The 72,089-nt window shown below is 43.3% G+C and overlaps 1 protein-coding gene and 1 pseudogene across 1 annotated transcript; one reads left to right on the plus strand and one right to left on the minus strand.

The window, feature by feature from the left end:
* LOC127029041 (WD repeat-containing protein 41-like) overlaps positions 1-5,472 on the plus strand; it is a 22,581-nt pseudogene extending 17,109 nt beyond the window's left edge.
* Positions 5,473-11,713: 6,241 nt separating this feature from the next.
* Positions 11,714-51,246, minus strand: LOC127029043 (high affinity cAMP-specific and IBMX-insensitive 3',5'-cyclic phosphodiesterase 8B-like). The gene is made up of 9 exons (XM_050914705.1): positions 50,971-51,246; positions 24,915-24,960; positions 24,356-24,491; positions 22,025-22,223; positions 21,165-21,382; positions 20,040-20,175; positions 13,780-13,947; positions 12,674-12,786; positions 11,714-11,834 (listed from the first exon to the last, which is right to left on the minus strand). The coding sequence occupies exons 1-9, from the start codon at positions 51,244-51,246 to the stop codon at positions 11,714-11,716; spliced, it is 1,413 nt and encodes a 470-aa protein (XP_050770662.1).
* Positions 51,247-72,089: the final 20,843 nt, after the last annotated feature.

A 72,089-nucleotide genomic window follows, 5' to 3' on the forward strand; every position in this document is an offset into this window, starting at 1 on the left:
TAAGAGTGGCTTTATAATGTTACTAGTTTTATTAGTTATCAGTGGGATATTTCAACTATGGAGTTTTTGTTGGGACCAAACTTGTAACTGGAATGAAACTTCATAACTAGTAGATGTACCTTCCTGTGTAGCTGCAAAGGTAGTGAAATATGAAAATATAATGGCTTTATTTATGGATTAACAGTGAAATGAAACCAGGCAGGTTACGATGTAGAAAAGGCTCAAAAGAGGCAGTGTCAATGACAAGAATGGAACTCTGAGTCCTCTTCCTGTTGGGAAAGTTTAAAATGCTATTTTTCTTGTTCCTTCTGATTCTTAAAATGGAATATACAACACCATGTCCTTTGCAGTTGTAGTCCCAAGGTAACTGAAAGTTCTGGGTGTGCAGATGTGGGCCTGCATATAGATCCATTATTTAGAGGCTCTGGAAGAGGATGCAATCTCTGCTGCTCATTAGGGCAGTACTGAGCTATTACCTGAAATTCTGTCTACTCTTCTACAGCTACCCACCCCTTCTATGTTGTCTTCTCTCTTTTTTATGGAGCACCCTCTGAGCCTGGGATGAGTTATTTCTGGTGTGATAGAGAGTGTATATTTGTCCCTGGGATTATTTGTGTCAGCCTGGTTGGCACAAAGGGGCTGTGGTACAGAGGTGATAAGAAGCTGGAAAGAAGAAAACTTGGGTTCTGTGATAGTTGTTTCTGGGGTTTCCTGTTGCCATTATTTTCTCCTGTTTTGATTGTGAAGGGGAAACAATATTGGGCTTAAAAAGACAATATGCTACTTGTATTAAGTATTGTTGAAGCAGTTCCTTTCCACATGTGATTAACAAATTCATGAGCAGCTACTTCAGTCTTGCCATTAACTCATCCATTTAGTTTGTGATCAGTATTTCTGCTTGTGGCAGATATACTTTGCTGTGTCAGAGGTAAATGGCTCTCTTAAGATGGACTCTCTTACCCTAACTTTCGAGGATTGTAACCTTGTGTGAAATGAACTTTTTTTTTTAATATCATATGATTTCTGTGTGGGTTTTTTTTTTGTTTTTTTGTTTGTTTTTTACCCTCTAGACTTGACTTTTGTGACAGGTTCTCGCGTGGGTGAGTTAATATTTTGGGATGCACTTGACTGGACAAAGCAGGCATCTGAGTGCAACTTCTGGCACTCCTCTGTCCATCCAGATGCACAGCCAGAAATAAAGTTATTCCAAAGCCCAAATGAAACTTCAGTTCAACACTTAACATCTGATGAGGAGGTAAAAAGCTTTAAACAGAGTAAACTACTTCAAGTGAGCTAGCATGATCTTACCACAGAAGGCCGAGTGTTTTGTGTTTTCAATTTGGTTGTTGTTGTAAGTAATGTGAGAGGCTTCTTTAAAATGCGCACAGTTATTTTTATACAGTCGGCAACTTCTTTTATATAAAATTTTGGTCATTGAGCTAACTGAAGGTTATAATATGTTGATGGTATGGGAACTAACATAATGGACTGTCACAACAGCATTTCTTTTTGACTGACAAATGAAGATTTATTAGTTGTTTACAGTACCACTGGAGAAAAATAAAGAAGAGGTGTGTATTTTGATGACATACATCTTTTGTATTCCATGGTTCTGGAACTGCAGTTTCCAGAATAATGCGCTTCTTGAACAGTTACAGCTGAGGGTACTATGAAGTGAATTAAAGAATAGGCATATGTCTGCGTGCAGTAGTAAATAAATATTGCTGCTTCTGTTCAGATGGGCTATATTCAATTGTAAAGAGTACAAAGGTGGGTCCAAAATGCAGTCTACTGTAATCATGGTTTAAGGATAATCCAAGAGTGCTTGGTCAGAATACTCTGCAGAACCCAGTTATTCAGGAAACATTAAAAATCCTCAGGTTGTTATTTACTTTTGTGAAATGTTACCAACTGTTAGTGGCAAAAGAAAAGATGTTTCATAGTTGGGGTACAGTGGGATTCTGTTTAGGGGCCTGTAGGTGCATTGCTGGGGAATGATTAAGAAAGGGATTCCTGGAAATGGATTCAGAGATGCGAGCTATAACAGAATAAAAGCTGTGGAAAAGCCTGAATGTAGGCTGAGGGCCAAGTAGTCACTCAATGCACTTGTCTGTTAGTGAAAAGAGCATTCCTAAAACACTGGAGAGAGAAACATTGTGTGTGTGTATGGGGGAAGAAGTGTAGTTGTCCCTAAAGGTAGGATTTCCTGTGGTTTTGTTGTGGGTGCTTAGTTCTAGAAGGAGCAAAAAGATGATCCTGTTCAGGAAAAGTTCTGTGATTGGGCATCAAAACATTCTGACTCCCTGCTTTGAAAGCTGCACAAGATAGATAGAATTTAAAGGGAAAAAAGAACCCAAATATAGGGAAAAAGAATTTTGGGAAGTTCAGAAATAGTTAAAAACATTGAATGTGGAATCTGAGGCTGCTGAGGGCTTTCTTCCACTTATGGAACTGAACTAAACACAAATTGCTGCAGAATTTCTGAGTATATTTTTATTTATTGTGAGACTTTTGAATGGTGGGAAGAAAAGGTGGTTCTAGTGTTGCATCCTGAAATAGAAGGTGCTTTTAGGGCAGATCTGTCTGTATTGTAAAGTTCCTACTTAGAAAGTGGTGAAGAAATGTATTCCTCTGATGAATTACTTTGTTACCTGCTATCTAAAAGCAGAACACTGTTCTTCATGTTAAAAAAAAAAAAAAAAAAAGTTGTTTTCTCTGTTAAGAACTTTGTCAACAGTCTTGGTAGGTAGTTGGAGAAGATGCACTTGTCTAATTTGACACTGAGCTTGTAGGCAAAACATCATTCAGAAACAAATGGGATGGTAAAGGTTTGGTAATACTAAGAAACAGTGCTAAGGAGTGCATCTGCTGTCCTGATATGTGTGTATGTTTTTAACTTGCCTGTTAAGATGGGTGTACAATTCATGCTTCATCATCTGTTATTTTCTTGGGGTTTGAGATGACCAGGGTTTTGCCAGGGTTTGTGTAAAGTGTGATCTGTGAAGAGCACCTTTTGCAAAGCTATAAGACTATATGAAACTCAAGAGCCTGTCTCAAGGTGGAAAACTGTAAGGGAGAAAAGGCTGAGATATAGGAGTGGAAGAGTGATTGAATTGACTCTCACACAAAACTGGGAAAATAATAAAAATGGGCTCAGTGTTTTTTCCTTGATTTGGTAGAGTGCTATCAGAAATCTGAGCTCCTACCACAGATGTGCATAAGAAGAAAAAAACCCAAACCAACCAACCAAACCCCCAAAACCACCACCCTGGACAAAGAGCTTTGAATGGTGTCAAAATACCATTGAATACATATAGGAAATTTTAGTCAAAGACACTGGGTTGCCAGTTTTACAAAATGTTGACAGGTGTGTAGTGTGAACTGCTTAGGAGACATTAATGTTAGGGCTGTGTAGATGGAAGCAGGCCATTCAGGGAAAAGATCCAGCATTCTATCACCTAAACAAGGTATGTCCGAAAAACCCAAAAATGTACTGAATGGAAGCGTTTTGCACTCCCCTGTTTGGTACCAAATATTTATCATGTGTACATACACACAACTGTACATTTGTCCTCTCTAAAATCATTACAAGTCATGAGAGGGTCCAGGTCCAATGACCTGTAAACTGTTTGTGGCTTCTTAGGCTGTGATGGTTATCAGATGGAATCCCTGAAGTTTTCTGAAGAGCATTGAATGCAAAATGCTTCCAGGTCTTCACAGTATTCTGTAATATCTTTCTGTGAGAGAGTTCTTTTTCTGCGCTCCACTCAGTGGAGCCCAAATGCATGAGCAAGACCTCTTTGTGCAGCTTCAGTTAAATTTTCAAAAAAAATGGCAAAAATGCAGAACAGCTTCCTGTATTCTCAGTCTTTCTTGATAAAACAAGAGTCTGTCAAAATACAGAGCATTATTTTAGTGTAAGAATATAAATGTTTAATTGCAGAAATGTGTTAGTATCCTTGGTTTCTGTTTAAAGGTACAGGATGAAAATACAGAAATGAAACAACTGCCCAGAGTGTAGGAGGATATCTCTCATATTGACTCAAAAAAAAAAATCCATATTTTTTTCTATAACTTGCTATTTCCATATGTTTGGGATAAAGCAGTAACATGAGGACAAAAACAAGCCAGATGATAATGATGGCTAGATGATGTCATAGTACTGCTGGAAATCTATTACACGCAGGGTGATCTTTCAGTGTCTGTTTCTGTAAGTTGTTCCATTGAATTTTCTTTTCAGTGTGTGTTTGCTGCTGTTGGGAAAGGCATATATGTATATAATCTTCAAATGAAGCGTGTGATTACCTGCCAGAGGACTGCTCACGGCTCCTCTGTACTGCACATTGAGAAGCTTCCAAACAGGTATGAGTCACGGTACATTTTGTAATGCAGTAAAGAAATGCAGAACTTGAAAGGGTGGCTAGAGACAGTCTGCAAAGCTACATCTAATTTCTAGGGCAGGGACTTGATCTTTAGTTTGATCTGCTTTTATTAGATAGAGCTTGTTGATCTGATTTTTGAAAATACATCGTAATTCAATGTGAAATAACTATAATCCAGTATGCTTGATGCACAGACTCAAAGTAAAATATCTTGGCTATTTTAAAAATCAGACTTGATAAAGCACTTTTTTCTACATTGTGAAAATATAGCTTAATAGCATTTTACTTCTATAAAGCAAAGGCCTATGGCATATTCAGTAAATATTTTTCACTAAATATTTCATAACAGTTGAAGTGTTTTAACAAAAAATAATAACTTCCAGCCTTTGTTCATTAGTGCTGAATTTCTAGCTGGAACTTATTTTTGACAGCCAAGTTAGAAATTCATGAAAATAAAATTGACAACTTGCTACATAGATATAATCTAATAGTTGTGTTGTTAGATCCCTTTATACTCTTGTTCAATGGAGCAAAAGTCTGTCAAGATAAAAATTAGGGCCTTGATCTTGTAAATGCATGTGCTGTTCTAAACTGTTCACATGTAACGAAAAGGAATATCTTTCCTTTTGTTATTTTTTCCATAAGAAAAAATATGTTTTTACTTAATGAAAGTAAGCTTGCTGAAGTCAGTTTGTGTGTCTGTTTGCAGAGCCTAGACTTGTTATTTTTTGTTTTATGGAGTGGTATGTTTTTAAAATGGGATTGAAAATGTTTTGGTTTTTTTCCACCTATTTTGCAAGTCCATTATAATTTGTCCTGCTACAAATGCAGCTTGTTTTGTATGGAACATCTGGATGTTCTGCTACATTTGAGAGTTGTAGCAAACTTGTGTAGAACCTGAAGCACTTGCTGTGTCTTTTATAGATAAGTATCCATGCTAGCATTGCTTATCAACTGTTTTGACAGGCAGCTGATCTCCTGTTCAGAAGATGGCAGTGTTCACATTTGGGAGCTCTGAGAAAAGCAGCAGCTGCCAGCTGAACCAGTTCCAACAGATTTGCTCGTAGTGGGGGGTGAAAAGAGCATTTAAAAAAGGAAAACTAGGGAACTCAATATTCACCATACAGGAGTAGGGAGGCTTACAGGCTTTGTAAGAAGAGATAATGTCTTGTGTTTAACCAACTGATAACAAGTGTGGGAGGGAAACTGAAGAAGACATTGGGTGTACAAGCCTTCCAAGGTCTGATATGGGAAGTTAGAAGGGCCAATTGAAGCAGTTCTGTGCCATAAAGCTTATTTAGTTTCCAGTCGTATCAGCTGGTCTAACAAAAATATTTCATTCTAAGGAATCCCCTAAGTAGTTGTTCATATCTCCAGTTATCTCCCTTGCACCAGGGCCATGCTCTAGCACACTTCTTGTTTTGTGTGCTGATGGGGCTGAGGGAAGGGTCAGGAAGAAAGTCAGAACTGCATTGTGTACAGAACCCAACTTTCTTACTTCTGTCAGTATTATTACACAGTTCTTCTGGAGGCTGTGGCACAGATGTGTATTTTCTTGCTATCTAAATGGAACATGTGGAGGACTATCTTTACACTCCAGTTTGGGTGATGGTTTTAAATCTGAAGGAGAAAGTCAGTGGGCAGTATAAAAAGCTACTGGGAATGTGACTATCAATAAGGTTTACGCTTAATGTCATGTATTATATTGGAATTTTTATTAGTTGCTACTACTCTTCTCAAAGGAGAATTTTGCATGTTGAAACTTGGCTTACTGTCAGGAGAAATGGTGTTCTCTTAAAAGACTGAAGATAATGATGACTCAATAAATAGTTTCTAATATTATTCCTAATGTTTAAAAACATCATGGGTGGATGTCAAAACTAAGATTTGTTAAAATCCTTAGATGGATCATAACTAAAGCAGCTGGGGGCATTCCACAGTGTTATGTGCAGAAAGGAGGCACAGAAACAAATCTGAGGCTTCCTGCTTTATGTAACTTATTTCTTGAAGCTGGACTTCAGTCACTGATGGCTCAGATTTATATATCTACAAAAAAACCCCAAACAAACAGTTCTCAGATAGAATTTTTGCATTTAAAGTTACTATCCTGCACCAAGGGTAAGAGGAAGAAAGAAAAGTAGGCGATACTAGTTTGTCAGGTTTTAATTTTTGGCAAAGCAAGGTAGTAGTATAGAGATACTCCTCACTTGCAGCAGCTGCAGTTTTACTGTGTGTTAACCTACGCTACTGGAGTTTATATAGCACCATTACCATGTCTAGCATGAAGTGCGATTGGTTTAGCTTAATCTTTCCATAGTGCATTAATCAAATTCATTTGTCTGTAATAAAAAGCACTGGCCTTACCATGGATTTCCATGATGTAAAATACTTCTATAACCAGTAGCAGTTGATGTGTTCAGGACTAGCAAAACACTTTTGCCAGATGAATACTAAATTCTCAGCTGAAGTTTGACTGCAGAGAAATCTGCACCAAGTTTGTAAAGACAAATAGTATTTTTGAGTTTAAAAATACAAAGCTTCTAAGTACACAGTGCCTTTTTCAAGTCTGAGATAGAAGCAGTAATCTGCAAGCTAAACAGGAAAACAAGCAAAACAACAAAAACCCCAAAAGCCAAAATAAGCAAAGTTAAACCCAGAACAGTTGTTCAACTGTTTCTTATAATCATCTGATGAAAAAGTCACCTTTGGAGGGGAATGCGATACCAAGACTGATACAAAGAAAGTGGGAGGGAGGATAAGATAATGAGTGGTAAGTTACTTTTGGAACAGAGAGGAGCTAGGGAAAGGAGGAGTTTCGGAGTTTAGTGGTTGTAAAGCCATGTAGAATAGGGTGCCACTGTCCTAATGTCTACTCAGAAGATCCAGCACTTGAATAGTTTAGGAGTAATTCTCATGGAACTTTTCAGTGCTATCTCTTGCCTTTGATTCAGTGAAAACTGTTTTCAGTACAGGAGACTTCAGGGCTGTAATTCCAGACTTAAGAGCCAGCGGCTGCAGTAAGTGCAATTAAAACAAAAGGCTGAGCTGATCTTGACAAGAGCAGAAGCAAAAGGAGGAAGCTCCAGCTTCCTAGAAGAAACCAAAGAGCCTTTTAGACTTGCTTCCCCCAGCCCCTGTGGGCACTTGCCTTCCCCCCCACCCCCCCCACAAGCCAGGCTTTGCCTCTGGAGTCTGACCATAATCATCCCTGGAAGGCAGGGCAGAGGGACAGTAAAATTTTGGGCTGTATTTTTTCCCACTTTAGTCAACTTGTACAGCTAATATTATTTGAGTGTAGAGTCCAAAATGGCATATCTCAAAACCACAAAACAGATGGTGAAATTGTTAAATTACTCTCTCCTTTTGATTCAGGAAGGTTAAGTTAGTGTTAAATCTTGAGCTGCATGTTCTTTGCTTAGGGTGGCTATACTATAGACCAGCATAGGAAAGGTGTTTGGATTACAGCTGATGATATGCATTTGGGTATATGGTATTAAACTTGGGGGGATGAAGGCATGTTAAGCCTTTCTGCCTGTCAGTCTGTAGCTAATGCATTGTTTCAGCTGGTCTTCATCAGCAAGTGTTGCATTTTTAGCTACTCTGTGAAAGGTACAAGCTGGGGGGAAGATCAGTTTCTCTTTGGCTCTTTTTTCTTTGTTTAAATTGAGAAATAACTGTTTAGTTGTATATAAACTGTGTTTACACATCATTACTAAAACTTTACAGTGAAAGCTTATAAAACTGTTAGGTTTTGGTTTGGGGTTTGTTTTTTTTTTTATTATTATTTGAGATGCTACTGCTACCATCAGTTATAACTAGAGAGAGGAGCATCATCTTTTTGTTAGCTCTTGTTCTCATGGTATAGGAAGAACTATTTCATTTTTATGTGACTGCTTTGAAGTGAATACCTGGTAGAGAAACAGACCTCTTTAACTGAACAGTTCTAGTCACAAAACTCACTGTGCATTTTACAGGGATCTAATTCAGCCTTAAATAGTCCTACATGCATGTATAAATATTTATATCAAAAGTGCCATTGTTCTATTACCAATGGAGTGTATCTGAGATCTCCTAAGGGTCTCTTCCTTTAAAGATGGTTGAGTTGAAAGTATTAAATTGAGTTCTTTGTTTTACATATGAACTTTGAGCATAACAGTGAACACAGTAAGGCTATACTAGCCCACTCCTGTTAAATAAAAGTTTGTCACTTGCTGTTGAGAAGTGCAGTGAGCAGAATTAGGGTGACCAGGTTATAAATTTTACTTCCAGCTAGTGTCCTTTTAAATTTTTTTTTCCACCTTGCAGTAAAGCAGAATTCCATATGTTGTTCACCTCATGAAAGTAAATATCTTTATCAGACCTACCCTTAATACTTATACAACTCTGAGGAAGCTGTTTTAAGTATCTGTGCACTGATACATGTGCATGAAACAACAAGCTGTTAGTCAACTGGACAGGTTAGAGTCTAGTAGACCTGACAGGACTGGCACATGATGACTAAGCTATGCTGATTTCTTCTGCTCTTGAAGAAGACATCTCTCCACACAAATTACTTTTTTGCTTAGTCTCTGGGTGGGGGAAGAAACACAGGATCTTGCAACAGCTATACTGATTTCACATTAAAGCCTTAACTCATGAACCAGAACTGAGGCTCAACTTTTTCTTAGGTTCCTTCCACCATTCACATTTCCCTCCTTGTAACAGAAGTGTGACAAAAATAATGAATTGAAATGGTTTACATGGCTGGGGTCTTACAGTGTTGCTGTATTTAACAAATTAAATTAAGATGACAAAGCTTTGAATCTTGTGAAATTCTTTTCTCTAATGCAAGCTGCAGTGAGTGTTCAGTCATCAGAATAGTTAAGGTACAACCACTGAGAGCACTAGTTCTAAATAAAAGGAATGGTAAAAGCAAACAGTTTACAGTATAAAAAACAGAGGTTCAACTTACCTGAATAAAAATCCATTGAAAAATGTTGTACTACATAATAAGAAATAATGAATAAACATACTTTACCAGAAACACTATTCTTCAAATATACACAATGCAGCATTTTAATACACAGCAACCTGCCTTAGCCATGACAAAAGTAAGATTCTAATACAATTCTAACAAAAATGTAGCTTATATATATTTCTCTACACATACATTTTATGAATGTTTCCTTTTGTTTTCAGAACTTGGTACAAAACATACAAAAAAGATTGGCACATTATGTAAACTACCTGCAGTAAACACCAATCACTATCACTTTTCTTCCACAGCAATCTAAGCTCTGGGTTTTTTTTGGGTTTTTTTTTTGTTTGTTTGTTTTTTGGTTTTTTTTGTGTTTTGTTTTTTTTTTTTTTTACCTAGTTCAATTCTTGATACAGCATAGGGGAGGTAAAGAGTATGTCTCAAGACCTTTCCTTTTAATTAGTGGACTACTTCAACTGAAGTCACAGCTTTGACACTCTTGCCTGCAGCCTGGAGTGCACAGTGTTAAAAATCAGCAGTTCTGCTAGTATTTATTAACTGAATAATCTGAGAATAGTCTAAAATTTGAACTCATGTTCATGTTCTGCATGTGATTAAAATGAGATGTACAAAAATATGCATTTGTGCTTTGGAAGCTTTAGCATAAATTTCATATCTTAAAGCTGATGAAAAACTATATTTGATTTCTAACTTATTTACATCTTCTGAAATACTTTTTACATCATAAAACAAAACAGTGTTTTATTAGGAAGGAAAAAGCAGTACAAATTATAATGCTTTTATAAATTATAACCTGGAAACTTTTTTAAAAAGCTACAGGTTCATCCTATAAATAAGTAGCACAATATATGGTCTTGTCGTAAAATTTAGATCAGTTTAATAAAATTGATGACCATATATACAAACACTTTATAAAAAAGGATGTTGATAGTTTATATGTAAAATTTGACAAAACATCACACAGTAATATCTCTAAGATGGCAAAGAAACATGTGGATGGCACCAATTATACAGAACATGCTTATTTTCCTCCATTATATGACCAATTTTAAGGGGATTTGACTCTTCATACCAAGATTTTATATGAAAAAGAAGAGAGAGCAGGTGGTGCTCTGACAGTCCCTGTAATAAAAAAGAAGGTTGTTTTAAATGGTGCAGGGTTTGTTTTTACTGTATCCCATTTCTTGAGGGTTAATTGTTCTACTGTGCATGTTCTCTTTAGACTACAGTTCAGAGATCTGAAGAACATTGACAGAATTGGAGCAAATTTATGCTAGATAAGTGGGAAGGTTTTTATGCTTATTTGTCAACCTATTCTTATTCTACTGGTGATTAGATTATCCCTCTGAGAAGCAGTTGTGTGAAGTGTTAGTGACTACAGTTGTATCAGTTACAAGGTTTGACAAATGCATATTCAGTATTAGAAATTAGTTTCAGAAGTACCTTTTCTGCCACAAAATGTTATTTCCAAAGAGCACTTATTTGTCTGTGGATTATATAGCCTTTTTGAAAACATTTTTCTGTAGGATTCAGAGAAGCTTAAAAGTGATGGATAAAATATTTCCTTCTTGCCCTGCAGTCTTAATTTCACTGGAAAGGAAACACCATCCCTCTTGTATCCAAGTTAGTAAGTGATTCACAGTGAAACTGGTAGATCAAAAGGTCTTTTTTTCTTGCCTTAATGTCAGTTGTTTTCTGATGGAAGCCTGAGACTCTTGCACTTTAACTCATCCAGTGTTCTCCAGTGTTTGTAGTTATTAGCCAAGTGTTGCATCAAAACAGGCAGATGTGCAAATGCTGAAATGAACAGGAGGAACAGTTGTACTACATATACAGAATGTGCATAAGAGCAGCCCAACCTCATCTGAAATTCGTATTCTCCTAATCTCTTTTGCTCCTTCAGTAAGCTAATGCTAAAAGGGGAAAGATTTTTTTTTTTTCAGTCTGTTTCTCTTTCAAGAAAATCCCTTTCTTAAAGTATGACGATTTTATCAATTATGCTAGCACACAACCACTGATCTCAGTTTCTGCTGCTCAGAAGAAATACATTGCTAAAGGAAAAAAAAAAAAAAGACCTAGATGAAAAAAGCTTAGTTTTAAGCCATTACTCCTTCCTTCTTTACATAGATTGTTTGGTAAGCACTCAACTTTTGTGATGCTGGTGTTGTATGCAGTGAAAATGGCTTCAACAGCATTGTTGCTTAGATCCTATGCTGTACTGCATACTGAATGCTTATATACAGGTACTGCCCCTGAGAAAAATGGACTAATGGCCAGCTTGAGATTATTCATTTTAGTTTCTAGAAATCTCTGTCTCAGAGCAAGGAAGAAAAAAGCAGAAGTACTTACCATCTCATACATCGAACATATCTGATATAAAATAATCAATGAAGGAAATCTGAGACTTGGGGATGCTGCAGGTGTTTCTGTCAAATACTGGCACTACAACAGGCAGACCCTGTCTCTTCATCAGTCTAAGAAAACAAAACTCCAGTTAGCCTCTAGAGCTTTGCTGGCTTTCATGCTGGAATAGCAAAGGCCAGGGGATTAGATGAATTGCAGTAAGAGATTTGAGACAAAACTTAGACCCCCTGAGGTGAACTGGCTTAGGTTCACGTGCTTTATTTCATCTGGAACAGGGACTGAAATCAACATCTCTTCCCTTTTACAAGTACTCTATTACTGTAGTGCTGTGACTGCTCTTAGTTCTGGTGAGACAGAATGCTCTAATCTGGTGATTAGGGCACACCAGCTAAAAATGGAAAATGGGGTTTCAGAGTCCCTTTAGCAGAGGACAGATTTGAACTCTCCTTTTCCATGTCTCTGGTGGCTGCTCCAAACCATTTCTTTTTTAAGTAAGAGGGATGGTGCTGTCACTACTTTCTCTGCTTGTATCGGGTTATAAGATGAATAGAAGTCAAGGTATGCCCTTTAACTCTGTGCCCACAAATGGAAGAGGGCTGGTTTTGTTGCTCTCAGTATGGTGGAAGAGCCAATCACCTCAAGAGTATTAGAATTTAATTACAAAAACCCATTTTAAGTAGTTTAGGCAGCACCTAATGCTGGAAGTGGCAGCAGAGCAGTCCCCAAAATTACAAGATGAGGTGAATGAAGAGCAGAACAGTTCTCAGCACCTTGCATTGCTGCAGGTAGGCTAGTGCCTAAGATGATTGGCAATTTAAAGCTAGTTCATGATACCTTGACTGCTAGGGAGATACAACCTGAGTGATCCTTGATCTTACCCAGCAAGTGATCAAATTTCTTCACTACAATTAAAATGAAATTCAGACATGTCCCAGGTACTAACTACTACTTTGTTTCAGTAACTGTCACATCTATGATCTGAGTTTGGATGGTAGGCATGCCCACTTTTCTGTCTCTCCAGTTGTAGCTGCTGATTTCTACACCATTAGTGGCAAATAAAAGCTAAAAATCTATCAGTTGTTCAAATAAAGGACAAGAAGAGTGTTTCACTTTCAGGAAGCTGGTACGTTTGTGTTAGAAAAACCGAATATTAAGAAAGGAAGTTGAGCTTCCAGTTCTGTTCTGAGGGACCACATGTGATAAACATTTATACTGCCCACGTGTCTGCAGTACTGGCCTGCCACATCATCTGCCTACTGTGACAATAGTTCAGGTACCATCTTAGAAGAGAAAGGGCCAGCCTGATGAGTCAGTCGAGGGCTTCATCAGGCATGGATCTTCATGCTCTCTTCAGGGAAGGTATGGGGACTAGAAGCTAGAATGGTGATGGTCTTGAATTTCAGCCAATTAAATTGACTAAGGTTAATCAAATCATTTTGGTTTGACCAGATGGAGAAATTTAAAAATGTAAAAACCTCCTTTCCACCATTCTGTACTGCAAGCTTCAGGGTAAACAAATAATGTTTTTTGCACAAGACCCGAGCAGTGGCCCCCGAGCAGTGGCCCCTGGCCAGCTTTCCCCCCAGTTTATATACTGGGCATGATGTCATATGGTATGGAATAGCTCTTTGGCCAGTTTGGGTCAGCTGTCCTGATGGTGTCCCCTCCCAGCTTCTTGTGCCCCTCCAGCCTTCTTGCTGGCTGGGCACGAGAAGCCGAAAAATCCTTGACTTAGTATAAACACTACTTAGCAACAACTAAAAACATCAGTGTGTTATATCCACATTATTTTCCTACTAAATCCAAAGCACTGCACTATACCAGCTACTAAGAAAAAAATTAACTCTATCCCAGCCGAAACCAGGACAACAAACTAGCTAACTTTGACTGGGGTGAATTCTTCTGCATGACAGTGAGGGGCCACTTCTGACTGGGGATGAAAAGTATATGTCTGGACTCCGTGGCGATGCCAGGCAGACTCTGTGTGGAACAGCAGACCAGCCAGCGTGCACTTTCTTACATAACATAATAATAAAATTATAAAAATATACGTACCTGTGCAAAATACTTCTCTGAAATCCTCCCTGCCCATTCAATACATAGCTCTAGGGAACAACATGGATTTGCTACATCTGCACATTTAATCATCATGTGCTTGATCAGTGTCTGGTTATCTGGAAAATTCTTTATATTGGCTGTACATTCACAGTCACTGCCTTCACTCTGTAAGAGAGTTGGTTACAGGAGCCGGTGGCCAGCATCCCTGCTAGCAGTAAGGACATCATTATTAGCTCTACAGCACTTATGCACTTTACGGACATTTTACAGGGGTGGTCCATAGACTAAGGGAATGATATCTGTGTATTATATCTGTCGTGGTTTAACCCCAGCCAGCAGCTAAGCACCACGCAGCCGCTCGCTCACTGCCCCCCCCACCCCTGGGATGGGGGAGAGAATCAGGAAAAAAACCTCGTGAGTTGAGATAAAGACAGTTTAATAGGACAGAAAGGAATGAAAAACAATGATAATGATAATAATAATATGACAATAGTAATACTAAAAGAATTAAACTATACAAAGCAAGTGGTGCACAATGCAATTGCTCACCACTCGTTGACCGATGCCCAGTTAGTTCCCAAGCCGCGATCCCCCTCCCAGCCAACTCCCCCCAGTTTATATACTGGGCATGATGTCATATGGTATGGAATAGCTCTTTGGCCAGTTTGGGTCAGCTGTCCTGATGGTGTCCCCTCCCAGCTTCTTGTGCCCCTCCAGCCTTCTTGCTGGCTGGGCATGAGAAGCTGAAAAATCCTTGACTTAGTATAAACACTACTTAGCAACAACTGAAAACATCAGTGTGTTATCAACATTCTTTTGCTACTAAATCCAAAACACAGCACTATACCAGCTACTAGGAAGAAAATTAACTCTGTCCTAGCCGAAACCAGGACAATATCAAAGGATGGGAAGGGGAGTGGTGGTTAATGAGGATGTATTGGATAGTGTGGGGCCTGAGCATGACATAAATGGTATGGAATAAGGGCTGGAGAATGTGCTGGGTTTGGCTGGGATAGAGTTAATTTTCTTCATAGTAGCTAGTATGGGGCTATGTTTTGGATTTGTGCTGGAAACAGTGTTGATAATACAGGGATGTTTTTGTTATTGCTGAGCAGTGCTTACACAGAGTCAAGGCCTTTTCTGCTCCTCACCCCACCCCACCAGCGAGTAGGCTGGGGATGCACAAGAAGTTGGGAGGGGACACAGTTGGGACAGCTGACCCCAACTGACCAAAGGGATATTCCATACCATATGATGTCATGCTCAGCATATAAAGCTGGGGGAAGAAGGAGGAAGGGGGGACAGTCGGAGTGATGGTGTTTGTCTTCCCAAGTAACCGTTATGTGTGATGGAGCCCTGCTTTCCTGGAGATGGCTGAACACCTGCCTGCCCATGGGAAGTGGTGAATGAATTCTTTGTTTTGCTTTGCTTGTGTGTGTGGCTTTTGCTTTACCTATTAAACTGTCTTTATCTCAACCCACGAGTTTTCTCACTTTTACTCTTCTGATTCCCTCCTCCATGCCACTGGAAGGGGAGTGAGCAAGTGGCTGTGTGGTGCTTAGTCACTCACCGGGGTTAAACCACGACATGTACCCAGTCCGATGCCTTCTAATTCCATGCAAAGCACCAGGAATTCAGAGGAAAAAGTGATGTCTGAGGACATCAGCCTTGCTAAGTAACTAATGATAGCCCCATTACATGAGGCAGTTGGGGAGATTCTCAGACTTAATAGCAAAGTTTGTGAAATAAAGGAGTCACAGGCTCTTTATCAGCTAGGGTGAGTTACCCTTCTCTGCATCCCAGACTTGCCCTCTTGGAACAGGACCAGTGTGGTGGAGGCATCCACCAACTGCAAGCTGATAAACCACCCTCACTGCTAAGCGTTTAAATTTGGGGGTGGTGATGGTAGGGGCTGCTTCATTTAGGAGAGTTTCTAGAGTTCAGTTTTCATGCCCAGATGGGAAAACTGAGGCAGGCACAGAGGGGTGAACCAACTTGCACAGCTGACTGTTTCTTTTAGAGGCAGAAAAACAAGTCTGTGCCATTCAGTTCCAGTATGTTTTCAAATAAAACTGCTGCCTTTGTGCTGAATTTTGAACCCTCGGCCCGAAATACTTTTTGGTTTTAGGCATGTATTGGATTTGTGTGGCAAGGTTTTGGTAAGCGGGGGGGGGAGAGGGGTGGCTTCTGTGAGAAGCTGCTAGAAGTTTCCCCTATGTCCGATAAAGCCAATGTCAGCCGGCTCCAAGATGGACCCGCTGCTGGCCAAGGCCGAGCCAATCAGCAATGGTGGTAGCGCCTCTGTTGATAACATATTTAAGAAGGGGAAAAAACTGCTGTGCAACAGCAATTGCAGCCAGAGAGAGGAGTGAGAATATGTGAGAGAAAGAACTCTGCAGACACCAAGGTCAGTGAAGAAGGAGGGGGAGGAGGTGCTCCAGGCGCCAGAGCAGAGATTCCCCTGCAGCCCGTAGTGAAGACCATGGTGAGGCAGGCTGTCCCCCTGCAGCCCATGGAGGTCCATGGTGGAGCAGATATCCACCTGCAGCCCCTGGAGGACCCCACACTGGAGCAGGTGGATGCCCGAAGGAGGCTGTGACCCCGTGGGAAGCCCATGCTGGAGCAGGCTCCTGGCAGGACCTGCGGACCCGTGGAGAGAGGAACCAATGCTGGAGCAGGTTTGCTGGCAGGACTTGTGACCCCGTGGGGGACCCACGCTGGAGCAGTCTGTTCCTGAAGGACTGCACCCCGTGGAAGGGACCCATGCTGGAGCAGTTTGTGAAGACCTGTAGCCCATGGGAAGGACCCATGTTGGAGAAGTTCGTGGAGGACTGTCTCCCGTGGGAGGGACCCCACGCTGGAGCAGGGGAAGAGTGTGAGGAGTCCTCCCCCTGAGGAGGAAGGAGCAGCAGAGACAATGTGTGATGAACTGACTGCAACCCCCATTCCCCGTCCCCCTGCACCGCTCAGGGAGAGGAGGTAGAGAAAATCGGGAGTAAAGTTAAGCCTGGGAAGAAGGGAGGGGTGGGGGGAAGGTGTTTTTAAGATTTGGTTTTTATTTCTCATTACCCTACTCTGATTTGACTGGTAATAAATTAATTTTTTTCCCCAAGTCGAGTCTGTTTTGCCCATGACAGTAATTGGTGAGTGATCTCCCTGTCCTTATCTCGACCCATGAGCCTTTTGTTATATTTTCTCTCCCCTGTCCAGCGTAGGAAGGGAGTGATAGAGTGGCTTTGGTGGGCACCTGGCATTCAGCCAGGGTCAACCCACCACAAGGCAACAGCTAAGATTAAGTCTCAGATAATCTTTGAGATTAACAGTAGGAAAATGCAAGAGAGGAAGACTGACTGCAGAAAGGCTTTGCTTGCTAGGCAGTAAAATACCGAACTGCTTATTGACTGCTCTGGAGAGCGGGTGGAGGGGACAGAATAGTTGTTACAAGTCTGTTGCGGCATCATCTTCTGGGTCTTGAACAGTTTAGAAGGGCACAGGTATGTTATGTTCCTTATTGAGTAATAAAAAGCCTCCACCTCAGCTCACCATGGCATTAACACTATTCTCAAAATAATATATTTGTGTAATTATGGCCTCCCTTTGCTGCTAAATTCAACTCTGAGTCAAAAGTTGAACATAAATACTTTTTTACCACCACTGCTAAATTAATGTCTTTGTGGTTTATGGGGAGATATTTTGCAGTGACTCTTGCCAATTTTGGCATTAATCTTCTAGCTTTCTGTTTAACAGTTAATTTTTTTTCAGCATGGGTAGCCCAGCAAAGAGCTGCCAAATTAACCCTGCTCCTTAACTGCTGTTCAAGATCAAAAATAGGAAGAGCCACCATTAACAATAAGGAATAGAACAACCTAATACTGGGGAAAAAACCCAAGTTTGTAATATAAGTGGTTCTGTGCTACACTTTTATTGCTCTCCAACTCTTGTACATTTTAAAATAGCCTCTGCTATAAACTGGTAAGATAGAGTGAATCAAAGAAAATGTTTTCTATAGGTTAAAAATGCTGATTGCAGTATAATGTATGGAGAACATTTAAAAGCTCTTTAGCAACTGCTAGAACAAATGCATTCATGGGATAAAAGGGAGATTCCCAGAAACATGGGAGCTTGGAAACATCGTGGTTTCAGTGAGGCTTGTGAATCTAAAGCTTACAGGCCAATATGGGGATGCCAGAAAACAGAGAGATTTTAAAAGGGGGGAGGTGGAGGAAATACTTCAGAAAATGCTTAAGCTGTCAAGAGGGAGAAATGAAGCACTGTGAGAATCCAGATTTCCCTGTGCCACCTCAGAGGGCTTTTTTAGAAATTGATAGGCTCAGAGCAAGCTGCTATCTGGTCCACGTGTAAGTACAGAGAAATACGAGAGCAGCTAATTCTACACCACCCACCAATGTGGACCTTTCTTTCCTCTGTGCTTTGATCTAAAGTGGAATCTCTGCTGTCCTGGCTTAGCCCATGCCACGAGGGCAAACCCATGAAACAGCACCAGGCGATGTGCTGGGAGCACAGTGCAGAAACAGTGATAGGAGCCCCCAGTGGTGCCCAAACCATGTCCCTCTGTGCCGTGGGACTTCTGGCACTGAAGATGTATCAGGCTAATTCAGACCCAGTGCCATGTCCAGTGAGCCCTCCAGAGCTTGGAAGTGCTGGGGAGTACAGTGCAAAGTGTCCACAGAGCCAGTGAAGTTCAGCAGCATTTGTGATTTCCAGCTCAAACTGTTGGGAGAACAGAGCTCAGCGGTCCCTAGAAGCAGGTCAGTTCAACTGGCATAATGCTGTCCCTAAAGTCATAAACCTCACCAGTCCTAACTGGTTTCTGCACCCATGACAGTTTACAGTGCAAAAAGTCCAGTTACGGAAAACTGACAGAAGCTGCTTTATTTATTTTTAATACCACTGACCTTCTATTTGGTCTGATTTTTTTTCCCCCGTGTTTATAACAAAGCGTGATTTTCACTAAGCTGTGATAAGATGATCTTTGCTTAGGTGAGTAACACTGCCCTAGAGAATCCTGTCAGACACTGAGCATTCAACCTTGAGAGGCAACAAGAGAAGGTAAAAAGGGGCCTGGGCTGGAAAACTCAGAGGTGTCTCATGAAATATGCCCTGGCTGGCGATGGAGCATTAGGGTGCAAGTAACTGATAGGAATAGTGGCCTGGACACCTCTTGGTGCAATGAAGAATGGGGCTGGGGTGGAGAGGTCTCAAGAAGCAATGGAGTTATTCCTTATGGCTTGAAGGCTCCAGATTATATAGACACAAAACCGTCAGGGCAGTTTCCTCAGTGTCCTGGTTTCGGCTGGGATAGAGTTAACTCTCTTAGTAGCCGGTACAGTGCTGTGTTTTGGATTTAGTGTGAGAATAATGTTGATAACATGCTGATGGTTTAGTTGTTGCTAAGTAGCGCTTATCTTAAGCCAAGGACTTTTCAGTTTCCCATGCTCTGCCAGCAAGCAGGTGTGCAAGAAGCTGGGAGGGAGCACAGCCAGGACAGCTGACCCAAACTAGCCAAAGGGATATTCCATACCATGGAACATCATACCCAGTATATAAATGGGGGGGTTGGCCGGGAGGGGCGGATCGCTGCTCTGGCATTGGTCAGCGGGTGGTGAGCAATTGCATTGTGCATCACTTGTCTTTTCTTGGGTGTTATTTCTTTTTTTGTTGTATTCCTTTTCATTACAATTATTATTATTCTTAGTTAGTAGTGTATTTTATTTTTACTTTAGTTATTAAACTGTTCTTATCTCAACCCACGAGTTTTACTTTTTTTTTCTTCCTTTCCTCCTCCCCACCCCACTGGGAGGGGGGAGGCGGAAGCGGCTGCGTGGTGCTTAGTTGCTGGCTGGGGTTAAACCATGACACTCAGTTCCAACCCCAGGCTTAGGCAAATCCCACTGTTCAGAGGCAGGACCATAGGCACAAGTGCCATCCTGGCTCCATGCACAGAATTTTGCATGTACAAAAGCATCCACCTGCATGTTTTCTGAACACAAGATGGCTTTGAAGGCAAGGCTTATACAATGAAGTGTTTAAATGAGCTAAGGGCAGAGCCAGACACAGAAAACTTAAGAAAATAGAAGTATTTTTTCACACTGAGGTGTGAGGTCACAAATCCAATTGTGTCTTTTGGGCATTACCACAGTGCAAATCAATACAACGTGAATGAAAATGATACTTAAAGTTGTCTCGGAAGAACTTCACTGAAATGTCTGAAGGCATAAAGTCCTGCAAGCACTTACGTATGAGCTGGTCTCCTCAGATGCCATTGGCTTGTTGATGCTGTTCACAAATTTGTTCACGTGCTCAAAGTGCTTCATCATCTCTGTTGCCAAAACCATATCAACAATGGCCTGGCGCAATGTCCAGTAGTGATTTCTAGGAAAGAAAAATAGTTCTTGCTCACAAGCCTGCCAGACAGAACTCCATCCTTTCCTCATCCCTTCCCAGACAGCACTGCAAAACACTGCTTGGGGGCTCATCCACATGAACTGGCACCTTCATAGTTATGAATGGTCTAGGGTTGGAGGAGTGGACTTGACCACTCCTCTCCAGGTTCCTCCAGATCTGAATTCCTGTATTGCCTTTTTTCTGTTATTTTTACCTAATGAAAAACAATCCCCTGAAGTCAATAAAAAATTAAAATTCAATTTCATAATGCTGTAATACTGAGACAACTTCTCCAGGAATGGCACCAACATATTTCTATCACACTGTATGTTAGCTTGGAACTCAAATCTCAGATTTTTCAACAAACTCATTACATGTTTGGGGTCAGGCCCTGATCCCTTTCCCTCCCACCCCACCCCTGCAAAAGCTACGTTGATGCAATGGAAACTCCCAGGCTATGCGTACGCCCAGCAGCAAGGTTGCCTCCAAGTCTCCCAGAGCTTCAACTCCCTCTGCCACCACCCCTTTCCATCCCATGTGAATGCAGCAGTGCCAGCAAGCACGAGGCCATGCACAGACACAGCTTGCAGCATCTGGCTGCTTGGGTGGAAACACATGGCCCAAAAAGCCGTTTCCAGGCTCCTGCAATGAAAAGGCAGTGGGTCAGATGCAGCCTTGAGGCTGCCAACTGGATCATGCCAATATCATCCACAAAAGATTATCAAACATCTTTATATGCTTCCAAACAATACAAATTGGAGCACTGAGGGGGAGAATTAAAGCCTTTTAAAAAATAATGTCTACATAGGATTCTGGAAGAGGTTAAATATTAATGTCTCTATTCAAATTATATTTTCTGGTTTAGAAGGTAGGCTCTCAATCTGCCCCAAACTAAAAGCCCCAAACTAAAAGCCCCAAACAAGCAATCCACACACACACACACACACACACACACTCCCCTTCTCCAGCAGACCCACCTATCAATATTCTTGAAAATATTGCATTTGCTGTCTTTAACTGTAAGCTGAAATGCCAGTGCTGTGTGATGACTCTCCAATACAGCCGTATCATTGTAAAGGACAGCTAATTCACTGCCTGCATTGCACAGGAAAGAGTTAGTCCATCCAGGGTGATCTACATCATGAATGGTGGCAGCTATTAATGCAGCCACCTCATCTAAATGGTCAAGGCTTCCCTACAGGAAGAGAGAAAAATTATGACATGTCACAAAAATTACAATAAATAATTTCTGATCATTTCCAGGTACCCACCAATACGTAAGTGTAAGCTTGAGTGCAGGGATCCTACCTCCTTGTAATCGTTTTCCACTCACTGCGCCCACAGGTTACCTACTCCAAAACTCCCCCTCCCACCCTCACCCAAACCCTCTTTCCTTAATGAAGTTTTTTACTGTGCTGTCACCTAAGCAATATCTTTGCATTAGATCCTCTAATGGTGGATGGATCCTCTAGTGGTGTCCTTCCACTTTGTGCGCTTGTCTGAATGACTCTGTACTGACTTGACTCCTACAGATCTTGTGTGTTTTGCAAAGCTTTATTAAGAACTGTTACTAACAGCCAGTTACCAAGAGATAGAAGAGAACCAGGTTTTTTTCCCCCCCCTATTATCGCTACTTAAAAATGTAAATTCCTTACTCGTATAAACAGACTTTAGAGAAACTGTGTGGGCCTACAGGTATCACAGGAAAAGACTTCAAGGGCAGAGCAACTTTATGAAGGACCATTATTTAAGTAAACATCTGACTTTTGAATAACACACACAAAATGGCAAGCACACTAAAATCCTAGCCCAAAGGACTCCTAGGTGACACTTATACCTTAACTCTCTCTTTCCCGAGAAAGAAGGCGGTAGCATGCAGGATATCCGCTGCGTGCATGGAGTTGTGGTATGAGTTGGAGGAGTGGTAGTTAGCTTCAATCACCTGCAGCCATGCTCGCAGTGTTGCTTCTGAACAGTTTAAAAACTCAGAGACCTCAAACCGGGCAAAAACTTTTAAGCCCAAATACACTAATGGCCTGAAAAATAATAGAAGAAAAAAGCACCACTGTAAAATAGGAACTTCTGATGTTCTAAAGAATTATGGTTTTGACAAAGTAACCAACAAGACCTTAAAAATAAAAAGTACAGGAATGTTAAACATTTTTAATTGTACATCTATAACCTCTCAAAAGCCTGGCCAACAAGGTTACAAATTATTACATCTACCATCCTTTCAGACTTTATTTTAATATGTTTTGTAGAAATGGTGCAGTTCTACTACAGTTTCACCAATTCTTGTGGCTTCAGAAAAAAATTCTTAAAAGCTCAGTTCTTTTGTGTTTTGAATATCTGCCAATCAATCAAAAATACATTTTTTTTCTGAGGAGAAAAAGCACACAGGCACATCCCAAAGGCTAAAAAGCCATAAGACAAAGCGTCAAATGTTTATTGTTTCAAATAATCCTGGGACTTCAGGGGGTCCAGATTTCTACTTCCTCACTATTTGAACTTGGCAATATGCTTCTTCTCAGAGAAGCTCTTAGCATCAAGTTACTATTTCATGTGAACCATTCCAGCTTTAGGAGGACTGGATCACTTTCTAGAACTGAGGCAGGAGTCTGTCATAGGCAAACACCCCCCCCCTTGAATTCCAAATGCTAACAGGCAATGGATAATTGGGTGTATGTGTGTGTGTGGCAGGGGTTAATGTCTAAAATTGAACTTCTGAACTCTCAAGCAGAAGCCTGCTACTTTCTTGCTCCAAGTGGTATGGGCTGGACTAAACAGAAGTGGCATGTCCTGAATCCTTCAGTTAGCAAAGAGATGTGAGACAAAACCACCAATTAGGAGGTCTGATCACATGCTGTGTTTCTGCACACAGACTATTTAAATTGGGAAAACCATCAGCTTGGGGTTCTGAAAAAGAAAAGAGCTGGTGCTGTAAAAGTTTGGTTCCCGAAAAGAAGAATTGGTCTCAGAAAGGAGAAGGGTGCCTGGAAAGAAGGAGGTGAAGACTCTGGCTGGAGGAAAGATCCTGGAAGTGGGGGAAGATCCTGGAGCTCGGAGAGCTGCGTGGAGATGAATGCTGGGGGATGCCTAGGGACCTTGGCCAGTAATATTGGAGGCTGGTACCTGCGAGCCACTGCTGAGCATGAACCAACCCAGCTGTCTGCATGACCTTTCCATACCAGCAGCGATCTCCAGGCTGGGGAGGGAATTTGAGGTCTGGTGAATGTAATGCTGGGGGAGGAGAGCAATGAGCCAGTGTGGGAAACAGTAAGTAGGGTAAAATCTCTAATCTTGTTGGTTCTTAAATCCAGATCCGCTCTGGGTGGTTGTTTATTCTGTGTTGCCTGTCACAGAGTCCTATCAGTCACATTTTTCATTCCTGCAAGATGATCTATGGGGCTCCTGAGCTGAGAAAGGCATAACCAAAAGCCGACATCTGCAAATTAAAACCAGGCAAATACAAATTCAGAAAATGGCCGCTTTCTTCAAATAGAGTACAAGAGACCTGGTAGTCTCTCCAATTCTTTGCATCTTGGAATGAAAATCACTTTTCTCTCTGGATGACATGTTTATTTTTGTGGTCTGTATGACATCAAAACTACTGGTGCCTTCTTTCATTATAATCTTTAAAATCTCAGGCTCTTGAGCCTATCGCTGGTTTATCCTCCATCCCAGTCTTTTATCCCTATAATCAAAAGCCACAGTTGTCTCAGAGCTTCCTAAATCATAGAGTGATTTAGGTGAGGGAAGGGATAGGCTTGCTTTTTCCAGCATGACCATTTGTGCAGCAGCAGGAAAAAAGGGCATCTGTGGGACATCCAGAATGTAACAACACTGGACTGTGCCAAACAGTGTGACCTGGACAGAGTAGATGGGAGTCAAACAAGGTAAAAGTTGAACAGGAAACAATCTTGGAGGGCTGCAGATGCTGTCAGAGAAGACAACAGTCTGTACAGGGCTCTCCATGGCCTGTGCATGCATCTTGACCATGGTGTGTGCCTGGCTTGTTAAATGGGACAAGTGATATCAACACACACACACAAAAGAAAGACAGCTCTCTCAGATTTGCTGTGTCTTGCTTCAGTTTTTCCAGAGCAAAGCACTTTCTGCTACAGCTCAACAACCTTTTTATGGGCACCCAGGGAAAGGAGTCCAGTACCTTTTATTTGTAACAGCTTCCAACTCAAGAATATTGAAGTCCCAGCTTTCCTCATTATCCAGGAGCTGTGTGATACAGGGTGGAACATCACTGATGGTATTTGGCACTGAAAAGTGACTATGGCTCAGGTTCATATCTGTTGAAATGGAATTTGGGAATTACAACATTTCTGGATATTTTTTTCCACATGTGGAATTCCATTTCGAAACCAATTTTTTTCAAGAAAAAACAACTCTTTTCCTTACATGAAAAAGTCTGTAAAAGCCTATAATATATATGGTTTATATTATTATAGATGATTTGAACATAAACCAAAAAGATCAATGAACATCTCTCTGAGTGCCAATTTAGTTATTTTCTACATTTTGAAATGCATTATTTTAATTATTTGAACCTGCTTCAACTCCAAAATGGAGGCAGTCTAGCACTTGTTCTACAGTCACTTAGACAACCGTTTCCAAAGACATACATCCCACTGCAAAACAGCATAGAGTTCTATGTCACTACCATCTACAAATGAAGTAACACATGCAAAGGGAAGTTTAAAATGGTGGCTTACTTTTAGAAAACACATACTCGTTTCCCAACAGTCTTCTCAAGCCATCCTGAAAAAGCAGGTTTATTGTAAATTTTAAGCAAACAGAGTATCCATGCATCATTAATTGCAAAAACACTACATGCAATTTTTCTTTAGGTACTATTCCTGGGTACTGAAAACACTGCTCCTATTGTAGCACTATAAGCACACCATCCTTGTTTTAAGGTCTTTCAAAACAGACATGGAAGGTTCCAAGGAACACTAGTATAAGATCTCCAGAAAGGATATTATTAACTATACAGTGTACTGCTCTCCTTGACCCTTTCATTGGCACCCACAGGATTTCATCATTCAAATTAACCACTATAATATCTTTTTCATTTTCTTTATATTATTTTGACAAGGATTAGCTCAGTGTGCATTAAAAAAAATGAGGTAATCCATGATGAAATCTAGGCAGTCTGTCTCTGGCAGACAGTGTTGGTACTGTTATGGGACCAAAGTCAGAACCTGATGAAAGTAAAACTCACTCTTACTGTTCTCATCTAGTTGTCAGGTGGAAGAGCTGTAGAGCAATCCCTCTAATCCCATCTAAGCTTCTAGAGTTTCTAAAAAATATCAATCATCTCCTTAAGACAAATCAGATTGAACCACATTCACTTATATATGAGGATGAATGCACCCAATGGACTGAGACATGGCCATATCTTACTACATCTTGGTGCCTACTGTTGGTAGAGAGGCCAAAATACTTAAGTGAAATGGTGATGGACTACAACTCCCCTTCCCATTGCTTGTGAAATTTAAGCACAGAAGAGCACTGACCTGTGATGCAGTACACTGGTAGCAGTAATTTCATCTTTATTAATTTTTACTTCCTGGCATCCAGCCAGGGTCAACCCACCACAGCGCTACTTAGCAACAACTAAAAACATCAGCGTGTTATCAACATTATTTTCCTACTAAATCCAAAACACAGCACTGTACCAGCTACTAAGAAGAAAATTAACTCTATCCCAGATGAAACCAGGACAATATCCACCCCTTATTCTATACCATTTACATCATGCCCAGATCCCACACTTTCCGATACATTTCCAATTAATCACCATCACCTTTCCTGTCTTTTAATACACTTTATGCGCACAGATATCATTCCCGCAGTCTATGAGCCATCTCTATCAAATGTCTGTTGAGTTCATTCAGTCCATGACTTTGGGCTCCATCTGTCATTAACAGTCTGTCTGGGCAGGAGGGATGGTGTGAAGTCCGCTCAGTCAGCAGAACAGGATCGGGCTTTGGTGTGGTGTGGTGGGCAGGTGACATTGGGCGCAGCAGGAGGATGGTGTGTAGTGTTGGATTGTTGCATGCTGATGTCAGTCCTGGTCCCATCACTACTGCACTTCACTCAGTTTTGTCAAAGTTCATTCTTCATTAATCTAAGTAATTCTTACTGTAATACCATTAATATAGCATATAACAATTATAATAATGATGACATACAGTGGCAAGATTATATAGCAATCAACATCATACAATTTAATCTATTGGCTGTTCTCACCTAAAGTCAAATCCCCTTGAGGCACACATCGGACTTCCCCATCCTTCCGCATCACCCACCAAGTGCACCCAGGCCCTTGAGCAAAAGCAATCCCATGAATGGGTTTACCTTTGCCTGAGGCAGGAGTAACCCAGACTGTCTTCCCTAGCATATTTTTTATGTGCACTACAGGGACTTTATCCCCTTCTACAGTACATAAAAGTTCTGATTGGGCAGGGCCAGCTCAATGGACAGATCCCCTAGTGTTGACTAACCAGGTGGCCTTTGCTAGATGTGTATCCCAATGTTTAAAGGTCCCACCACCCATTGCTCTCAATGTAGTCTTTAACAATCCATTGTATTGCTCGATTTTCCCAGAGGCTGGTGCATGAGAGGGGATGTGATACACCCACTCAATGCCATGCTCTTTGGCCCAGGTGTCTATGAGGTTGTTTCAGAAATGAGTCCTGTTGTCTAACTCAATTCTTTCTGGGGTTCCATGTCGCCATAAGACTTGCTTTTCAAGGCCCAGGATAGTGTTCTGGGCAGTGGCATGGGGCACGGGATATGTTTCCAGCCATCCGGTGGTTGCTTCCACCATTGTAAGCACATGGCGCTTACCTTGACGGGTTTGTGGGAGTGTGATATAGTCAATCTGCCAGGCCTCTCTATATTTATATTTCAGCCATCGTCCTCCATACCAAAGAGGCTTTAACCGCTTGGCTTGCTTAATTGCAGCGCATGTTTCACATTCATGGATAACCTGTGCGACAGTGTCCACCCCTCGATCACGAGCCCATCTATATGTTGCATCTCTTCCTTGATGGCCTGAGGGGTCATGGGCCCATCGAGCCATAAATAATTCACCCTTATGTTTCCAATCCAGATCGACCTGAGCCATGTCAATCTTAGCAGCCTTGTCTACCTGCTGGTTGTTTTGATGTTCTTCAGTGGCCCGACTCTTAGGTACATGAGCATCTACATGATGTACTTTCACAACCAGGTTCTCTTTTTTTCAGTTGGAGTACAGTGGGCCTCGGATCCTCTGTATCCCCGACTCCAAAACCCTAGAGGTCGGCCTCGGGTCTCCCCTGGTGCTTTCTGCCAGGGACTCCAGGTAGGGCCATTCTCTCCCCGGCTGCGGTGTAGAGCACATTTTTAACATCTGGTCCTGCCCGGACTGGCCCAAGGGCTACTGCATGAACTATCTCCCGTTTAATCTGTTCAAAGGCTTGTTGTTGCTCAGGGCCCCATTTAAAATTGTTCTTCTTCCGGGTCACTTGATAGAGAGGGCTTACAATCAGACTATAATTTGGAATATGCATTCTCCAAAAACCCACAACACCTAAGAAAGCTTGCATTTCCTGTTTACTAGTCGGTGGAGACATAGCTGCTATTTTGTTGATCACATCCATTGGGATGTGACGACGTCCATCTTGCCATTTCATTCCTAAAAACTGAATCTCCTGTGCGGGTCCCTTCACCTTACTCTGTTTTATGGCAAAACCGGCTTTCAGAAGGATTTGGATTATTTTCTCCCCTTTCTCAAAAACTTCTGCTGTGTTGCCCCATACGATGATGTCATCAATGTATTGCAGGTGTTCCGGAGCTTCACCCTTTTCCAGTGCAGTCTGGATTAGTCCATGGCAAATGGTGGGGCTGTGTTTCCACCCCTGGGGCAGTCGATTCCAGGTGTACTGGACGCCCCTCCAAATGAAAGCAAACTGTGGCCGGCACTCTGCTGCCAAAGGGATTGAGAAAAATGCATTAGCGATATCACTTGTGGCGTACCACTTGGCTGCCTTTGACTCCAGTTCATATTGAAGTTCTAGCATGTCTGGCACGGCAGCACTCAGCGGTGGCGTGACTTCATTCAGGCCACGATAGTCTACTGTTAGTCTCCATTCTCCATTAGACTTTTGCACTGGCCATATGGGGTTGTTAAAAGGTGAGCAAGTTTTGCTGATCACTCCTTGGCTCTCCAGTTGACGAATCAACTTATGGATGGGAATCAGGGAGTCTCGGTTGGTGCGATATTGCCGCCAGTGCACCCTTGTGGTAGTGATCGGCACCTGTTGTTCTTCGACCCTCAGCAACCCCACAACAGAAGGGTCCTCCGAGAGACCAGGCAAGGTGGACAACTGTTCAATTTCCTCCGTCTCCAAGGCAGCTATACCAAAGGCACACTGGTACCCCTTTGGGTCTTTAAAATACCCTCTCCTGAGATAATCTATGCCAAGGATGCACGGGGCCTCTGGGCCAGTCACAATGGGGTGTTTCTGCCACTCATTCCCAGTTAGGCTCACTTCAGCCTCCAATACAGTTAGCTGTTGGGATCCCCCTGTCACTCCAGAAATACAGATGGGTTCTACCCCTTTATAGCTTGATGGCATTAGGGTACACTGTGCACCGGTGTCCACTAGAGCCTTATACTCCTGTGGGTCTGATGTGCCAGGCCATCGGATCCACACAGTCCAGTAAACCCGGTTGCCCCTCTCCTCCACCTGGCTGGAGGCAGGGCCCCTCTAGTCCTGGTCATAGGATTCTCCACTCACTTTCTGTAAAAATGGATTAGAATTCCTTCTCATAGGATCAGGAGTAAGATCAGCCCTTCCACTCTGTCTGCCACACCGCTCACACTGCCCTCCGGAGACTGGAGCAGCAATTTTCCTGGAAGAACCCTCATGTGTGATTGTTTTTCCTTGCAATTCACGTACCTGTGCATCTAGGACTGAGGTAGGTTTCCCATCCCACTTCATCATATCCTCTCCATGCTCACGCAGGTAAGACCACAGGATACCCCGTGAGGTGTACCTTCTATCTCCTCTCTCTTGAGCATGGGGACACTTATTCCTAATAGCTGAGGTATCGGTCCGTGCAGAGGGGAGGCAGAACTTATCCTCAAATCGCTGGAACTTTCAGGACAGTTTCTCGGTTAGTATGTCTGGCAGTCTCTCCACAGCTGCGACGAGGGAGGAAGAGAGACTTGCTTCATGTTGCTGGAGTCGGCCAGCCAATTCATCCACTGTTGGTCCCTCTTCATCTTTCCAGTCCATTACTGCCAATGAGTTGGCATAAGATGATGGTGCGCTTCGTGTAAACTTCTGCCACATGGGTCGTGTGCAGTGGACTTCATCTGGATCTCTGGGTAACTGTGCATCGTCCAGGTCATAATAAACCATCTCCCGCATGGCTAATTCCCTCAGGTACTGGATACCTCTCTCCATGGTAGTCCACTTGCTTGGATGACATACAACATCTTCCTTGAAGGGATACCTTGCCCTCACGCCCGACAGAAGTTGCCTCCAGAGGCTGAGGGCTTGTTTCTTTTTTCCAATTGCTTTGTCAATGCCCCCTTCCCTAGAAAGGGATCCCAGCTGCTTGGCTTTCCTACCCTCTAATTCCAAGCTACTGGCTCTGTTATCCCAGCATTGGAGCAGCCAGGTGATAATGTGCTCGCCTTGACGACGGCTGAAGATATCTTTTCACATATCTCACAGCTCACTCAGGGATAGGGATCGAGTGATTATCTCTGGTTCTGCCTCTTCCTCCTTTTCTCGTGATGACCCTGGTTCACCTTCATGCCTCGCTAAGCGAGCTGTCTTTTTTGAGTATTTCTTCTTCTGTATAGGGGCAACTGATACCGGCATGGGTTGGTTCTCTGGTTCAGCTGCAGTGCCTGTCACAGGCGTTGCAGTAACCGTAGTACCTGTCACGGGGGTCAGAGTGGCTGCAGTGCCTGTCATTTTGTTGTCAGATCCAGAGACCTTCGCTCCCCATTGAGGGTCCTGAATAGTGTTGAACAGGGCTCGGTAGGCATGGGCCAGGCCCCAGCACATTGCAGTGATTTGTGTCTCCCTGGAATTATCAGGGTGACAGCATACTTTTTCCAAATGTTCTACTAGTTTTTCAGGATTCTGAACACTTGTTCAAGGGTGAAGTTCCAAAACACTGGAGGTGCCCACCATCCTAGGCATTTGCCCATGCTACCCCACACACCCTGCCACTCATAACTCTGCAGCTTTGGGGCAGATCTCTGGGTGATCCTCTTAAATAGTTGTTTAACCCTAAACAAGACCTGAACCACATTCAGGAACATGCTAGTTCCTCGCAATAGAACCATGTTAGTTTCAACATTCCAAGGATATTCAAAATTTTCAAAATTCTCAAACAACGCTACTATAATTAGCCTGGAGGAGGAGGGGGGAAGGTGAAGGAAGGTGTCTCCCCCATAGATTGGCTCTCTGAGGAGAAAAGGTAAAGGGTGTAATTATTAATAGTTTCCGCTAGATAGCTCCCGAAGTACGGAGATAATGGCAATGCTGAGTACAAATACCAGATTAGTCCCACAACTGATAATTTTATCGTACCATAAACCAGTGTTACATAGTACAGCAAAGCAAAAATCTTAATCCACCTCACCTTATGGGTGATAAGCAGCAGCACAGGGACTCTATATGGCAAGTGAGGTGATACATAACACAACTCTAAGAACGAACGCCACAACTCTGAGAGCCAATAAATCAACATTGCGACCAGCGACTACTAAACTAATATAATGAATGCTTATAACAAATTTGTTTTAACATGCACTGGTCAGATCTGTTGTTATCTCAACCCTTCGGGCCCCACGTTGGGCGCCAAAAGGGACTGTCATGGTTTAACCCCAGTCAGCAGCTAAGCACCATGCAGCCGCTCCCTCACTCCCCCCGCCCCCGCTCCCAGTGGAATGGGGAGGACAATTGGGAAAGAAGGTAAAACTCGTGGGTTGAGATAAGAACGGTTTAATAACTAAAGTAAAATATAATACTAACAATAATAATAATGAAATATAATAATAATAATAATGAGTAATGAAAAGGAACACAACAAAAAAAAGAAGAGGGGAAAAAAAAGAAAAAAAAAAAACAGTGATGCACAATGCAATTGCTCACCACCCGCTGACCAATGCCAGAGCCGCGATCCACGCCTCCCGGCCAACTCCCCCCTGTTTATATACTGGGCATGACGTTCCATGGTATGGAATACCCCTTTGGCTAGTTCAGGTCAGCTGTCCTGGCTATGCTCCCTCCCAGCTTCTTGCACACCTGCTTGCTGGCAGAGCATGGGAAACTGAAAAATCCTTGACTTAGGATAAGCGCTACTTAGCAACAACTAAAACATCAGCATGTTATCAACAGTATTCTCACACTAAATCCAAAACACAGCACTATACCAGCTACTAAGAAGAAAATTAACTCTATTCCAGCTGAAACCAGGACATGTTGCCAGTCCAGATCCACATGAGCCACTTCAATCCTAGCAGCCTGATCCACCTGCTGGCTGTTTTGATGTTCTTCAGTGGCCCGACTCTTAGGTACATGAGCATCTACATGATGTACTTTCACAACCAGGTTCTCTAGCCGGGCAGCAATATGTTGCCACAATGGGGCAGCCCAGATGGGTTTGCCTCTGCGCTGCCAGTTACTCTGCTTCCATTGCTGCAACCACCCCCACAGAGCATTTGCCACCATCCATGAGTCAGTATAGAAATAAAGTATTGGCCATTTTTCTCATTCAGCAATGTCTAAAGCCAGCTGGATGGCTTTCACCTCTGCAAACTGACTCGATTCACCTTCTCCTTCTGCAGTTTCTGCAACTTGTCGTATAGGACTCCATACAGCCGCCTTCCACCTCTGATGCTTTCCTACAATGCGACAGGACCCATCAGTGAACAGGGCATATTGCCTCTCATGTTCTGGCAGTTCATTATACAGTGGGGCCTCTTCAGCACCCATCACCTCCTCCTCTGGCAATATTCCAACATCTTTGCCTTCTGGCCAGTCCATGATCACCTCCAAAATTCCTGGGTGACTAGGGTTTTCTATGCGAGTCCGTTGTGTGATCGGTGCAACCCACTTATTCCATGTAGCATCAGTTGCATGATGGGTAGAAGGGACCTTCCCTTTGAACATCCAGCCCAGCACTAGCAGTCGGGGTGCTAATAGGAGCTGTGTTTCAGTACCAACCACTTCTGAAGCAGCTCCAACTCCTTCATATGCTGCCAATATCTCCTTTTCAGTTGGAGTATAGCGGGCCTCGGATCCTCGATATCCCCGACTCCAAAACCCTAGGGGTCGACCTCGGGTCTCCCCTGGTGCTTTCTGCCAGGGACTCCAGGTAGGGCCATTCTCTCCCCGGCTGCGGTGTAGAGCACATTTTTAACATCTGGTCCTGCCTGGACTGGCCCAAGGGCTACTGCATGAACTATCTCCCGTTTAATCTGTTCAAAGGCTTGTTGTTGCTCAGGGCCCCATTTAAAATCGTTCTTCTTCCGGGTCACTTGATAGAGAGGGCTTACAATCAGACTATAATTTGGAATATGCATTCTCCAAAAACCCACAACACCTAAGAAAGCTTGTGTTTCCTGTTTACTAGTTGGTGGAGACATAGCTGCTATTTTGTTGATCACATCCATTGGGATGTGACGACGTCCATCTTGCCCTTTTATTCCTAAAAACTGAATCTCCTTTGCAAGTCCCTTCACCTTACTCTGTTTTATGGCAAAACCAGCTTTCAGAAGGATTTGGATTATTTTCTCCCCTTTCTCAAAAACTTCTTCTGCTGTGTTGCCCCATATGATGATGTCATCAATGTATTGCAGGTGTTCCAGAGCTTCACCCTTTTCCAGTGCAGTCTGGATTAGTCCATGGCAAATGGTGGGGCTGTGTTTCCACCCCTGGGGCAGTCGATTCCAGGTGTACTGGACGCCCCTCCAAGTGAAAGCAAACTGTGGCCGGCACTCTGCTGCCAAAGGGATTGAGAAAAATGCATTAGCGATATCAATTGTGGCGTACCACTTGGCTGCCTTTGGCTCCAGTTCATATTGAAGTTCTAGCATGTCTGGCACAGCACCACTCAGCCGTGGTGTGACTTCATTCAGGCCACGATAGTCTACTGTTAGTCTCCACTCTCCATCAGACTTTTGCACTGGCCATATGGGGCTGTTAAAGGGTGAGCGAGTCCTGCTGATCACTCCTTGGCTCTCCAGTCGACGAATCAGCATATGGATGGGAACCAGGGAGTCTCGGTTGGTGCGATATTGTCGCCAGTGCACTGTTGTGGTAGCGATTGGCACCTGTTGTTCTTTGACCCTCAGCAACCCCACAACCAAAGGGTCCTCAGAGAGTCCGGGCAAGGTGGACAACTGTTCAATTTCCTCCGTCTCCAAGGCAGCTATACCAAAAGCCCACTGATACCCCTTTGGGTCCTTGAAATACCCTCTCCTGAGATAGTCTATGCCAAGGAAGCATGGGGCCTCTGGGCCAGTCACAATGGGGTGTTTCTGCCACTCATTCCCAGTTAGGCTCACTTCAGCTTCCAATACAGTTAGCTGTTGGGATCCCCCTGTCACCCCAGAAATACAGATGGGTTCTGCCCCTTTATAGGTTGATGGCATTAGGGTACACTGTGCACCAGTGTCTACTAGAGCCTTACGCTCCTGTTGGTCTGTTTTCCCTCCCTTCCCCCTGAGGGTGCTGCATAGTATCAAGCAGTGTTTGGTAGATACTGGCCAGGGCCCAGCACAGTGCGATAAGTTGTGCCTCTTTGGAATAGCCACAGCAGTTTCCTTTCAAATATTCTGTGACTTTATCAGGGTCCTGTAGTTGTTTGGGAGTGAAGTTCCAAACCATTGGAGGTGAGAAGTTCTCTAGATACCTGCCCATATTCTCCCACATGCCATGCCACCCATGACTATCCAGCCTTGGGGCAGATCTCCGGGTAGTATTCTTAAAAAATTTTTGTGTAACCCTAAGCAAGACCTGAGACACATTCAGGAGACCTAGCAATAAGAGCATGCTGGCTTGAACATCCCAAGGATATTCAAAATTCTCAAGAGCTGTTGTAATTAGCCTGAAGGAGAAAGAGAGGGATTCAGTATCCCCCACGTCTTCCCCGTAGATTGGGTGCGATTACTAATAAATTCCGAAAGAGGGCGCCCGAAGTACGGGCATGACAACAGTGCCGCATACAAATACCAGCTTAACCTCTTGACCAGTGATGTAATCATATCATAAGTCGACATTACCCAGTACAGCAAAATGATAGCCCTGATCCCTCTCTCAAAGGTGATAAACATCACTGCAGGGAATACATAGTGCATATAAGAACTTACATAACACCACCATGTGAACAAATGAACCAATATTGTGACCAGCGACTATTAAACTAATATAATGAATGCATATAAGAAATTTGTTTTAACACGCTCTGTCAGATCTGGTCAGATCTGTCATTATCTCAACCCTTCGAGCCCCACGTTGGGCGCCAAAAAGGACTGTCGTGGTTTAAGCCCAGCCGGCAACTAAGCGGCACCATGCGGCCGCTCCCTCACTCCTCCCCCTTCCCTCTCCTCCGTGGGATGGGGAGGAGACTCGGAAGAAAAAGGTAAAAACTCGTGGGTTGAGATAAGGACAGTTTAATAGAACAACACAAGGAGAGAAGACATAATTATAACAATAATACTAATAAAAGAATGTATAAAGCGAGTGATGCACAATGCAATTGCTCACCACCCAGAACCCAATGCTCAGCCCGTTCCTGAGCCGTGATCCCTCCTCACCCCGGCCAGCTCCCCCAGTTATATACTGAGCATGACGTCATATGGTATCGAATATCCCCTTGGCTAGTTCGGGCCAGCTGTCCTGGCTGTGTTCCCTCCCAGCTTCTTGTGAAAATTAACTCTATCCCAGCCAAACCCAGGACATCCAGAGTGAGAGTGTGACTGATCATCAAAGAATAAACGAAGAGACTTGGCAGCTGGTAGACATAGGATGTGAACTGTGACCAAAAAGAACCAAGAAGTCCATACATTTAAATGTATCCTGCTTTGATCCCATTCTCAGCAGTGGAAACACCTCTGCAACTGGTCAAATGGAAAAAAACCCAAACCAATCCCAAAACTGGAAGGGAGATACCAGAAGATGGCTCACCCAACTTGCAGACAAGCATATACCAAGGATGCATACAAAAGGATCACCCATCATCCAAAGAAGGCAGACTATCCTCTTCAGTGATCCTCCACTGAAAGAATGAGTGAAAAATAAAAATCCTGTAAGAGAGAGAGTGGCAGATCAACAAAAGAGAGTGGTGACAAGAAGTACTGCTGACATCTCCAAGTGATGCAGAGCTAGAATGCTGCACCTATGCCATGCCACTACCTCCCTTACTCATTAACAAATGTTGAGCACTTATCAGGGAGAGTTAGGAACAAGGCATTTGGAGAAGCAGCATTACCCAGCCCAACTACTAGCTACAGCTAAAATAGCTAAGGGCTGCCAACTATTTTGGTCCCTGACAGCCCTTTAACCAGAAGAGGAGATACCAGGGCCCAAACATTTATTTCCATTGAATTAAAAATAAAACATAAAGAAATTTTCAGAAAATCTGAATAGCCTTTTGCCCATTGCTATCTTCATATCTGAAAAAGGCCAAATCTTCATCTCACTGATGTCAGTGGAGTCATTCCAGGAGGAAGATTTGGATCCTAACACATGGAGTGGTGAATTCTGAATTTGGCCGTTCTTACCAGACTACATGTATGAATTGCACATTTCTGCACTAGGGCAGGAAGTGCAAAAAGGTACAAAGCTTTTACTGTTGTATCATTGAACACAGTTTTGTATTTTAAGCTCTTTCATTAAGTTTTGAAACAAAATACTGTTCTTCCTTCAATGATAAGAAGTGATATAAAAAAAAAATCCAGAGTACTTCTTGGTAAGCACCTTAAAAAAATAACCGCATTTATCTTCTTCGTGTTCTGGTGTTCAGTTATGTCCTGGTTTCGGCTGGGACAGAGTTAACTTTCTTTTTAGTAGCTGGTACAGTGCTGTGTTTTGGATTTAGTGTGAGAATGATGTTGATAACACGCTGATGTTTTAGTTGTTGCGAAGTAGTGGTTATCTTAAGCCAAGGACTTTTCAGTTTCCCATGCTCTGCCAGCAAGCAGGTGTGCAAGAAGTTGGGAGGGAGCATAGCTAGGGCAGCTGACCTGAACTAGCCAAACAGGTATTCCATACCATGGAACATCATGCCCAGTATATAAACAGGGGGGAGTTGGCGGGGAGGCGTGGATCGCGGCTCGGGAACTAACTGGGCATCGGTCAGCGGGTGGTGAGCAATTGCATTGTGCATCACTGGGGTTTTTTCCTTCCCCCCCCCTTTTTTTTGTTATATTCCTTTTCATTAATATTATTATTATATTTCATTATTATTGTTGTTAATATTATATTTTACTTTAGTTATTAAACTGTTCTTATCTCAACCCACGAGTTTTACTTTTTTTTTTTCCTTTCCTCCTCCCCACCCCACTGGGAGGGGGAAGGGGGAAATGGCTGCGTGGTGCTTAGTTGCTGACTGGGGTTAAACCACGACAAGTTAGAAAGCTAGCTCTGTTAAATGTTCTTACAATTTATGTCCATAAAGTTAACCTAGTCTCTCTCCTAAAAGTTTCTGAAGTGCACATAGGTTTATTGCTGCTCTTTACCATTCAGATATTCCTAAATATGTCTGATGACAATATCTTGTAGGAGTAGCTCTCCAGCCCAAACCCAAAGATAATCATATATCTCCAGTATCCATTTTACAACATCAGTAACACAAACTGAAACACCTTGCAACTGTGAGCAAGTTGCTTCCATTTTCCTTCATTTTGTTCCAGTGGATCCTGTGCAGCTATACTACACGAGTTCCCAAATAAAACAAGGGTATGTTGAAGACATTCTTTACTCACTTGCTCTTTAACATGCTATATGTGCAATATATGTGCAATAAAACTGTATGTGTATCATAAAATACCGAGTTGTAAACATACATGTATCTCAAACTTGGATAGTTAAACTGCATCATTGTGGTGGGTTGACCCTGGCCGGATGCCAGGTGCCCACCAAAGCCGCTCTATCACTCCCCCTCCTCAGCTGGACAGGGGAGAGAAAATAAAACAAAAGGCTCGTGGGTCGAGATAGATAAGGACAGGGAGATCACTCAGCAATTACCATCACGGGCAAAACAGACTTGACTTGGGGAAAAATTAGTTTAATTTATTACTAGTCAAATCAGAGCAGGATAATGAGAAATAAAACCAAATCTTAAAAACACCTTCCCCCCCACCCCTCCCTTCTTCCCGGGCTTAACTTTACTCCCGATTTTCTCTACCTCCCCTCCCCGAGCGGCGCAGGAGGATGGGGAATGGGGGTTTTGGTCAGTTCATCACACGGAGACTCCTCACACTCTTCCCCTGCTCCAGCATGGGGTCCCTCCCACGGGAGACAGTCCTTCACGAACTTCTCCAACATGGGTCCTTCCCATGGGCTACAGGTCTTCATGAACTGCTCCAGCATGGGTCCCATCCACAGGGTGCAGTCCTTCAGGAACAGACTGCTCCAGCGTGGGTCCCCCGCGGGGTCACAAGTCCTGCCAGCAAACCTGCTTCAGCGTGGGCTCCTCTCTCCACGGGTCCACAGGTCCTGCCAGGAGCCTGCTCCAGCATGGGCTTCCCACGGGGTCACAGCCTCCTTCGGGCATCCACCTGCTCTGGCATGGGGTCCCCCACGGGCTGCAGGTGGATATCGGCTCCACCGTGGACCTCCATGGGCTGCAGGGGGACAGCCTGCCTCACCATGGTCTTCACCACAGGCTGCAGGGGAATCTCTGCTCTGGCGCCTGGAGCACCTCATCCCCCTTCTTCTTCACTGACCTTGGTGTCTGCAGGGTTGTTTCTCTCACATATTCTCACTCCTCTCTCTCTGGCTGCAACTGCTACTCCCCTGTAACTTCTTTTCCCTTTCTTAAATATGTTATCACAGAGGCGCTACCACCATTGCTGATTGGCTCGGCCTTGGCCAGTGGCAGGTCCATCCTGGAACCTGCTGGCATTAACTTTATCGGACATGGGGGAAGCTTCTAGCAGCTTCTCACAGAAGCCACCCCTGTAGCCCCTCCACTACCAAAACCTTGCCACGCAAACCCAATACAATTATGCATTGCCACCAGAGAATAAACGTGAGCATGGCAATTAAGCGTCATCCTTTCACAGGCAACCATCTGCATTAACCATGCAGGAAACCAGTGTTCTCTGATAAGACTTTACATGCAAGCTATAGAAATACAGAACCCTTTTTAATTTTAAGCTGTCTACAGACTATTTGCAATCAAATGAAAAATAACAATAAAGTGAACATGAAAGAATGACCTTAAAGGAGTTACTTTCAACACAGCAGATATTTCAAATCTAAGGTGAGGCCACAGATGTCTTAGAGCTATAAGGGGGAAAAAATCCTTGATCTTGTATAGCCTCTTGTATAAATCTGGTGGAACCCATGAAAAGGATTCCCTTCTTTGAAGATGATTCATTACTGAACTCTTTGGATGGTCCCTAAGCCTCTAAAATACCAGAGGGCCAAAAAAGATCTGTATGTATATTGGCTGTTTCAGTTAATGGATATCTGCAAACAGACAACAAAGGAACCTTATAAGTTGATAGGGTAGGAAAGAAACAAATTTAAGCCCAAAGTCTAAAACTGTTGGTTTGAACTATTTTTTAAGAGAGTTTCTCACTACCTGCTAGGTTTTTTTCCTCAACTCTGTAAGCATGCGTTGGGACAAAATGGTAGGTATTAGGACAAAACCCAGGAACACAATGAAATACAAGACTTCATTCCACATACATTAGTGGGGACCCAAATCCCCAAAAGCAGCATATAGATCTAATACACTGCAGGATCTTACTAGAGACTATACAATATCCTCATGCTTTCTGGTTGAGTCTAACACTGATCAGTCCCACTAGTTTTTATTTTATTGCTAATGTTATGATATTTCACTTTCTTAAGCATCTGGCTTCATACCTGAATATTTCAGTTAAATAATTAAGCTTGCTGCCTGAAATAAAAAGTCTGATATCTCCAACACCAGAATGTACAGAATCTAGCTTAAAATGATGAAATTTTAAGTATAATATTTTTAAGATTGGCACAACTCTTGTCTTGAGCTTGTATCTTTAGTAATATCTATCAAACGCATGGTTTTCAATCACATTAGAAAATAAGATCTTTTTGGAACGTGAACAATTCTACTAATGGTGCAAGAAAGAAACAAGTTCTGTTGCTCATTCCAAGCTCACCTGAAGGACCAGAGTAGTAAAATGTAGCTCTGTCACACTGAAATGAGCAAAAATGCCAGAATGCACCAAAGAAACTGTTGCACCAAAGAAAGTGACAAAATTCATACAAAGTCACTTTTGAAAGAAAAAACTGCCATTAAGATTAAATTCATTCCCATGCACCAGACCCACAGAGTGTGGAGTCCTCTCCTGGGAATATCCTATTTGGGCCTGGAATATAGTAGTGCATGCTGTCATTTCACAAAGTTGTACCAGAAGTATTTCCATATTACAACAATTTTTATTTTTATGCCCTGCTTGGTGGTTTTGGGGTTTGTGGGGGTTTTTTGTTTGTTTGTTTTCTTTTTTTTTGCTTTTGTCAAAGCTCTCTTTGGGGCAACAAGACCCTCCCAGCAAGCTCCCTTTCCTGTCTTATAGTAAAAGCACCCATTTAGCTATAAACATTTTTTCCCCAACTATCATGACACTACAACAAACCAGCATGGTTTGAATGTTTTCCTTTCAAGAGTGTACAGCTTGCACTGGCAAACAGATTGATTAGTAGCCTTCAACTTATCTGGATAAATATTAGATACTTCTAAAACTATACAATTTTATATTTGAGAGCAAGAGAGGAGGAGTCCTCTGCTGTTGTGATGTAGGAAAAAATAAAACCACAGAAAAGCACAGACTATTAGGTGACTTCAGGCAGCAGTGGATACATTACTACAACTTTGTAACACAGAACACCATCTATGCAGTCTCTGTTGCAGTGAAACAGATGTATAATTGAATTGTTTTATAAGCTCATTAAGACTACCACAAATAAACTCCAGAAGTAGCATTTTCAAGACAATTGCTATAATCCACAAAATTTCTTAGCACTGAGTTGCAAGCTATTTTTTTGCTGTGTTAGCTATAAGATCTGGACAGAAATCACTAGATTCAGACATCACATCTCCTCAAGACTTCCAAGTGTCATCAGCATTCTGTGCCACCAAGACAAATCTTTTTTTCCCAAAACACCTCTCTACCCATGTGCCTCTTCAGCTCCACTCCCTTTGGCTTAAGTGTCTCTCCTGGCCTCCTCCAGCCCATAACAGATGCTTTTTCCACAACCACCCCAACCTAGGCTAGATTAATTACTTCCTTTTCATTTGAACAATGATGTCCCACTTTGCTTAGCTCATCTCAAATCTTCACGTTGTCTATCTTTTCTCTAATCATCTACTGCACCCTCATAGTACTCTAGTTGACCTTTTAATGTCTGCAAAAAACCCCAGAACACAGATAGCCAAAGATTTCCCAGGTTTCCACCAGCACACTGCGGCCACTGGCCGGAGCTCCATGAGCGAGTGCTGTCCAGCAGCTGCAGCCAGCCCCACCGCCACTGCACCATGTCCACTGCCCACCACACCACGTCTGCGAGAACTTAAGAAATCAAAACTTTTGAGATGACTTGTCTTGCCATCCTGGTCTCCTTCACTGTGCTCTCTGAGGTAAAGGGAAGCAGCCTGAAATGAGGGCGTGGCAAGGTGTTCAACACAGCAGTTACCTCTTCCATGAGTCACAACACAGCCTGGCACATAAACACAGCCCTAACCATTTAACATACGTGAATGGTTTTATTCTGAAATGGAACATGTCACCTTTTCCTGAAAGCTTGTGTTATTTTCCAATATAATTAAAGAGCTGTTTAGGAAACAGCTTGCTTTGTGACAGGAGGAAGTAGTGATTCATCAGGACAGGGCTCTTTGGAAATGGACTGATTTCAGGGAAGCTGTCTCAGAGCCTAGAGAAAGAGAAATCTTGATAGCCAACAGTACAGGAGGCAGGGGACTCATGAAAGAGTCTGCAGAGGTTCTCTCACAAGACAGAGAATTGAACCTGGGCGTCTCATCTCCAGAAAGCACCCTAGCTACCATGTTACCACCTACCCCGGGGAAAGTCTCTGTCTCAGAGTTTCAAAAGAAATTTGCTTCACTTTGGAAATGAACACACACAAAAGTTAAAGCCTCATTTTTCCCCTCTTTTTCTAAAAGAGATTTCTTGGTTTTATGGCTAGCACGATGCCTTGATAAGTTGCATTTTATAAATGAACACAATTATTATTAAACGTAACTGCAGGAGAACAATAATCATTGACAATGTTCAAGTTCACAGTGCCTTCAGACAGCTTTCCAAATCAGCAACAGGGGAAGGAGAAAGCCTCTTTTGCTGTCCCTGTAGCAAAAAGTGTAGCTGACCTAAGAACAAAGGGAAAATGGATTGCTGGAAGCAGCTCCAAAGCTAACTTCAGAGACCTTGTGCCCAGTTCCACATTTGATTAAGTTGATTTTTTTTATAGCACTAAACCATATGCTGCTGGTAAGTATACCACTATTTTGATTAAAACATGCATAAAATAAGAAAGGAATCAGACCCTGCCCCTTCAAATATAAACAAATGAATTGTAATTAAATCTAACAGGTTACAGTTCTACATGCAAACTGGCTGTGAGCACAGTTTGTCCTAGGCTTATAAATAGCTGTTTAATAGCTTGTTTTCCAATAGTTACATTGCTTCAAAACTCCATTCTGTCTATTTCATCTCATTCCCTTACCTCGCAGTGGACATTACTGACTCTACTAATGCAGAGTCTCTCAGCTAACTGCCATTTCTTTGGATTTCTTATTTAAATGCAATTTCATAATATCTATACACACACTCACACTTGGCTGCATTCTCTGTGAATTCATAGGAACCAGGGAGGAAACAGTGGTTCTGCAGCATTCTAGATTTTGGAATAGCTCTGCTTGGGATTTTATGTACTGGAGTCCAGGCGGCCCATATCTCTGCAATTCCTGCTCCACTCTTACATGCTATGAAACCAACTCATAGTGGTCCAATTTTCCCATCCTTTTAGAAAGAATGCTGCCTCTTCAGATGCAGTATGAATCCAGGGCAAGAGATCAACAAATTGAAAATACAGAACTAATTTTGATATAGATATACAAAGTGAGTAACTCAAGTTATTAAGAGCTTAATATTGAGACTGATTCTAAAGTAGCACCATTTAGCTGAGTGGCTTCTCCGAATCAATCTAAGCTCTACCCTTTCTATATTAAAGACATGAAATATTTGGCACTGGATGGCCAAATCAGTGGGTAGAGATATACAGGGATTTTTTGAACAATTCTCCAGAGTAACTCTCTATTCACAGAATCAGAGGTAATCTAAAGGAACAGAATGTCTCTAATACATTTTGTTCTTTCATAGCTGACAATACAGGTGAGAAATAAGCTTACAAATAATTGGATGCTGAAAGCTGGGGCAATGGTTGACACAAATGGTTGACCTGCAAGGGAAAAATAAATCTCATGAGTAAAAGGACCAACTGCTCCTCTCAAGTGAAGAAAGTTACCTGCACTAGACACTACCTCCAGAAGGCTGTGCAGCATGCTATCTCACTCAAAATTAATAACATATCTCCAGACAGCACTTCTTCCTCACCCAAAAGGAAAGATGACTCAAGACTCAAAAGCCAAAAGCACCAGAGTGTTTTAGGGGAGTAGTGGGAGCTCCTATAGAATGAGCTCGTTGTACTTTATGGCCTGTGAGAATCGCCCCAAAGAAGATGCCCTCAGAGAAGCAAGGGGACAGTCAGCTGTTGCTGCCCTGCAAGACAGGTGACTTATTGGGCTAGAAATGCAACTACTAAACTAGGCCAGAGGGAGACAGTACTATACAAGAGATCATCAGGTGGCACTCATTACTGTAAACTCATACCCTCAACCACAAAATAATGAACTTTAAACACACATGCTGCATTCCACAATGCTCCGTACATTTATTTTTACATCTGCGTCGTGGTTTAACCCCAGCCGGCAACTAAGCACCATGCAGCAGCTTGCTCACTCCCTCCACCCAGTGGGATGGGGGAGAGAATCGGAAAAAAAACCAAACCTCGTGGGTTGAGATAAAGACAGTTTAATAGGACAGAAAGGAATGAAAAATAATGATAATAATGATAATATGACAATAGTAATAATAAAAGATTAGAATATACAAAACAAGTGATGCACTCACCACTCGCTCACTGATGCCCAGTTAGTTCCTGAGCAGCGATCCACCCCTCCCGGCCAAATCCCCCCAGTTTATATACTGGGCATGATGTCATATGGTATGGAAGAGCTCTTTGGCCAGTTTGGGTCAGCTGTCCTGATGGTGTCCCCTCCCAGCTTCTTGTGCCCCTCCAGCCTTCTTGCTGGCTGGCCATGAGAAGCTGAAAAATCCTTGATTTAGGATAAACACTACTTAGCAACAACTAAAAACATCAGTGTGTTATCAACATTATTTTCCTACTAAATCCAAAACACTGCACTATACCAGCTACTAGGAAGAAAATTAACTCTATCCTAGCTGAAACCAGGACAATCTGTAAAGGTGACTTGATTTTCTGAAGTCCTGCTACCATTGACTTATTTTGAAGTCCAGAAAATACTGGGTTTGGTTACCATGACAACACTCCCCAAAAAGAGTTAAACTCTGCTACACCACAAAACACTTCACATGCTATTTCCTAACAACCACAGGTACATAGAGCCTTCACTTAAGGCAATTTTAGAAAAGTTACATGTACATTAAAGATAATTCTACAAATTTCACATATACCATGCATCTTTCACTTTGGGCTATATTTGAAAGATTCAAGTCTGTCTCAGTTACAGGCTTTTAAAAAAAAAAAAAAAAAAGAAACAAGTGACCAACAGGTAGACAGGAAATACAAGCAGAGAATGATCTACATGGAAAATAAAATATCCTGAGATCTGGCAGCAGTGCAGGTGGTGCAAGAGGAAAATTTAACTGAAAGCACAGTTGCTTTTTCATTTCTGGTTCCCCTTCGTATCACTACTTACACTTTCACCAAATCTTATTCTCTTGGACTTGAATTTTCAAGCAACACCACCTTTAAGGGAGTACACAGATAATCCAAAATGAATATACAGTAGTCACTCAAACAGCATGTCTGCCTTGTACTATGAAGATATTAATTAAAAAACCCAAAAAACCAACAAAAAAAACCCCCAACTCCACATCTTTTGTGCGTATAGGACTAACGCTTATGAACGTCCCCAGCTCTGGTTGCATTAATCAGACAGGCTTACCCATGAGCACACAGCATTTCAGAAATCACTAGGATCTAGTAAAAATACTCCTTTTAACTTCTATGGGCTTTAGATATCATTACACAAAATTCAGGACTACTTCACAGAACATTACAAAGTTATTGAAAATACACACTTGCGTTACTCCTTTAGGAATGCCTACACTGTACAGTACAGCCTGGTGCAACTACCCGATCTAGGAACCCATGGAAGTAGAAGAGGTACAGCAACCTGTCTGAAATAATAAACTCCCTGAGAAGTTGAAGTACCCCCACCAGGAACAGGAAACATTTTTGTGAGTCAGGTGCTTAAATGCTCATTACAGCAAAAAGGGCAAGCTCATCATCTCTATGTATGTGAAAGATGCCCAAGGTGGGGAGGGGGCACTCAAGCTAGCTGAAAGGAAATGCCTACAAGAGATGTTTGGTATCCTTGCCTCTTTCTTAGACTATCCACAGAGCAGGTGTGATGTTTAGTTTCACAACCTAAAACTGCTGAATTACTCTGCTGTCTAACCCACTACTTAAAGTATGATAGATGGCTAGATTATTCCTCTCCTTCAGGAGAGGAAGGGGAAACAATGTGCCCATTTCCTGTATGACACCTGTATGATCATTAAGCATTCTCAGCTGCAGGAATTCAAACCTATCTCTTGCATCCCAAGAACATGTGCTATTCCCCAGGGTATATGGCACATCATCTCAGCTTGCATTATGTCTTTCAGCCATGTGGTCAGTTTTATTTGAAATCCCTCTGCTCTGCATTCAGCATGATCATGGAGTATTAGAAATTGTCAAAAGATCCATATCAAACTCCTCAGAAGGTAAAACCTCAGAGTCTCATTTTGCGCATAGTAAATGGTACAAAGTAGAAAACAGATGCTAATAACACTCAGTTTAGCTAAAACAATTTGGTATTTTTGGTACTGAAAGCAAACATTCCAAAATAACTTTTTACTGGAGGACTTAGAGGGGTGCAAGGGTCCTGAGATGCCTGTTGATTCTCAGTGCCTAAATGGTTGAGCCACATTGTTCTCTTACAAGTTTCCAAAGCTTCTCTTTTCCTATACAAACTAAGGGAAAAAAAAAAAAAAAAGATGATGTATTTTATATTTAATGATAGAAATGCCTATCACCCAGAACAGTTTTGGAAGTCCAGAATGTTGTATGACTCAATACCAAGTAAGTTTAATCTACCAGGCTGCTCTGTTTCCTGCCAAGTGGTTTATTATTTTCTAAGGAAATTATTTTCTCCATTCTGTAGCACTTCAGTCCACACATTTCTCCTGTCTAGCATTGCTTAAGAGCACAACTACAGTGCTTGTTGAAGTTTACCTGCACCATTTGAAAGAGGAATGGAAAGGTCAGATACAGAGCAGCAAATCTTTGCAAAAGTCCTTTTAGTGTACTCATTAGAAGTCTGGGATTAGTCTAAGAAAAGTATTTCTCCATTAGTGACCTTCTTTATGGTAAGAGTTATTCAGGTCAGCACTTCTCAGAGAACAGCTAGTCTAAATTGAAAAGGCTCTGCACTGTAACAGTTCAATGTACTAACACTTTTCGGCCTGCCCCAAATTTTTTTCTGCCTGCTTTGCAGCCCCAGAGTATGTTCAAGGGGACTCTGACATCTTAGATGTCATATCAAGTTGCGAAATGGACCTTCATCACACTAAGTCACAGAGTCAGGAGTTTTATTTTCCAAGTTTACCCTACATCTACTATGTTCCACATTTTGCAGAACATACTAGCAGCCAGTTAAACAGTAGTACAGTTCAAACAAAACAAGAAGTGCAAGAAATACAGTGACTTTTCTTGGACATGATACTGCTTTAAAGAGAAGAATCGTATTTTAAATCAAGGCAATGCTTAGAGTTGCATTTCTCCAGGGCCTGTGGACCTGATGCAACTCTCTCAGTACCTGGATTTCTCAATGCACTCCATAGCACTTTGATTTCCTCAGATTTGTATTTGGCAGCTGCATCCTTTCCCCTATTCTCCTACATTTTAAAAAAATCAAAAAAGCTAGGTGCTTGACGTATTGAGGCGCTTCCTTCTCCTCAGTGCTTCCACCTTGGAACTTAACACGGACCAATATTGATAAGACAAGAGATACTGTCCCATTGCATTTCTTCTTATTTCTGAGCTTTGCTTCTAATAATTATTTTGATATGGAAAAGCCTGAAAACTGTCAAAAACTGTTTCTAGTGTGACTGACTTTCAGGAGAGCTTCATAAACAGATTCTTCTGTTCCACAAAGAACATGGCATAAGAACCACCAAACCATTACATCTGGTGGTGTTCTTGTCATTTCAAGAAGAAAAAGAAGGCAAAGTAATCAAAAGAAGGCTGCAGAACTGGTTTTGGGTTTTTTTTCTTCACTAGGCTACATGTTAGCAACAAGAGCCTTAAAACTTGTTTGTTCTTGTCTTTAAGTTTGGCTAATGTTTAAGTATCAAGATGTTAAAGAAAAGCATATGTATGCATGCACTTTTGCTCAAGATTTGTATTTGGCCATAATTAAAAAAGATGTATTTGTAAACATAAATAAGGTAAACTTTTATTATCTTTTCAAATCCCCAAGGAAGTGTTCAAGAAGCTGTTTACTTCTTGCTAAACAGCTGGTACTGTTGCACTTTAGAACCAGCAATAGTTGAGCAATGGGTCAAGCAGCCATTATACACTCAGTATCATCTCATGCTCAATGTTATGCTTCAATGATGCAAGTTAAATGCCTTGTATCTTTATATAAAGCCAATGTAGGGTTTGAGATATTAATACTGTTTGCTGCCACGATACTGTTAGTTTTTATTAAGGAGGGAACGTGGGCAAGGAATGTCTGTTTTTTACTTGAGTGTTTCTGCCCAAGTACCTTAGTAACATAGCATATGACTGGGCATCAGAAACTGTGTGTCCTATTTCAAATTATGGCACAGACTCATCTTATAATACTTAACAAATCCACTTAACATCTTTTTCAACTAACCTGTAGATATTTGTTACCAAGCTTTTGAGATCCACAAAGAAATGCATACACACTAGAACTACTAAATTTCTAGTGTGTATGCAGTTACTCATAACCAGTATGAGCAGGGTGTGATCTGAATGCTCTGAACAATTCAGAACTTTTTATTAAACAAAACAAATTATCTTTGTAACACTGATCTCACCCCAATGAGTATAGATTAGATGGACTTAAAAGGTAAGGTTTAGGCAAGCCATATATTTTAAGCAACATGGGATCTTTTTTGTTTTTTATTTGAATTGCATTGGGTTGAAATCATTACAGGTTGATTTCTTTTAATGCCAGTTAAATATTATGATATGGAGGAGTTTTAAAACATTTTATAAAGATAGGGTCAAATGCAAATAATGCAATACTTGATTCTGTAAACAACTAAAGACCAGTTTAGAACAGAAAATGAAAACAAATGAAGCAGCATAGTTTAAGTGGGTTGAATAGTTACACAACTGGAATATTATATTAATTTATAATAGTGCTAACAGCCATTTGACCTGTGTATTTGTTTCCTCCCCTAAATACAGTTAGATGAGATTTCAACACAGCTAATATGTGCAACCAAGCACTATAGAAGTTAAAGCCATGAGGTATTACTAGACACTTTTTCTGTACCAAAATAACTAATATTTTTCTTCACCTTTTAACTTCTATGGAAATAAATATTGTTATGTACTATTGGAGAACTATAGTTCCATACTTTTCCATTTCTTATAGCCCGTCAAATATCAAGTACTATTTTGCCTTTATGATAATTCTGTAATATTCAAACCTCGCTTTGGTCACACAAATACTTAAGTATGATATGACCCTGTAGGAAATCATGGCAAGAGTAGCAGCAAGAATGGGGGCTCTAAGTCTGTTTAAAATGATATAAAATATTTTACAGATCTTACTTCTTACAATAATGGAAACATTTTGTGGTGGGTTGACCCTGGCTGGATGCCAGGGGCCCACCAAAGCCGCTCTATCACTCCCCCTCCTCAACTGGACAGGGGGAGAAAAATATGACGAAAATATAACAAAAGGCTTGTGGGTCGAGATAAGGACAGTTTAATAAAGCAAAAGCAAAGGTCGCGTGCGAAAACAAAGAAAAACAAAAGATCTTATTCTCTACTTCCTATCAGCAGGTGATGTCCGGCCACTTCCCAGGAAGCAGGGCTTCAGTACACGTAGCGGTTGCTCCAGAAGACAAACATAAATAACAAATGCCCCCCCTTCCTCCTCCTTCTCCTAGCTTTTATTACTGAGCAGATGTCATATGGTATGGAATATCCCTTTGGTCAGTTTGGGTCAGCTGTCCTGGCTATGTCCCCTCCCAAGATCTTGCCCACCCCCAGCCTACTGGCCTTTGGGGGCGAGGGGGGGCAATGTTGGAGAGACAGCCTTGATGCTGTGCCAGCACTGCTCAGCAGTAGCCAAAACACTGCTGTGTTATCAACACCTTTCTAGCTACCAATACAGAGCACAGCACTATGAGGGCTGCTGTGGGGAAAATTAACTCCATCTCAGCCAGACCCAATACACATTTCTACTATATCATTGAAGCAGTTGTTAAATAAAAGCATCCTTTCCCTTAGGTGCTTGCGACTCTAAAATTGTAAAAAGAACTGAAACTATCCAAAATGATATCACAGTGCCAATTATGAAGTTCAAAAACATCTGAAATACATTCACTTTTAATAACCAGAAATGTTGACAAATCTATTTGTTTATAAGAGCACATGATGTAATAACAAATAATAAACAATTCATAAGAACAGAAAAGCACATTACCACTTTAAAAAAAAAAAATCTTTTTTTCAAATCTCAACTTTCTCAATTTAAAGAATTGTGCAAGAATTTCTATTTTGCTCTCCTCTACATTAAAAAAAAAAAATCATATTTTGTCTTAAGTATTCCACTCTGAAATATAAAAAAAATTCAAAAAATCCAAGAAATGTAACAATTTTTTTTTACTCTAGTCCTGCTCAGACTTTGTCCATATCACTGATTACACAGGTTCTGCTTCTGAATGAGTAAAACAGTCAATGTAACCACAGACAATTCTGCAAGTTTCTCAGCATTTGAGCAAACAAACTGACTATGGGTTGTGGTGGTGTTTTTTTTTTTCCTCTGTGATCTCTCTCACTTATGTTTTCCTCAGATGATTTCTGGATTTTTAAAATATAAACTACTTCTATAATTTAAAGTTTGCAGTAATCTTTTAATTTCTTAATTATATTCTAACAAAATACCAGGATCTATTTAAGCCCATGGAATTACTTTGTGACATGATATCCTGCTTCATTAGTACAACAGAAAAGTAACCTAAGGTGCAGCTGGGATCATGACACCATTTGTTTTGATAGCAAGCTTTGGAATAGGGCAACACAGTAAAATGTAGTTCTTAGAAAACTTTCAGGGAAATTGATGAAAAATCTACTGTGATATTATTAAAAAAAAAAAAAATCAGCGCAACCATCTCTTCACTGCTAAACTTAAGTGAAGATGTTGATGTGCAGCACCTGCCCTAGCCACGGACAGGATGACCCAAGCCTTCCAGATTTGGAGTGAGAAAACCCTACAGACACAGCCCCTGTCCGCACCTCCCTGGAGTAACCACTAGCTCTACAAAAGCAAGGCATATTTGCCTATGTGCGCAAATCATAGTGGTTCGGTTCCAAGCTGAACATTCACACCTAGCAGCAACAGTTCATTTTAACCAGATACGGGAAGAAGAAAAAGGGATGAAGAAAACACAACAGCAAGTATAGGCTTTTTGCTGTTGAGAATGAAGCTGGGGGAAATTTTATTCCGGCATATTAACACCTCTCCCACACACCCACTCCCTGCCATCAACCACAAAGCTCGAAACAAACCCTTTCCCCCACCAGCTGTAACTTCAGGAGCTATCTCAGCACAGGGGCACCGATACCACCCCGAGGGCTGTGAACGTGGGGCGGAGGGAGCCCGAGAGGCCCGGCGGCCGGCGCTCGCCCCCCCGGGGGGGGGGGGGGCTCCAGGCGAGCCGTTCCCCGGCCCGGCCGCCGCAGCTGCGGTGAGTCAGTGGGCACCAGAGCAAACCGCTCCTCGCAGCTGCATCCCGCGTGCCAAAGCATCTCCCTCACCAGTTGAGGCGGGGGATGCTGTGGCTCCGTCCTCCCTCTGCCGCGGCCGGCGGGGAAGGGGGAGAGGCTTGGCCCCCTTCCCCCCCTAACCCCACCAGGGACCCCCTCCGGAGTGGCCACGGTTTACCTTGACGCTGACATTGCTGGTCTGGGTCTCCGCCTCGATGCTGTAGCAGCCGGGCTCCCTGCGCTCCTTGCGGCGGGTAGTGGCGGCGGCCGCCAAGCTCTGGTAGGCGAGGACGGAGGGGATGGAGTCGGCCGCGTCTGTCTTGATGAAGAGGCCGTGCAGGATGGCTGTGCCCTGCGAAATAGTGGTGGTCTGGTGGGTGGAATTGGATTCGTCCGAGTCCCAGCAGTAAATCACGCCGCTCTGCGAGATGTGAATGCTGGGGGCGCAGCCCATCCCTTTCCTTCCCCGTCCCACTGCCTGCCGCCCGCCCGGGCTGCGAGGCCGCCGCCCCTGCGCCGCGCACCCCGCGGCGGCACCGGCACCACTCCCTGCCGCCGCGCCGGTGGTGCTGCCCCGGCACCCCCGCCTCCCCGCGCTGCCTCCAGGGCCCCCAGACCCGTTAAGCGTCTTACGAAGCGCCGTGTCTGTGCGGTCACTGGGTCCTTCTGCCGAGGAGGAGAGGCATCATCGGTAGTGCAACCCCCTCCCGACCCTGGCAGAGGACCTGGTTTCAAGCCTTTGGTACGTACAACACGCCCCCCCCCCCCCCATTATGTCAAATACTTTTTTCTTTTCTAAAGCTGTTAAAAATACTTATTTTGAAAGTCAAAACGTGCCTACTTTTCTTAGCCATGGGTAAGCAATTTTCAGTTGTTTGGGGGGACTGCAGGGAGGAGTTTGGAGCCACACAGCACCCACTGCAAGTTTAGAAAAAAGGCCAGGATTGTTCAACAATTTTTAATGCTGGTTTTCAATTAGGCCATTATTCAAAGACACAAGCTGCTATTTTAGCCTATATGTCTGATAGCTGCCAATCCCTGTTTCCAGTCCCTGGGGAGATAATCAAGCAAAATGTTTAATCCTGCAGAGATTTACACACCTTCTTAGCTTTCCATGGTGAATAGTTTCATTGACCTCAGTGAAACTACCTATGAGGTGTAAAGCTAAACATGTGGTTTTTAAGTCTTTGCAAGATTTTAGTTTAAATCCCTCTGTTTTCAAGGGCACATTATAAATCCTTCAAGAATTGATAATGTCATCCAAGCAGTATGCTCCCTACCTAATAAAGCATTTCTCTGACACTGGGTTACCAACCAACACTTGTGTATATACCTTTTCTTCTCCTTGGAGTGTTACCTGATGTTTGATCACTGTTTCCCCATCTAGTTTTTAGTAGGTGATGTAAAAATACTAGAAACATGAAGTACAGTTGGTGCAAGGATTGTGATGCTGAATGACAAAATGCTCTGAATATTTTATTTTGGCTCGTAATACTCAGAATACCTCAAGTTGAAAGGGACCCATAAGGATCGCTGAGTCCAACTCCCTGCTCCTTGCAGGACTACCTAAAACTAAATCATGACTAAGAGCATCATCCAGACCTGAAAGTGTCTCACGATTAGAGACCAGTTTATTCAGAAGCGATGGCTTCACAGCTAAAATGCCTCAGTTTAGAGAGATGGTTTGAGCCTTCCACCTCTGTGCCTGCTGATCCAGTCCATGGGTCATTGTAGTTGTGGCAATATGGACATTCACTCATCCATCAACCTAGCTGACAAACTATGGTTTTCCAGTTACCAGAGAGAGCCTGTGTTGGCCCTAGTAATCAAATTTTTCTAGGTAATTTTTTTCCCCACTAGCTGTCAAAGTTCACAAACCAAGTTGTGGCTCATATGCTGCATGTTTGCATGGTTCCATACTGCTCTGCTGATGGCTGTCTTTGAGGACCACCTTGAAGACAGGCTCGGTATGAGCAAAATGAAGCAGACTATGCTTCATCACCCAACTGTGCAGCCTTTGTTGCTGCTTAGGCTGCAGTTCTGGATGAGACCTTCCAGTCTACCAGAGCATAATGCACTTAGTTGCAGATGAAAATGTCCTAAAACTGCCTTTAATATCAATAGAGCAACAAGTTGTATGTATTCATAGAATCATTTAGGTTGGAAAAGACCCTTAAGATCATCAAGTCCAACCGCAAACCTAACACTGCCAAGACCACCACTAAACGCCACATCTACATGTCTTTTAAATACCTCCAGGGATGGTGACTCAACTACTTCCCTGGGCAGCCTGTTCCAATGCTTGACAACCCTTTCGGTGAAGAAATTTTTCCTAATATCCAATCTAAACCTCCCCTGGCACAACTTGAGGCCGTTTCCTCTTGTCCTATCACTTGTTACTTGGGAGAAGAGACTGACACCCACCTCGCTACAATCTCCTTTCAGGTAGTTGTAGAGAGTGATAAGGTCTCCCCTGAGCCTCCTTTTCTCCAGGCTAAACAACCCCAGTTCCCTCAGCTGCTCCTCATAAGACTTGTGCTCTAGACCCTTCACCAGCTTCACTGCCCTTCTTTGGACGCGCTCCAGCACCTCAATGTCTTTCTTGTAGTGAGGGGCCCAAAACCGAACACAGTATTCGAAGTGCAGCCTCACCAGTGCTGAATACAAAGGGACAATCACTTCCCTAGTCCTGCTGGCCACACTATTTCTGATACAAGCCAGGATGCTATTCCTTTCAGTATTTTCAAGTCCCTCTTCATTTTAGTCTTATTACACTAAAGAACTAACCTTTCTGTTAATGGTTGGGAAACTAAAGTTGGGTATTTGAGTTACCTGCCCTAGGCCACACCTGAGATTTGCAACAGAACCAGGAGCAGAGCTCAGGAATGCCACTCAGAATCCACACATTAGTTGTAAATGAAGTTGCCCAAAAAGACCACTAAGAGTTGTTGACTACCTAGTTTGAGACTTTGTTCATAGGAATTTACCCACCCCAGGTATCAACAGCATCTAGAATTTTAATAAAGAATGTGAAAGTGAACTGTATTTTGACTTTGCAGACTGAGCTTGGTGAAAACGTCACATCACACCCTAAACTCTGTTGTTCGCTATTCACAGTCCATTTTTCTAAATTGATATCAGTGATAAGTTATTTCATCAGTGCTCAGGTTTCCACCCTGTTCCTACTGAATTCCATAACAACTTTGCTATTGATTTCAGCCAGCATTGCCAGCACCTGCCCATTCTCATGTGGATTTCCCTTGTTTGGGTATAACATTTGAGTTGATGTCTGAGAATGTCATAGGAATAAGAGGTCACAGGTCTGGAGAATCTTTGCTAAATGCAGCTCTCAAGTAGCTCTCCCTGTGCTGTTGATTTCAGGGTAACAGGAAAGGATTGCCACTGAAGGGTATGAGCCTGCCTGTGCAAAGTGCCAGAGTGCTTGAGATGAGTGGAGGCTGCAGGATGGGGAACTATGTGGACTGCTAAAAAACAGCAGAAAAGGGGAGAGGAAATTAATGCTTTGTCTGACAGCAGAATCACAGAATGGCTGAGGTTGGAAGGGACCTCTAGAGGTCATCTGGTCCAACCCTCCTGCTCAAGCAGGGCCACCTAGAGCCAGTTGCCCAGGACCATGTCCAGACAGTTTTTGAACATCTCTAAGGATGGAGACCCCACAACCTCCCTGGGCAACCTGTGCCAGTACTCAGTCACCCTCACAGTTCCCTCCTGATGTTCAGAGGGAACCTCCCATGTTTCAGTTTGTGCCCTCTGGCCCTGTCACTGGGCACCACTGGAAAGAGCCTGGTTCCATCCTCTTTGCACTCTCCCTTCAGATATAAGAATAGGAATATTTCAGTTGGAAGGGACCTACAGTGATCATCTAGTCCAACTGCCTGACCACTTCAGGGATGACCAAAAGTTAAAGGATGTTATTAAGGGCATTGTCCAAATGCCTCAAACACTGACAGGCATGGGGCATTGACCACCTCTCTAGGAAGCCTGTTTCAGTGTTTGACCACCCTCTCGGTAAAGAAATGCTTCCTAATGTCAAGTCTGAACCTCCCCTGATGCAGCTTTGAACTGTCCCCACACATCCTGTCACTGGATACCCGGGAGAAGAGATCAGCACCTCCCTCTCCACTTCCCCTCCTCAGGAAGCTGCAGAGAGCAATGAGGTCGCCCCTCAGCCTCCTTTTCTCCAAACTAGACAACCCCAGAGTCCTTAGCTGCTCCTCATAGGACATGCCTTCCAGCCCTTTCACCAGCTTTGTTGCCCTCCTCTGGACGCATTCAAGGACCTTCACATCCCTCTTAAATTGTGGGGCCCAGAATGGCAAACAATACTCGAGGTGAGGCCGCACCAACACTAAATACAGAGGGATAGTCACCTCTCTTGACCAGCTGGTTATGCTGTGTTTGATGCACCCCAGGATGCGGTTTGCCCTCTCGGCTGCCAGGGCACACTGCTGACTCGTATTGAGCCTGCTGTCAACCAGCACCCCCAGATCCCTTTCTGCAGGGCTGCTCTCCAGCCACTCCTCTCCCAATTTATACTTGTGTCCAGCATTACTCCATCCCAGGTGCAGAATCCAGCATTTGTTCTTGTTAAATTTCATGCCATTGACGATTGCCCAATGCTCCAATCTATCTAGATCCCTCTGCAAGGCCTCTTGTCCCTCAAGAGAGTCAACAGCACCTCCCAGCTCGGTATCATCAGCAAACTTGCTAATGGTGCATTCAACTCCTGCATCCAGATCGTTGATAAATATATTGAACAGAATTGGCCCTAGAATTGAGCCCTGCGGAACACCACACTGGTGACCAGTTGCCAGCCAGATGTAGCCCCATTCACTACAACCCTTTGAGCCCTGCCCTTCAGCCAGTTCTTCACCCAGTGCACTGCATACCTGCTCATCTCACAGTTGGACAACTTGTCCAGAAGGATGCTGTGAGGGACAGTATCAAAAGCCTTATTAAAATCCAGAAAAACTACATCCACGGTCTTCCCTTCACCCACTAGGCAGGTGACCTTGTCATAGAAGGATATCAAATTAGTTAAACAGGACTTTCCCCTTTGTGAACCCATGTTGACTGTGCCTGATGATTGCGTTGTTCTTTAAATGCCTTTCAATAGCACCCAGTATAATCTTCTCCATAATTTTTCCAGGTACTGAGGTTAGACTAACAGGTCTGTAGTTTCCTGGGTCTTCCCTCACCTCACACCCTTTTTGTAGATGGGAATAACATTGGCTAGCTTCCAGTCAGCGGGGACCTCCCCAGACTCCCAAGACCTTTGGTAGATGATCGGGAGGGGTCCTGCCATAACATCCACTAGCTCCTTCAGTACTCTGGGATGAATCCCATCAGGCCCCATGGACTTGTGAACATTCAGCTGATACAGCTGGTCCCTTACAATTTCAGTGTCCACAAATGGAAAGTCACTGTTCCCACAGTCATGGTCCTCTGACTCAGGGGACCGGGCAGCCCATCATCTATCAGTATTATTAAAGACTGAGGCAAAAAACACATTGAATGCCTCTGCTTTTTCTTCATCCCTATTAGTCAGGTGACCATCTTCAACAAGTCCAATGTTTTCTTTAGACCTCCTCTTGCTATTAACATACTTTAAAAAAGCCCTTCTTGTTGTCTGACACAACACTGGCCAGTTTCAACTCCAGTTCAGCTTTGGCCTTTTGTGTCTTCTCCCTGTATATATGAACCATGGCTCTAATCTTCCTGCAAAGCCTGACCTTGCTTCCAGAGACTGTACAATTTCTTTTTCCTCTTGAGCTCCACAAGGAGTTCCCTGTTCAGCCAAGATGGTCTTCTGCCTCGCTTGCTTGACTTGCGACACAGTGGAGTTGCCTGCTCCTGTGCTTTTAAAAGGTGCTTCTTCAAAACTGACCAGCACTCATGGACTCCTAAGCCCTCAAAAGCAGATTCCCAGGGGACACTGCTAAGTAGCTCCCTGAATAGCTTAAAGTTTGCTCCCTTGAAATCCAGGGTAGCAACTCTGCTGACCTTTTTTCTCATTACACCGAAAATTTTAAACTCAACCATTTTGTGATCACTGCGGCCAAGACAGCCACCTAGCATCACATATCCCACAAGTCCTTCTCTATTCACAAACAGCAAGTCTAGCAAGCCAACTAGCCATCTTTCCTAGTTGGCTCCCTGAGTACTTGTGTCAAGAAGTTATCTCCTACAAACTTCAAGAATTTCCCAGGCTTGCTCATCACAGCAGTGTGGTATTCCCAGTTGATGTCTGGGAAGTTGAAATCTCCCATAAAGGACAAGGGCTACCCATCCAGAGATTTCACCTAATTGCCTATAGAATAACTTATCAGTGCTATCATCCTGGCTGGGTGATTGGTAGTAGACACCCATTACATCTCCTGTTTTCCATCCCCCTAATCCTCACCCAGAGGCTCTCAACCACATCATCGCTAACTGTAAGGTCTGTACAATCAAACATCTCCCTTACATACAGTGCAACTCCTCCACCTCGCCTGCCCTGCCTATCCCTCCTGAACAGCCTGTAGCCCTCCAGTCATTCCACGAAGTCTCACTAATACCAATGACATCATAGCTCTGGGAACTGATCAACGCTTCCAGTTCATCCTGCTCGTTTCTCATACTGCATGCGTTGGTGTACAAGCATTTCAGATGTGCTCCTGAACCTTCCGTGCTCCCTGGAGCAGTGTAAGTGTTCTCACTAGCATTGCTATGCTCAGGCGATGCCATGCCAACCCTTGGCTTACCTTCAGCTCTCCTGATGGTATTCCCTTCCCCCATGGATTCTAGTTTAAACCCCTCTCAATCAGTCCTGCCGGCTTTCGCCCAAAGACGTGTTTTCCCCATCGGGACAGGTGGATCCCATCAGGCCCCAGCATACCTTGTGCCTCAAAGACTCTCCCATAGTTGTAAAACCCAAAGTTTTGGTGGAGGCACCAGTCCTGGAGCCAGGTATTGATATCCTGGGCTTGCCTGTTTCTTCCAAAGTCTCTCCCCATTACTGGGAGGATCGAGGTAAACACTGCCTGTGCTCCTGAATTTTTTAGCATTCTTCCCAGGGCCCTGACATCTCTTTTGATCAACCTTAGACTTTTTGTTACAACATCATTAGTACCCACATGAAAGAGCAAGAGTAGATAATAGTCCAAAGACTGTACTAAGCTCTTCAGTCACCTGGTGACATCCCTGATTTGGGCCCCAGGGAGGCAGCAAACTTCCCTGAAAGGAGTGCCCAGTCTGCAAATGGGTGGTTCCGTTCCGCACAGGAGGAAGTCACCAATGACCATAACTCACCATTGTTTCTTCTCAGCGCTGGTCTTAATGCAGGTCTTGTTGCAAGGGGTTGGTCAACCTGACCTTGGCGAGAATGCTTGCATAAGTTCCTCCTCTTCTATCTCATTATGCACTTCATCTACTGTACCCAGGGCCTCATACCTATTCTGTAAAGGTATCTGAGAGGGTAAGAAGTTTCTCTTACAGCTCCGTGCAGTAACCTTCTTCCACCCCTCCCTATCCCTCATAACACTGCCTTCCTCCCAGCACAAAATGGATCCTGGACCTGCATCTGTAGTGGCCACACTGAGTTGGCTTGTGTGCATCAGAGATGGCAGAGCACAGCTCCATTGGCCAATCTCGCTCTCGGACACTCCTCAGTCTGCCCACCTCCTCCTGCAGAGCAGTTCATCTACCTGGTCACACCTCCCACAGGCTTGCTTGCTATCACCCTCCATCTCCAGGAATATCTCTGCACACACCCCACAGCCAGAAACCCAGGTGGTTGCATGCTTTGACAGGAGCTCTGTCTGTGTGGCTGCATTGGTTCTACTAGATGCTCAGGAGAAGCAGAGGACACAGCTTTTTGCCACACACCTGCCTGCTGGGAAAGATATATACATCCATTGCAATCACGTGGGCTGATTATTTTAGCCTGTTTAAATCATCCACGCAGCCTGGTACACACTCCACCCCTTGCTGGCTCATCCAATGAGCAGGTCCGGGCTCAGTCACTCAGGGAACGGCCCCTGTTTAATTACAGTCCCTCCTTGTCCTCGTGTATCCCTCGCCCCTGCTTGCCGCTGCTGCTCACACTGCTCCGGCGTCCGTTGTAGTCATCTGGGCTGATTGTTTTAGCCTGTTCAAATCAGCTACGCGGTCAGCTGCAGGCTCCACCCCTTGCTGGCTCGTCCAGTCAGCGGGTCCGAGCTCAGTGGCTCGGGGAACGCCCCCTGTTCAGTCATAGTCTCTCCTTGTCCTCGTGTATCCCTCGTGTATTCCTCGCCGCTGCTTGCTGCCGCCGCTGCTGGTGTTCCTCGCATTGCTCCAGTGTCCATTGCAATCATGGATCATTAATAAGATCCCCCCCTGAGCCTTCTCCAGGCTGAACAGTCCCAGCTCTCTCAGCCTCTCCTCACATGCGAGATGCTCAGAAGGAACTTAGAGAGACGGTACAAGCATTGATGATTAGCATGAGCAGAGGCTGGAGTGGGGCAAAGTGAGCAGGTGTAGAGGAGAAGGATGACTGTCTACAGCTGAAATAGGAGGTGAAGAAATGGAAAGTTAAAGATTCTCTTTTTCCTAACATCGGTACTCTTGCTGCATCTTGCCTGTGAGAAGACAACTTTGGATTTACTGGACGGGAGGGAAGAGGGAATATTTAATAGACACGCATGCACACTTGCACCACCTCTTATGGTACACTCTTCCCCACCAAATGATGCTCCTGCAGTCATCTTGCTACAGTCTGCCCTGACTGATGCGCACTAAAGCGGAAGGCCTTACTGTGAGCAGTACATACTAATTCAACCAGGGACTTACAGGAGGATCAGTTAATGTACTGAAGCAGACTCTGCCCTCAGAAATGCATATTTAATATGGCCCCAGAATTAAGCCAGTGCATCCGACCACTGGAAGATATTCACATGCACCAATTTTTCCACTACTTAAGAGCCTTCACTGGCTTTAGTTGCAACTGTATAAATCCTAACAAATTTTACGCTTACAGGAAACCAATTTCTTACACATGACTAATTTCAGCATGATGAAATTAAGCATATGAGTGATTCTGGAAGCCATCAGTGGAACCCTGAAGCATTTAGTCTTTTTTCCAGTAAAAAGCAGTGGATACACATTCTCTATGGCACACCTGCAAATCCCTCCACAATGAGGAAAATATACGCTCCTTCCAAAGCCAGTCATAGGCTTCACTCTGACCTCAATATTAAGTCTCAATGTTACGAGTAGATTGGTAAGTTTATGTTGGCATTATTGGAAGTAACATCTGTAAATCCCAGTTCATTGCAGTAAGAATATACTACTTCAGAGGTTGCATTTTACAGAGACTTAAAAATCTGGTACTTGACAACCAGCTTCTGAAGACAGTTACCTCTGTTCATGGATCATTTACTGTAAAACCAGTTTAAGAATGTATAAATAAGCCTGTATAAAAAAAAAATTACTAAGCTCTTAGGAGGCTCAACAGTTTCTCAGTCCTTTCATATTGGTCCAACAGATTTCTAAACTACAGTAAAAACTAACATGCTGCATACCCAGATTAGAGCAAAGTAAATAGCTAAAAATTAATTTAAATTATCCAGACTACATGCTGTGTTTTTAACTTAAAATAGATATGAGGAAAATAATCATGGCAGCTAGAATAGAAACCTTCTCTGTATACCTCTATTTTGTTAAAAAAAACCCACCTCTATAATAATAGATTATCAAATGCTAACCTTGTGCTTTTACTCATCAACAATACAAGAAATGATGGTGCTTGGAAAACAGAAAGATGTTAAATACAAGAGGTGAAGCTTATTTATTTTGCCTGAGGAAGAGCAGAACGTATTTTTCAGTCCACAAATCTCATACCAATGTAATCAGGAGTAATCTCACTGAAAGCAATGAACTTCCTCCAACTCAACCAAAAAGCAAAATCAAGTCCTATATTTTTTTCCCTGCCCAAAGCTACTTTAATTTCATAACTTTGAAAAATTATTTGTTGCAGCAAAACTATGTTTTAATTTACCATAGGTTTGTTATACTATGTTTGCATACTAAATTCTGTGAGTGCTATGAATAAAAATCTCCCAATAGCAACACCCTACAATAAGATACCCTCAGGTAGGTATTGCTCAGACGGAATGGGTTTGCTGGGATTGCTTGCTAATCGCACTGTAAAACCTAACTTTGGCCTTCTTTTACAGGCAGATTTTGACTGGCTTGGATAATACCAGCTATCTCAGTTTTCACCAGAAGTACATAAAATACTTTGCACTATGGATATTTTGCAAGTGGGGAAACCAAGTCACAGAGAAGTCTGTTGCCAAGCTCACTTGAGGGAGCAGAGCTGAAGAGGGAACTCAGTCCGGTTCCCTTTCTGCTAGCAGTTTGTGCCACTGTAAATGCTGCTAGGTGCAGATTATGTTGAGAGTGCACAGAGGGGCAGGGGCCTTCCTCTGCTCTCTACGTTCTCCATCCCTTTGCGTGCGAGCAAGGAAGAGCTGCGGTTCCTGCCCTCCTCTGTCTGTAGCTGTTTCTCTCTCCCCAGGGGCAGGAGAAGATGCAATCCTAGACTTTTGCTCCTCATTGCTGACATGGACAGAAGCCCAGGTGGCAAGCTGCCCCAGGGATGCAGATTCCCTCCCGGGGACAGACACCTGCAGTTGTTTTCCCTAGAATGGGCCAACTTGGCACTGTCCTTTGTATCATCAGCATGGTTTTGAGAGACACAGCAACCCTTCGGCTTTAGTATACTGCTTTGAACAGGAAGAGTAATGTACAGAAATACATAGTAGCTACAGGCTTCAGTCACTTGCAGTAGCATTATGTGTTAGACAGCATTATTCCCCTTGAGGAGCTCAACTTTTGGCAGGACACTGGCTGGATACTTCCAGTTATAAGCAAATTTTCTAGGACAACAGTGATCACATCACATTTAAAAGGCTTAGACTTCTGTTCGCCACCAAACCCTTTGGTTTGCCTTAGAGTAGGACTGAATCAAGTACTTCGCTGAGCTCAAAGTTAAGAAAAGCAACTGCAGTTCTCCTACCAGCACTGAGAAGTCTCCCAGCAACACTTCAGTGGTCGTTTCCTCACAAGAAGCTTGCTCTTTGCTTGTTACAACTTTAATAACACGACTGTTCTCCCTTGATTCATTGTTCTGCAGGAATATTTGCACAGCAAATACTTCTCGGGTGGTTATTGCATTCGTAGGAAGCCTTTGGCTCTGTGCACTGGGCACCACTGAACACAGCTCCCGGCAAGCTGAGCTGTGTTGAACGGGGTCAGACAGACGCTTTGGCTGCTGACGGACACATCTCCACCGTTCCCCGAGGTGCCGCCCGGAGGTGGGAGATCACCCGGAGAGCGTCAGTTCCCGACGCTGCTGTGCCCCCGCGCAGGGCACTCCGGAGCAGGGCGAGGCCCTCGGGATCGCCCCGCTGCCCCCCGACCCGTCCAGCCTCCCCTTCCTTACCTTCCTCCCCGGCCCGTTCATCCTCCGAGGAGGGGAAGGGAGCGGGACCGGCGCTCCGGAGCGGCTGCCCAGGTGAGCGGGGCGGGACCCCGCCGCCGCCGGCGGCTCCGCTGGGGGCGGGCCGGGCTGGCCCCGGCCCCGGCCATCCCCGGAGCTCCCTCGCCGCCCCACTCCCGGCTCCGCTCCAGGAAAATGAGTTTCGTCTCCGGGGCTCCGCTGGGGAAGGAGGACGAACCGGCTTCCCCGACTTGTCCTGGACTCCCAGCCTCTCCTCCTGCCTGTGCCCCGTACAGCTCATTTTCTGCCCTGATCGGGAACGTTTAGTAATGGGGAAAACTGCTCGGGGAAAGTAAGGTGAACCAAGTGCTCTGAGCCTGGCTTGGTTCAATATGCTAATAGTTACACAGCCTTTGGAAAAAGGCAAACCCTTACATCCCCTGGAGAGAGTGGTAAATCCACCCATGGAGCAGATACCTTGTTGCTGGTGCTTTTCAGGATCCTCAGGTAAAATCCAGCCTCAGAGTCAAGGAGAGGGGAGACAAACTGCCTGGGGTTGAGAGAGGGCAGCATGACCCTGATCTGGAGCAAATCACAACTGCCAGAGACGGGACCAGAGACATACTTCAAACAGCCTATTTTCATCTTTGAGATATTCTAGTTTGCAACAAGTACCAGGTAGGTGGAATGCATCATCTTGGGAATGACATCTTTGGGCTTGACTGGACTTGACTCTCTCACTTTGTTGCTCTCTCCTTCATGCTTTAAGAACAGCTTATTGCTGGTTTTCCTTTTGGAGTATTGCTATTACTTGGGAGTTCGTTAATATTGTCAATACTATCATTGCTCTGTAGTGGTACCCAAGACCTCAGCGAGGGAGCTGTACAAGATACTCAGCAAATACAACAAAAAACAATCCCTACCCCAAAAAATCAAAGGCTTGCACACAAGACAGTGGAGAACATGTGAATGTTACAAAAGCAGAGCAACATTAAAGATGACTGGGAGCTGTGGGACAAATAGTGGTCAAGTCACAGCAGCTGCCCAGCCAAAAACCCACAAAACCACAGACCACAACACAAAATAAACCCAAAGCACTAAACCTGTGCAGAAAATCAGTTCTAGAGAGGAGAAGCAGAACCAGTGTGGGTTAGCAAGTTAAGTCAGATTGAGGCTAGGGACTGTGAAGAGCTGCCCTACTTCTAGGGGAGAAGAAACACAGTCAGCAAACACAATCCTCCTTGAGCTCCCCAGAAACCCTAGACAGCGCACATATTGAAATGTCCTTAACAGGAGGTCAGAACATCCCTCCTTTTGTGGCCATACATCTGCAAGAGCTGTTGTCTGGGAGCTCATGTCCTTGACACTCCCTCAAAGGTCCTGGTCCTGCATGGATGAGGTGGATGGGAGGTTTATTACAGCCTCAGCCACACACAGCCACGTTCTTGGATACCTGGGACTGCAGCCCTGATATGGTCTCGGAAGAGGTATAGCCTTTCCTCTTCAGTGCCTCTGCACAAGTGCCAGGTGTCAACCAGCCTTTAACTGCAAACCTCAGAATCAGCTTTGCCCAGTTATTTCAAAGGATTGTCAGACTAGCTGCATTGCAGCAAAAGCAAGCATCACAGCCTGCCCTGGGACCCTGCTTTCCCCAGGTGGACAAATTAGGGACTAATCAAAGCATGCCTTTTACTCCTGCCATTCTGTGCAGCCAGCTTGCCTTCCCAACAAAGACACAGGAAGAAGAGAAGGAGGAAGGATCTCACCCAGACATGGCATCGGGATCAGGGCAAGGTGCTCATCCGGACACAAGGGCTCAGAAGTGTCCACAGCACTGAAGTTTTAGATACAGCCACAGAGATCTTTTGCAATTCCCACACAGGCCTTTCTCTACATTTCTCCTTGCACCATCCCATTCGAGCTGATGTGGCTTTTGAGGACTCGCTAGAGGAATGTTGAGACTAGCCAGAGCGTCAGTTCTTTGCAAGCACAGAGAAGCTGACATGGGAAACACAGAAGGATTAGCCCCATCGCTAACAACCACACTCAGTATGTGGCACGCAAACAGCATTTTGTGTGCACTCCAAAAGGAGGATGCCATCCTGCAGCGACCGTGCTATCAGCAAGGCTTTCCCTGAGCAAAGAGCACAGGCACAGACCCACTCACTTTTTATTCACCTGTGACTTGGGGCTGGGTTGCTGGCACTAACAACTTCAATGCTTTAGAAGACAAAAAGTAACTCGGTCTTTGTTTCCGGGGAAACAGATAGCCCAAATGTAGGGGATTATTCTGCCTACTTTTCTTTTAGATGTAGAAGTAAAATAAAAAGTAAATTGTCTGCTTTTTTAATTACATTTTGCATGCGTGTAGATTTTAGCATGCACTAAGGACCCCACTTCAGGTTCGGTATACTACTCCCACTGAACTTAATGGGAATGTGGCTGTTTATATTTTAATAGGAATGGAATTAGGCCCTTCATTTGAACTTTATAGCCTTTTTATTCCCTTTTTTATTAATCTATTTCATCATTCTTAATTTGCTTCTGCTGTGTTCTGAGAAAATCGTAAGTACACTCTAGTGTCCTGAATAATATCTTTAAATTCTAGTATGCAAACATTGTGCCTCCTAGTGGGACTTCAACTCTCCTTCAGGTTGCATTTTCATGCTAATTTCTTTGGGACTTTCTTCTGTTAGTATCAAGGAGGTAATTTTCAACTTTTTTATCACTCTAGAAGTCCCTTGTTTCTTTCCTATGCTGTTCACTTTGCTCTTTCTTGCACATAGCCAGTTAGGTTCTGAACATTTGGCCTTTACGATTTTCTTTGCTGTGTATAAATCTGCCATTCAAATTCCTCTCTTCCACAAACCTGTTTCTGAGGGGCCTGTTCCTGAGAAGTTATTGCAATCATACAAATAGTAAGAAAGTGGGTGTTTGCGTATCCTCCTGAGTGGACTTTCCCAAGTACATCACCTGGGCCTGAATTGTACTGTGACAGCAATAGAGCTCATGTTTCTTATGCAAGCAAAATGCCCACTCCACAGATTCTGGGACTTTTGAAGGAGGTATCCAAGACCGTCATAGATAAGACTCAGGATACTGCTTTTCTTGGGTGAATTCCCCAGTCTATGGAAGCCAACAACAAACTCCAGCAGCAGACCAACAGGTCTAGGTACAGCAAGGTCCATAATCCATTTCTGCCTCCTTAGCTGGCTGCAGCCAGGCTGTAGCTTCAGCTCACAGCATCCACATGCAGTTTAGGAAGAGACAAGCTCTAGGTACCTGCTGGTGGACAGGCTGAGGTGTACTTGCCCAGACACTCCTTCCTGTCCTGACTGCAAGGACCAGAGCTTGGTCCTCCTAGGCTCAGGCAGACTTCATAGCTCAGACTAAGTTTGCACTTGACCATTTGTTTGGCATTAGCAAAACACACGATAAAACATTCCTGGTCTTGCAGACAGACCCAATCCCATGAATAACATCCTCACTCATTTCTCTGCCATCAGAGTTTCCTCCTCTGATTTCACTGTAGGCAGGAGTAGGATTTCTTTGCCACTTAAACAAGAACTGTTTTTTTCTTTTTCTTCATTTATATTTGGCCAGCATTGAAAATGCTGCTAGATCTCGATAGATAAGAAATCATCTACAATTAGCTGTGCTTAAAATGAACAAACGATTTTTATCTATGAACATACATAACCTACGTATAGGTTAGAATATTAATCCTGAAAAGGCCACAATTTGCCAGACTGCAAGCCGAATTGGAGCCCAGAACACTGTTTCATTATTTTTTTCATCCAGTCCTTATACACTAACTTGGGTTTAATCTCTCCTTAGGTTTTCAGGTCATCACAAGGGCAAACAGAAAAAAAAATCATTAAAGGCTGACGTTAGAAGCTGAGGCAAATATCTAACAATACTTTCTGGCAGAGCACAGCTGGGTGAATAGGACACTGCCTAACAGAAATTTGTCATGTGATGTGTACTCAAAAAAAGCATTGCTTTTGTCACTGGCTAAGAAAGAACCATTCTTTAGAGAAGAAAGTGTCATTCAATGATAGTAATAATAATAACGATAATAAATAATAATAACAATAATAACAATAGTAATAGATTTGCACACCTGAACAATTCACTGCCATTTTTATATAAATGATAAAGCTGATAAAGCTGTGGGCTTTATGCTGCATTTTAGGTGCCTGGTTCTTGGATATACATCGTATTTACAAGCTCTTCCCCTGCTTGATGCTGTCTCAAAAGCCTTCAGGGGAAATGAAGGGCCAATTCTGTCCCACACTGCCACACATCTGCATGGACTTTTTGACCCCCCCAAAAAAAAAAAAGCACAAAAGAGTTGAGTCACTCCCAGTCCCACTTCTTGAGCCTGGCCTGCAGAAACAAGGGGATGGCACGAAGAGATCACTGGTCACTTGAGAGTGAGAGGTCTCAGTTCAAAGAGTTTCCAGCAGGCTTCAGATAGTCCTGATGGCCACACCCTACAGGGGTGGCTTCTGTGAGAAGATGCCAGAAGCTGCCCCCATGTCCAATAGAGCCAGTGCCAGTCAGCTCCAAGACAGATCCGCCGCTGGCCAAGGCCGAGCCAATCAGCGACAGTGGTAGTGCCTCTGTGATAACATATTTAAGAAGGGGAAAAAACTGCTGCACAACAGCAGCCGGAAGAGAGGAGTGAGAATATGTGAAAGAAACAACTCTGCAGACACCAAGGTCAGTGAAGAAGAAGGGGGAGGAGGTGCTCCAGGCGCCGGAGCAGAGATTCCCCTGCAGACCATGGTGAAGACCGTGGTGAGGCAGGCTGTCCCCCTGCAGCCCATGGAGGTCCATGGTGGAGCAGATATCCACCCTGCAGCCCATGGAGGACCCCACGCCAGAGCAGGTGGATGCGCCCAAAGGAGGCTGTGACCCCATGGAGAGAGGAGTCCATGCTGGAGCAGGTTTGCTGGCAGGACTTGTGACCCCATGGGGGACCCACGCTGGAGCAGTCTGTTCCTGAAGGACTGCACCCTGTGGAAAGGACCCACACTGGAGCAGTTCATGAAGAACTGTAGCCCATGGGAAGGACTCACGTTGGAGAAGTTCATGTAGGACTGTCTCCTGTGGGAGGGACCCCACGCTGGAGCAAGGGAAGAGTGTGAGGAGGAAGGAGCAGCAGAGACAATGTGTGATGAACTGACCGCAACCCCCGTTCCCCATCCCCCTGCACCGCTCGGGGGGAGGAGGTAGAGAATTCAGGAGTGAAGTTGAGCCCGGGAAGAAGGGAGGGGTGGGGGGGAAGGTGTTTTTAAGATTTGGTTTTATTTCTTATTCTCCTACTCTGACTTTTGATTGGCAATAAATTAAATTAATTTCCCCGAGTCGAGTCTGTTTTGCCCGTGATGGTAATTGGTGAGTGATCTCCCTGTCCTTGTCTATCTCGACCCATGAGCCTTTCGTTATATTTTCTCTCCCCTGTCCAGCTGAGGAGGGGGAGTGATAGAGTGGCTTGGTGGGCACCTGGTGTCCAGCCAAGGTCAACCCACCACAAGAAATGCTGTCCACATTGCTGGAGATGACAGTGATTTCATTTTCTCTCTCTAGAGTATATTTAGGACACCTAAGGGTTGGTCCTTTTGTCAGTGAAGTTCACATGAAGACAATGTCTTTTTCTTGTCATTAGGCAACACAAGGCTTTGGTGGATCATATGGTCCTCTCCTGACTCTGGAATAAACTGTGCCACTAATAAAACCAGATGAAGGATGCTAACTGGAAAGCAGTATTAAGGAACCCAGTAATTCCTGACTTGTACTGCTGTGTCTTCAAAAAAAGGTGTTTTCCAGAACGTATTTCACCATTGCAGAGCAAACTCATATTAAAAGCAGTGTGAAATAAAAATCTTCTCTAGCTCAAGCAATGTTCTCTATCCTTTTTACTGTCTCCCCCACAAACAAATGCAAACTAATGGCATTGGGGATTTGCCGTTGAACATCCATTGACATAAATTTTGCTGTAAAATAGTAGTAGGAGTATTCATCTTAGCCATCACAGGGAAATTCCTCTTCTACTCATTTTGGCAGGCTGTGTACTTACTGAAGATATCTGCCCCCCTGGAAAGACACTAGCATGGCTTTCAAGAGCTACGGTACTTGGCAGAACCCTGTTACTTGGCAAGGGCACAAAAGAAGGAAGCGACATCAATCATTTTGTGCCTGTAAACTCTCAGGGTAATGCTTCAAACACACAAACATGAATTCCACTATTTCAGACTACTCCACAGCAGGACTATGTTGTAAGCAATCCTTTGTCAAAGACAACGATTACATCACAGACTGCCTACTTGTGTAACACCCATGTGTGGATGGACAGGCACAGGGCTCATGCCAAGGCAGCTATGATGAGTACAAACTTCACATGAGTCATTAACATTTGTAAAGCTCACTGGGGTTATGGGACAAAAGACAATATGCCTGTGCAAAACAGTATTAATATAATGTTTACAAATTAATGCTTTTGCACCTGCTAGAATACAAATATTTAACAGGTGCATTTGAAACTTCTCCAATGTTATAGAAACCACTACCTAGCTCATCATATAGAAATACTCTGTTTTTTTAATCTCTTTGCAATAATGTAATGAACCTGCACAAACACAATCATTCCTGAACAATTAAGGAGACAGATGCAGCAGAAGAATCCTTTTCTTTGCATGCCACAGTATCTAACCCAGAGCCACTGCATCAAATATTGGTATTCAGATCTGCAAATCATGGCTATCTACAAACAGTCTCAGTTTAGAAAGTTCAACTCTCTTCTTGGCCCTTTTGCATTCTATTATACACATGGATGAATTAGTGTAAGCATATAGAAGAAAGAGTAACATTACATGACTCTAGGAATGACTAGAGTGATTTAATTTTAGAAAATCTTGTAGTGAAGATCAGCTAGATCCAGCAGTTGACAGAAAAAAAAAATCACTGAACCGTTCTACTATGTATCACAATAAAATTGTATATCCTTTATTATAATACCTATGCCTATCTCATGGCATCTACAAAGTTAGCTGTAGTTATGGAAGGCTTGGAGAAAAACAATTTCTTGAGCAGGAATAGAAAACCAGCAACACTTTTTTTTTCTTGTTTTTTTTTTTTTTTAAATTTTAAAATAAAAATCATAATAAAACATACCAATACCTGAAGGGATATTGTGGCAGAACTACACATCTTTCTCTGAGCTGCATAGTCCTGTGTAACACACAACAGCTCCAATCTGCTCATTTCCAGCACACCATGTCTTGACCTATCTTGTAGACTGGAGCAGAAATGGAAAAATATAATGTTGTTTGGGTTTTGTTGGCACTGTGTAGGTATGTGGTATTCCACATTACTTATTACTGCTAAAGCCTAGTGAAGCTACGAGGCTGCTTGCTAGCTATTCAGCTTTCCTGATTACAGAAAATTTCCTCTCCTTGTCCCTGGAGGAGGCAAGTGCTGTGTATTTGCTTAGGCTTTTTAGTATGGGTGACAAAATGAGTAATTTTAGGACATGGAATGTCTCCTTGCACAGGAAATGGAAGTTGGTAAGTCTGGAGAATACAAATATGCTTAGTTTTGGGAGGGGATGGAGGAAGGAGTGAGCCAAGTACTATAGGTTTGCTTACCCTGAAATGGTACTGGATTCCCAGATTCTACCACATCTATTTTAATCACTTGAAAGCTGCTGTTTAATGCTGGTTTCACATTTGTGGTGCGGTAAGTCATGTTTGGCGTGAGGAACGACACAGTGAGACTATGTGCTGGTTTTGGCTGGGATAGAGTTAATTTTCTTCATAGTAGCTAGTATGGGGCTATGTTTTGGATTTGTGCTGGAAACAGTGTTGATAATACAGGGATGTTTTTGTTATTGCTGAGCAGTGCTTACACAGAGTCAAGGCCTTTTCTGCTTCTCACACCACCCCACCAGCAAGGAGGCTGGGGGTGCACAAGAAGTTGGGAGGGGACACAGCCGGGACAGCTGACCCCAACTGACCAAAGGGATATTCCATACCATATGACGTCATGCTCAGCAATATAAAGCTGGGGAAAGAAGAAGGAAGGGGAGGACATTTGGAGTGATGGCGTTTTGTCTTCCCAAGTAACTGTTACGCATGATGGAGCCCTGCTTTCCTGGAGATGGCTGAACACCTGCCTGCCGATGGGAAGTAGTGAATGAATTCCTTGCTTTGCTTTGCTTGTGTGCACGGCTTTTCCTTTACTTATTAAACTGTCTTTATCTCAACCCATGAGTTTTCTCACTTTTACTCTTCTGATTTTCTCCCCCATCCCACCGTGGGGGGAGTGAGTGAGCGGCTGTGGTGCTTAGTTGCTGGCTGGGGTTAAACCACGACAGACTATTTGTGCTGTGCTGACAAATGCCATTAAAATAGCATCAAGATGATGAACTACTAACTCATTCAGCAAGAATCTTCCAGTTTGCAGAAGCTCTAAACAAAGAGACAGAGGGAAAACAAACAAACAAACAAACAAACAAACCAACAAACCAGCCAGAACAACTAGGAAGATGAGAATTAAGGCCTGTTGCAGGAGAAGAGTCAGAGATCACTCAGACAGATCTGATCTAGTGGTTAGTTTATTGGGTTCTAATCAGTAAATTTAGGTATGTAAAATATTTAATAAGTACAGATGGATTGGCGGTCAATACTCTACTATTTACTACACTTAAAGTTAGTGTGGAATACAAAGATTATCACGTAAGCTTACTATAGGTATCTTAAATGTTACATGCATGCAAAAAATGTCACTTACCAACCCATCGATGCCTGGTGTCAGGTAAGGGATCTCTCAGCCTCGAGGGGTAACCTTGAGAGGCGTCCCTACTCAAGGGGAGACTGCCGCGCAGCCAGCTGCTATGGAGGGAGAGCTCAACGGACCCTGATGGCTGCAGATTTTTATAGCGTAAAGTGGTTGACTCATAGTCAGATTTTTCTGCTGTGTTAATGCAGTTTCGGCCACTTATCAGCCCAGTCTCCAGCCAAACTGTTTTTTTGGTTTTGGTGCTGGGTTCTCGCTGATAGCCTCACACAATAGGATTAACTTCGGTTAGGCCTACTTGCAGAGCATCTGCCTAGACCAAAGTTCAGTTAGTTCAAACAGGAGGAGTGCATCCATCACAAGGCCACAACTAGCTGCATAAAAGTAAAAAATCCCAGAAATGATGTGTTGTGGTTTAACCCCAGTCAGCAGCCAAGCACCACACAGCCACTCCCTCACTTCCCGTCCCCCTGCCCCTGCTCCCGGTGAGATGGGGAGGAGAATCAGGAAAGAAGGCAGAACTCATGGGTTGAGATAAGAACAATTTAATAACTAAAGTAAAATATAATACTAACAATAATAATAATGAAATATAATAATAATAATAATAGTAATGAAAAGGAATATAACAAAAAAAAAAGGGGGGGGGGAAGGAAAAAACCCCAGTGATGCACAATGCAATTGCTCACCACCCGCTGACCGATGCTCAGTTAGTTCCCGAGCCCCGATCCCCGCCTCCCGGCCAACTCCCCCCTGTTTATATACTGGGCATGACGTTCCATGGTATGGAATACCCCTTTGGCTAGTTCAGGTCAGCTGCCCCGGCTGTGCTCCCTCCCAGCTTCTTGCACACCTGCTTGCTGGCAGAGCATGGGAAACTGAAAAGTCCTTGGCTTAAGATAACCACTACTTAGCAACAACTAAAACATCAGAGTGTTATCAACATCATTCTCACACTAAATCCAAAACACAGCACTGTACCAGCTACTAAGAAGAGAGTTAACTCTATT

This window comes from Gymnogyps californianus, unplaced genomic scaffold (genome assembly GCF_018139145.2).
Source record: "Gymnogyps californianus isolate 813 unplaced genomic scaffold, ASM1813914v2 HiC_scaffold_64, whole genome shotgun sequence".
Taxonomy (NCBI): domain Eukaryota; kingdom Metazoa; phylum Chordata; class Aves; order Accipitriformes; family Cathartidae; genus Gymnogyps; species Gymnogyps californianus.

Excerpts from the sequence above, each read along its gene's own strand:
- LOC127029043 (XM_050914705.1), bottom strand. The coding sequence starts at position 51,246 with ATGGGCTGCGCCCCCAGCATTCACATCTCGCAGAGCGGCGTGATTTAC. Across the intron at positions 13,948-20,039 it reads CTGAGGAGACCAGCTCATAC|AGTGAAGGCAGTGACTGTGA; the intron begins GTAAGTGCTTGC and ends ACTCTCTTACAG. Across the intron at positions 12,787-13,779 it reads CAGAGAAGTATTTTGCACAG|CTTTTATTTGCCACTAATGG; the intron begins GTACGTATATTT and ends ATAGATTTTTAG.